Source organism: Polypterus senegalus, chromosome 8, assembly GCF_016835505.1.
Source record: "Polypterus senegalus isolate Bchr_013 chromosome 8, ASM1683550v1, whole genome shotgun sequence".
Taxonomy (NCBI): domain Eukaryota; kingdom Metazoa; phylum Chordata; class Cladistia; order Polypteriformes; family Polypteridae; genus Polypterus; species Polypterus senegalus.
The window spans coordinates 83,417,186-83,489,274 of NC_053161.1; positions in this window are offsets into that span (position 1 = coordinate 83,417,186).

Sequence of the window (72,089 nt, forward strand, 5' to 3'; positions counted from 1 at the left end):
GGATTCACATCTCACATTGCAAAAGATGGCACCCTTGATTGTGGTATCCTTGTTTGCTGCCATATCCTGAAGATGTAAAACTGGGTTAACTGGATAATTTACTTTTGCCTGGTGTTTCTTATGGACATGTGAACGAGTGTGCCCTGTGATAGGATGGCATCCAGTTCAAGGGTTCCAGTGCCCACAACTTTGATAGGTGCCAGATGACCATGACCCTGAACTGAAGTGGGTTAGAAAATGGATGGACTGATAAATGTATGAAAGACGCTATATAAAGCACGGCTTGAAAGAAAGCTGGATTTTGTTCTTCCTACAGATTATTTTCTAGAACATAATAAGTAAAAATTGTATGCACTTTCAGCTATAAGAACAGCAATATTTGGACATTTTAGGGTGATTTATTTTCAAGTCGCTGGGGACTTCTTGTGCTTTGTTCCTGTTTGCAGGTTTCTGGTGGCTCATTTAGCTGAGCTGTAGCCACTGTTGTGGGTCCTGAGTCAGAACACACCTCCACTCAACCTGGTTAAATGGCTTAAGTCAGTTTTCATCTCTCTTGCTTTTATCGTTCTCCTGCTTGTAGCTTGCTGTATTGTTCCCTTGATAAGATACACTGTATCCAAGTATTTTACTGCCTCTATGGCAAAGGCTTACTTTTTACACAAAGAAAAAATGCTTCAGATCAGCACAGCCACCCCACACTCCTCTGCCTACTCCACTCCATCCCCCTCTCCTACCCTTTCCCACTCAACTCTCCCCTGATCAAATATTTTTGTTTGCTAAAAAAGGGGGGAATGTGGAAGACGAATGTTCTCTTTGTTCCCTTGTACTAATTCATGTCTGAGAAGTAAGCTTTACGAAACCATGTAAAAGCATGCTTTGTTTTAGCAAAAAGAAAAATATTTGTGCAAAGGACTCAAGGTCTGAGCATTCCACACATGAGTCTGCCTTATCACGTTTTCCCTTAGCTTACATCTGAACGCCATAACAAAAGGGGCCAAGAAATCGAGTTGCATAAGGGCGTTGAAGGGGCTCAAGGATTGTGTATAATAAAGTGTTGACTGTTACATTTCATAAAGATATTAAATCACGCATTCTAGGGGTATAAAAACTTGCCACACCCAACAGACGGGGTTCAGAAGAGCCCTGACTCTGTCATGTATATTTGATTGTCTGTTTTTCTGAAACTCTTCTCACTGTGACTCTGCAAAATAAAGCTGCTTTATAACCACACCTGCTGTCTAGTCTGAAGTCTTCGTCCACAATATACATGAAACATATTGTTGGATCAATATGGAATTAATGTCTTAGATTGATTCATATAGAAACTAATCCTTATAAAACAAAGATTTTAACAGTCTTAGTGGGCATCCATACTTTACCTTACTTCATACTTATAAGTGGAGTTCAGTTTCAATTTATTCTTATTAAAAGCACTACCACTTATGAACCATCATAATGCTGAAAAATAATTATTAGATAGATAGGTACTTTATTAATCCCAAGGGGAAATTCAGCATACTGATAAAAAAATATATATATATTAAATTAAAGAGTGATAAAACGCAGGTAAAACAGACAATAACTTTGTATAATGTTAACTTTTAATGTTTACCCCCCAGGTGGAATTGAAGAGTCGCATAGTGTGGGGGAGGAACGATCTCCTCAGTCTGTCAGTGGAGCACGACAGTGACAGCAGTCTGTTGCTGAAGCTGCTCCTCTGTCTGGAGATGACACTCTTCAGTGGATGCAGTGGATTCTCAGTGCAGTGATGACTGACAGGAGCCTGCTCAGCGGCCCGTCGCTCTGCCACGGATGTCAAACTGTCCAGCTCCATGCCTACAATAGAGCCTGCCTTCCTCACCAGTTTGTCCAGGCGTGAGGCGTCTTTCTTCTTTATGCTGCCTCCCTAGCACACCACCGCGTAGAAGAGGGCACTTGCCACAACTGTCCGATAGAACATCAGCATCTTATTGCAGATGTTGAAGGATGCTAGTCTTCTAAGAAAGTATAGTCAGCTCTGTCCTCTCTTGCACAGAGCATCAGTATTGGCAGTCCAGTCCAATTTATCATTCAGCTGCACTCCCAGATATTTATATGTCTGCACCCTCTGCACACAGTTGCCTTTGATAATCACAGGATCCAGGAGTGGCCTGGGTCTCCTAAAATCCACCACCAGCTCCTTGGTCTTGCTGGTGTTCAGGTGTAAGCGGTTTGAGTTGCCCCATTTAACAAAGTCCTTAATTAGGTTCCTACACTCCTCCTCCTGCCCATTACTGATGCAGCCCATGATAGCAGTGTTATCAGCAAACTTTTGCACGTGGCAGGACTCCAAGTTGTATTGGAAGTCAGATGTATATAGGCTGAACAGGACAGGAGAAAGTACAGTTCCCTGCAGTGCTCCTGTGTTGCTGACCACAATGTCAGACCTGCAGTTCGCAAGACGCACATACTGAGGTCTGTCTGTAAGATAGTCCACGATCCATGCTACTAGGTATGAATCTACTCCCATTTCTGTCAGCTTGTCCCTAAGGAGCAGAGGTTGGATAGTATTGAAGGTGCTAGAGAAGTCCAGAAACATAATTCTCACACCACCACTGCCTCTGTCCAAGTGGGAGAGAGATCGGTGTAGCATATAGATGATGGCATCCTCCGTTCCCACCTTCTCCTGATATGCAAACTGCAGAGGGTCGAGGTCGTGGCGGACCTGTAGCCTCAGGTGGTGAAGCAGCAGCTGCTCCATGGTCTTCATCGCATCATCAGAGCGACAGACTCAAGTCATTCAGCTCATTAGGACGTGATACCTTTGGGAATGGGGTGATACAAGATGTTTTCCAAAGCCTCAGGACTCTCCCCTGTTCCAGGCACAGGATGAAGATGCGCTGTAAAGGACTCTCCAGCTCCAGCCCAGAAGCCTTCAGCAGTTGTGGCGATACTCCATCTGGACCCACTGCTTTGCTGCCACAAAGTCTCCTCAGCTCTCTGCTCACTTGAGCTACTGTAATTGTGGGTGGGGATGTCTCTCCTATGCTGGTATAGGCAGAAGGATGGGTGGAGGATGCAGTACTCCGAGGTGGGTTATGGTGGTCAAATCTGTTAAAGAAGTTGTTCATTTGGTTTGCTCTCTCCATGTCTCTCTTGATGGTGGCACCCCGCTTCGAGCTGTAGCCAGTGATGATCTTCATCCCACATTTCCTTCATGCTGTTATTCTGCAGCTTCTATCCAGCTTTCTCCTGTACTGCTCCTTTTCTGCCCTGAGCTGGATTCAAAGTTCCTTCTTCACGCGCTTGAGCTCATGCTGATCACCACCTTTAAAAGCCCTTTTCTTCTGGTTCAAAAGGCCCTTGATGTCACTTGTTGTTAGCATAGCAGCGTACTGTTCTTACTGGAACTACAATGTCCATACAGAAGTTGATGTAGTCAGTAGTGCAGCCTCAATGTTCTCATTATGTGACCCCTGCAGGATATCCCAGTCTGTAGTACCCAAGCAGTCTCTCAGAGCCTGCTCTGCCTCAGGGGACCACTTCCTGAATGAGCGTGTGGTTGTAGGTAGCTCCCTCACCCTTGGTGTGTAATGAGGCTGAAACAGAACCAGGTTATGATCTGCTTTCCCAAGCGCAGGCAGAGGGGTGGCTCTGATGCGTCTTTAACATTTGCATACAGTAAGTCAATAGTCCTATTTCCCCGGGTGTTACAATCCACATACTGGGAGAAGGCAGGTAATGTTTTGTCCACCATCACATAGTTAAAGTCTCCAGCAATTAGCACACGCGCCTCAGGGTGCTGTGTTTGTAATTTAGCAACAGTGGAATGGATTATGTCACCCGCTATCTCCACGTCCGCCCGAGGTGGAATGTAAACAATAACAACAATGACGTGTCCAAACTCTCTGGGCAAGTAATAGGGATGCAGACTTATGGCCAACAGTTCGATGTCCCTGCAGCAAGTGGAGATTTTGACGTTTACATGTCCAGAGTTGCACCACCTTGTATTTACATAGAGAGCGAGTCCTCCTCCTTTCTGCTTTCCGCAGGTATTTGCGTTTCTGTCCGCTTTAACTGTGCTAAACCCGGGTAGCTCCACGTTAGCATCTGAGATGTTAGTTGCTAGCCACGTTTCACAAAAACACAACAAACTGCATTCTCTGTAGGTTCTGAATTTTTTCACCAGCACTGCCAGTTCGTCGACCTTATTTGGTAGCAAGTTCACATTTCCCGGGATCACAGAAGGCACCGAATGTTTGTAACACAACTTTCTAGCTATTTGCTTGGCTTTAAGCTTAGCTCCGGCTCTGCTGCCACAATACTGCCTTCTCACCTTGTCAGGTAAATAGGAAACCACACCGGCGCTGGCATTTGTTCTCAGTGCTTGAAGTTGACTACTTGAGTAGACGAGTCTCGGCATGTAAAAATCCATGTCCAAGTAGTAAAAAGTAATAAAAAGTGTCCAGGGAAACGAGTCCACATAAAAGAAAGTCATAAGAGTGATCAGTAAAATAAGAAAAGTGATCAGCAAAATAGAGAAAAAGGTAGAAAAATAAAGTCGTACACGGAGCTGCTGGATAGGCTGCCACTCGTGACAGTGCTGGAGTCATAATTAAAAATAAGTATCCATCCATCCATTTTCCAACCCGCTGAATCCGAACACAGGGTAACGGGGTCTGCTGGAGCCAATCCCAGCCAACACAGGGCACAAGGCTGGAACCAATCCCGGGCAGGGTGCCAACCCACTGCAGTAAAATAAGTATGGTGATCAAAAATTACATCATAACCTCAAACAGGGAAAAATCACGCAACATACACAAAATATTTTTGCATTGTGGGTTTAAGTACAAATTCCAACTATCCTAGCTCAGCTGGATTCTGAAAAATAAGTCATTATTCCATACATGAAAGACCACAAACATGATACAGTGAGTTGTATCATTGGTTGATAGTTTGATGTCACTCTTAACATTTTTCCTGGATTTCATCAACCATGAACATATATGTATTTCTTTACGACTCATGTAGTGATGCTGGGAGATTATGGTCAAAAATCAGAAGAAAGCAATTCAGTAGGAGTTCCTGTACAATACTCAGAATAGGTCATAGATTATTTAAGTAGGATGTTTGTAAATTTATTAAACAGCTTATTGATAGTTTTAGTGACCTTGAAAAATCTGTAGTTGTCACAACAAGTATATTTTTTTGCCATTTTTTAAAAATTCTTTATAAAAAATATAAAATGATGTTCTATCTTTTCCAGCCGACATCACTAATTCCTCTACGTGCAATTCAACCGCCAGCAATTAATATTTATAATCAGAGAAAAGAATCAATATAATGTAGCTGAAGACCAAGATTTGTTTGACTGAATGATTTTTCAAAATCTCACTGTCAAATGAATCAAGAACTTCATGAATGTTTTCAAATCCATATGGTGTAACAGGGAATCTATAATGCCCTGTGGCAGTATTAATCTCCTCTCTCATTCATCCCCTTCCTTGCATATGGATTTAACCATACCTTCTGCTAAGATTGAGCTTAGAAAAAAGTGAGGACTTCTATCCCTGATTCAAAGAATGAACAGTTTAAAGCAGAGGGTAATTGGTCTTAATTGTAATCTTGTTCAATCCCCTAAAGTCTACATGCTGTCAAAGTGAGCCATACTTTACACTGAAGAAGAAACCCCAGGCCAAATAGGATTATTTGGTGGCCTAATAATCCATTTGACAAATTCTCTTTGGTATATTCTTCCATGGTTACTTTTTTCAGAACTGTCAATAGGGCAGTAATATGGCCCGGGAATTGGCAAAACACGTCTTTTCTGTTTTTTAAGAACATATTCAAATTTTATACCCCTAAGAGCAGTGTTTCCAAATAATAGTTAAAGCAGAAAACATGTCTTGAAACATTTAAATTCCCTGGCTACCAAACTAATTATTGAGTTATGCTGCTTTAAACACTGATAATTATAGACAATAGAATGTACACGAAATTTGTTTAAGCAAAATGCACCCACAAATAAAGAAAATTTGAAAATAGTCCCTGCTTCCCCTCTTTCCCACCCCGTCCCATCCTTCACTGCCAAGTCAGAAGTTTTCTCTCTTATTTATATTTTCTTTCTTTGTAGTCATTCCTGTGTATAACAAAGCATAACAAAAACAAACAGGTCTCTCCTGACAAGCAGATAATTAAAAGCTAATAGAAAAATTTTCTAATATTTCCTAATAAGTAAGAAGCATGGCACAGATAAACGGCTAAAAGATGACTTTAGGTGTGTCAGGGAAAGTTTGCCTGGGACGCTGGACTTAAGAGGGTGAAAACTAGGCCAGTCTCAGCCAGAATGGTTGGTCGCCCTAAGCAAAATTTACATTATTTTAAGTGTGCAACAACAAATAGGAGTAGACCAATCCAATTGGTTAAAAATAATTGGTTAATAACAAGAATGAAAATACATTAAGAAGTTCATTGGAACAAATACCTGTATTCATAGATAGACGGACAGATAGATAGATACTTTAATAATCCCCAAGGGGAAATTCACATACTCCAACAGTATACTGATAAAAACAAAACAATACAAATTAAAGAGTGATAAAAATGCAGTGCAACTTAAAAAATGCAAGGTGGAGAATGCGAGGAATGTATAACAGACAATAACATTGTATAATGTTAACGTTTACGAAGGTGGAATTGAAGAGTCGTATAGTGTGGGGGAGGAACGATCTCCTCAGTCTGTCAGTGGAGCAGGACAGTGTCAGCAGTCTGTCACTGAAGCTGCTCCTCTGTCTGGAGATGATACTGTTCAGTGGATGCAATGGATTCTCCATGATTGACAGGAGCCTGCTCAGTGCCCGTCGCTCTGCCACAGATGTCACTGTCCAGCTCCGTGCCTACAATAGAGCCTGCCTTCCTCACCAGTTTGTCCAGTTGTGAGGTGTCCCTCTTCTTTATGCTGCCTCCCCGCTTGCCACAACTGTCTGATAGAACATCTGCAGCATCTTATTGCAGATGCTGAAGGACGACAGCCTTCTAAGGAAGTATAGTCGGCTCTGTCCTCTCTTGCACAGAGCATCAGTATTGGCAGTCCAGTCCAATTTATCATCCATCTGCACTCCCAGGTATTTATAGGTCTGCACTCTCTGCACACAGTCACCTCTGATAATCACAGGGTCCGGGAGGGGCCTGGGCCTCCTAAAATCCACCACCAACTCTTTGGTTTTTCTGGTGTTCAGTTGTAGGTAGTTTTAGTCACACCATTTAAGAAATGTATTGATTAGGTTCCTATACTCCTCCTCCTGCCCACTCCTGATGCAGCCCACGATGGCAATGTCGTCAGCGAACTTTTGCATGTGGCAGGATTCAGAGTTGTATTGGAATTCTGATGTATATAGGCTGAACAGGACCGGAGAAAGCACAGTCCAAGCGGCACTCCTGTGCTGCTGACCACAATGTCAGACCTGCAGTTCCCGAGACACACATACTGAAGTCTGACTGTAAGATAGTCCAAGATCCATGCAATCAGGTATGAATCTACTCCCATCTCTGTCAGCTTGCCCCTAAGGAGCAGAGGTTGGATGGTGCTGAAGATGCTAGAGAAGTCCAGAAACATAATTCTTACTGCACCACTGCCTCTGTCCAAGTGGGACAGGGATCGGTGTAGTATGTAGATGATGGCATCCTCCGCTCCCACCTTTTCCCGGTATGCGAACTGCAGAGGGTCAAGGGCGTGGCGGACCTGTGGCCTCAGGTGGTGAAGCAGCAGCCGCTCCATGACGTGATACCTTTGGGACTGGGGTGATGCAAGATGTTTTCCTAAGCCTCGGGACTCTCCCCTGTTTCAGGCTCAGGTTGAAGATGTGCTATATAGGACTCCCCAGCTCCAACACACAGGCCTTCAACAGTCTTGGCGATACTTCTTCTGGACCCACTGCTTTGCTGGCACGAAATCTCCTCTGCTCTCTGCTTACCTGAACTGCTGTAATTGTGGGTGGAGGGAAACTCTCTCCTATGCTGGTATCAGCAGAAGAATGGGTGGAGGATGCAGTACTCTGAGGTGAGAGTGAGAGTGGGTTATGGTGGTCAAACCTGCTAAAAAAGTTGTTCATCAGGTTTGCTTTCTCCTTGTCTCTCTTGATGGAGGCACCCCGCTTCGAGCTGCAGCCAGTGATGATCTTCATTCCATCCCACACTTCCTTCATGCTGTTATTCTGCAATGTTTGCTCCAGCTTTCTCCTGTATTGCTCCTTCACCGCCCTGAGCTGGACTCGGAGTTCCTTCTGCATGCGCTTGAGCTCATGCTGATCTCTGCCTTTAAAAGCCCTTTTCTTCTGGTTCAAAAGGCCCTTGATGTCACTTGTAATCCATGGCTTGTTGTTAGCATAGCAGCGTACTGTTCTTACTGGAACTACAATGTCCATACAGAAGTTGATGTAGTCAGTAGTGCAGTCAACAACCTCCTCAATGTTCTCACTATGTGACCCCTGCAGGATATCCCAGTCAAAAGTTCCAAAGCAGTCTCTCAGAGCCTGCTCTGCCTCAGTGGACCACTTCCTGAATGAGCGTGTGGTTGTAGGTAGCTCCCTCACTCTTGGTTTGTAGTGAGGCTGAAGCAGAACCAGGTTATGATCTGCTTTCTCAAGCGCAGGCAGCGGGGTGGCGTTGTACGTGTCCTTAACATTTGCACACAGTAATCCTATTTCCCTGGGTGTTACAATCTACATACTGGGAGAAGGCAGGTAATGTTTTGTTCAGCGTCACGTAGTTAAAATCTCCAGTGATTAACACAACCGCATCAGGCTGCTGTGTTTGTAGTTTAGCAACAGCGGAGTGGATGACATCACACGCTATCTCCACATTCGTACAAGGAGGGATGTAAACAGTAACAATATTGACATGTCCAAACTCTCTTGGCAAGTAGTAGGGATGCAGACTTATGGCCAACAGTTCGATGTCCCTTCAGCAATTGGAGATTTTGACGTTTACATGTCCAGGGTTGCACCACCTTGTGTTCACATAGAGAGCAAGTCCTCCTCCTTTCTGTTTCCCGCAGGTATTTGCGTCTCTGTCCGCTCTAACTGTGCTAAACCCGGGTAACTCCACTTTAGCATCTGGGATGCTAGTTGTTAGCCACGTTTCACAAAAACACAACAAACTGCATTCTCTGTAGGTCCTGACATTTTTTCATCAGCACAGCCAGTTCGTCGATCTTATTTGCTAGTGAGTTCACATTTCCCAGGATCACAGAAGGCACCGAAGGTTTGTATCTTCACTTCCTCGCTAGCCGCTTAGCCTTTAGCTTTGCACCGGCTCTGCTGTCATGATACGACCTTCTTACCTCGTCAGGTGAATAGGGAACCAAACCGGCACGGGCCTTTGTTCTCAGCGCTAGAAGTTGACTACCTGAATAGAGCGTGTAAAAATCCAAGTCCAAGTAGTAAAAAGTGTCCAGGAAATGAGTCCACGTAAAAGAAAGTGGTAGGAGTGACCAGAGAGATAGAGAAAAAGATAGACAGATAAAGAAGATAAAGTCGTACATGGAGCTGCTGGAAATGCTGCCAGTACAAAAGCTTAACATCAGCATAAGCTATAGCAGGCTTACTTGAGTTTTGCATTTTTATTTTGTCAGTCATGTTTGGAGACAATGTGTTAGAGATGGGATATTTATGGGATGTTTTGAATGCTTTGCATTATATTTTTCCTTCGGTTTCTGTGGTATTGCAATGCTGATTAATGAGGCCATCTTTCTAGTAACTATATCTTTCTTTTTGATCATAGTTTTCACTCATTGAGTGAACCAGAATATGAAAGTCTACAATGTTCACAAGACTGGTTCTTTGATATAAATGTAATTTAATTATAAAATGGAAAATAAAGAGTAGAAAATTATATTTAACACTGCCATAGAGTTCTAAGAATATCTATTAAAGTCCTATGGATTGCCTCATGCACCTGCTCTGTTCTAGTGGTTTTTCAGTGAAGTCTTGACAGATTTGTTATTGTGTTTATTTATGTTATATTTATGTTTTCCCTTGCAGAATAAAATGTATCATTTGGAATAGTGAAAGCAAGTAATTTATATACAAAAATTAGAAATAGAAATTGTATAAAGCCTTGTTTCTCTTTTTTAGGTACAGGATATCTAGCAAGAACCAAACAATGCCTCCAATTAAACTTTATGTAGAAATAGACTTGTATTAATTATAACCAAATAATGACTCTGAGGCTGATTTTACCACTTTAAAATGTAAAAACATTATTTACCTAAGCTCTCATTTTGCATCACTCTCACTGCACTGTTCCCTTTCACGTTAACATGGATTGTAAGATGCCACTGTGTATACTCTTCTACCTCAAAAAGTGTTCTGGATTAGAAAACACAATCCTTCTGCTTTCTTTTGTAAAGAAACTGTTAGCTCCCAAAATGAATTATGAGTTAGGTAATAGAGAAATGTTAAATAGTAACTGGCCTTGGAGCAGTCATATCACTGGTTAGAGCATTGAATTCTGCTTATTTACTGATCATATACAATTCTTGTGTTTAAAATGGGTGAACTATTTAAATCTAACCACATTCTCTGGGTTTCAGTTATGTTCTACGATCTTGGGGCAAACAAAAAGAAAACAGACACATTATCCACATGGTCTGACATTGCAGAATCTGAGCTTAATGCCAAGTTTATTTGGACTCAACTGTTTGATTGGAATTAAGGGAATTGGTTCTTCAGCCGGGTGGCACGGTGGCGCAGTGGTAGCGCTGCTGCCTCGCAGTTAGGTGACCCGGGTTCGTTTCCTGGGTCCTCCCTGCGTGGAGTTTGCATGTTCTCCCCGTGTCTGCGTGGGTTTCCTCTGGGCGCTCCGGTTTCCTCCCACAATCCAAAGACATGCATTTTAGGTGGATTGGCGATTCTCAATTGGCCCTGGTGTGTGGATGTGTTTGTGTGTGTGTCCTGTGGTGGGTTGGCACCCTGCCCAGGTATGGTTCCTGCCTTGTGCCCTGTGTTGTCTGGGATTGGCTCCAGAAGACCCCCGTGACCCTGTATTCGGATTCAGCGGGTTAGAAAATGGATGGATGGTTCTTCAGCCAGTTCTCTTAAATGCATCATACTCATTGAATGCATGCACCACCTTTTACCATAATAATTAAATTACATTGGGGTTTCTGCACAAGTATGGCCCATAAATAAACTGTCATACAGGTAAGTTTCAATAAATGTATAGAAAATGATTGCCTCCCTTTGTATGAGTTATAAAGTTGTGAAAAGCACCAACAGTAATGTAACAATGACAGGCAAGTGATTCACTTGGGAACTGATCTTATCTCTGACAAGAGGAATGCGGCAGATTTTGCCATATGGTACCCGTAATGAACAAAATGGAATCGGCAACCCAAAAACTGTACTTATTACAAAGTTTAATGTATGTTTTAATATTGTGTTTGTGTCTTAAAAAATGCTAAATAACTGAAAATGTATCTGACATTAACACCTATAACCAAAAGAGTTTTATTTATATGGTACATTCTCTGAAATTAAATAACTTCCTAAATAGTTTTTTAGTGCTAAAATTTATTTTACTTAAATTGCAAAATGAACCACACATTTATTAAACTCAAAATTGCGATTTTTTAAATCATCGCTTGTACTTCCATTATAATTAATTATGTTAAAATCTAGTTCCTCTTTTCCTGTCTAGTCAAATATTTGTTGCAGATCCTGAAAATTCAACAGGCACTAAACCATTATTTTGGGAAAGAAACAATAATGACAAGGCTTCCTTAAAGGAAAGTAATCTTTTCTTAACATTTATTCTGAAGGCAGCATGTACTTCAATGAAGCAAACCGTCTTAGTTGTGTCCTCTGAAAATATTCATGATGCATTACTGGTAGCAAAATTAGATTTAACCCTAGCTTTTAGATAAGCTGAAATCAGTTGTTTATCAGAGATGCCATCATATTTGCTTGACTGAAAGAAAATTGAAGGAAAAAAAAAATACAGATCGCCAGATGTTTTCATATTCCTTAGCAAAATTTAAAGGTGCACTTTGATTTCATTGGAAAGCAGTCTTACATTAATATTTATGAAACATTTTCTTTATTTATTTTTTTTAAGTTATGCTTGTTTTTTAGGGTAAAAACTGCAAAGCTATAGCTACTAGGATATAAATATTTAAAGAATCCTCCTATATTTAAATACTGATAACCATTATAATTATTATGCATTATATGATAAAAATGAATGTAGAACCATATTAAAAGAGACTTCGTCTTGTTAATTCACATGGATAAAACTACGTATTTGTCTCTGTGTCATTTGCAGCTGTAGATTTCACCTTGCTGGATATAAGATTGTGGGTAGATAAGAACTTTTACTTTGTTTCTTATTTAAACAAATCTTACTGAACACTTTAATTGCTGAGGACTATGTTAAGGGCTGTTATTTACAACATTCTTATTTAAATTTACTGAGACTTGTATAAGAGTAAAGATATGCAAACATTTATAGTTATACTATTACTGATAAATATGCAGCCAGTTTCTAACAGTGCAGATTTTCAGCGTCTTTGACTGTTTGGCTGCAGTTTAGAGTAGTCACAGCGCAAGAGATTAACTGTGGTCTAATCTTATTTTTATACATCTGACAATAAGGAGAGATGAATTTTTGCTACTGCACCTTCCTCCTTTCCTCACCAGGCCTGCTGTACTTTGAAATCATTGGCTGGAATCTTTTGACACTTACATTCTGCCTCCAGGCTAAGAAACTGAAAGTTGCAGACACAAGTAACTGCCTGAAGAGTAAACTATTTCCTAAACCTACTTAATCTGATTTTAGGATCACAAGACTCCAGAGTCTAGGCAGCACTGAGTATAAGGCAGGAATTCAGTCATATTAAGCCACTTATTATTATAAACATGCACATTTTTAGAATACCAAAACCATAGTCCCAAAAGAAAAATGCACTTTTCAGTCAGTCAGCCTTAGTCTGTGTCATTCTTAATATTCTCTGTAAACAGCACGATGCATTTGAAGAACCTTTAATAAAGCAATTTTCTTTAAGAATATAGCTTGCAATGTTCTGATTCCACTGTGTGAGATTTTACTGGCTCAAAAGACCACAACAAGTGCAAAATTTTACTCCACTGTTGTATGGACGTTTTAGCTACACGTTATTCGGAACATTACAATTTGCTGGAAGTCTTCCTCTACTTGATACATACTTCAAGGTTCTTCCACAGCTTTGAGGTAACGCCTGTACCCAGCCAATGCACACATGTCACTTCAATTAAATAATAATGTCACTGTCCAAAATACACATTTTGCTTTGTGTATCAATTTCACCGTGTGATCATGTCAAGGCTTACACAACTGTTCAAACTAAATTCAATGTCTTGGTGCTAATATTAATTTGTGTGCCACTAAATGCAGGCTAGAACAAATGGGTGACCCTGCATTCTGATTTGAAGGGTTATCATACATATATCCTTAAGTGTTAAAAGGATGTGCAGAAGTAGCACATTAATGCAGAAGAAAAGGAGGCTTAAGCTTTTGCTTTAGTGAAAAATTCAGCACTATGTTAGTAACCTGATCAAAATTATTTGTTTGTCACATACTGTATAAGGAGTTTGACTAGAATTTTATATTCTGTGCAAGTGTATACTCTGTTGTGAACTTTGTGTAACTTCAGAATAACAAAATGGTGATCAAATAAAAGTATGCTAAATGCTTTGCTACAGTCCACCCAGGGCCTTTGGGGTTGCATTTGTACAACAAAGTGTCCTAACATGTCTACCATATGTAATTTAACTTGTTTTGCTCTGAGCCCCAATATTCAAGTTCCTGGGGCTAAATTGGTTTAATACTCTGAAGAATGAAGCTCCTTGAAGTAAATGCGTTACATGTAATACTGAGACCTGCAACATGACAAATAATTTTTTCCATAGAACAGATCTCATCTCTTGAAGGTAAAAACGGTACACACTTCTAGCTGATATAAAGGAAGTAAATATTTTGGAAAGATACGAAGAACTTTTCTACTCAAAGCTGTTCACTCTGTTTACTATGCCAGTAATTTTTGTCTCTGTTGTTGGTTTGTGTTTTCTGACTATAACATGTATATTAACTGTACATATGTACAGTATGTATGGTACTAGTCTTTCAAACAGGTCATTGTGTTTGAATTGCTGTATTGTTCTGAATCTAATGAAAACTAAGGTAGAGACGGTTTTTATTTTTACGCTAACATTTTTTTTTCACAGTACTTAATTGTAATACTTCTAGCAGGATATACTGTCTAATGATTTACAGTGTATGCCTGGTTTAAGATCCTAAATAGTATGCCTAACTATTGTTTGTCCACAGCCAGGTGCAATGCAATCTTTTGTAAACTCAACTACCTTGTCAGGATTATCTTTATGCCAAGTTTTTTTATCAATTCTTTATGCCTACTTTTTCAAAAGATTAGACTTTTTCATCAGAAATTAAATTACAAAACCATCCACCTAAGATGGAACTTGGTCTTAGAGAGTTATCTTGTGATGAATAAAACGATGTTGAAAGAAACCACATACAATGACATTAGCAGTAATTTCCGCAGTTACTTAGTTAATAGTCATTATTAGTGAGTAGGTGACTACTGTACATAAGAAAAGTCAACAGTAAATTTAAAGTCTGATTTTGAGCTTTGGAAGAGTGAATTTCCACGAATAACTAAAAAAAAGCTTAAAGGTCTGTCTTAAACCCTTCTTTCCTCATCATATGAAATTTCCTTGCAGACATTTTATTTTACACTAAATGTGTCATGAAAAGGCTTCTAACCCAATTTATACTTCTAATTATTACTAATTTAAATTAATTAGCCTTACTTATTTAATACGTTTTGCACAGTGGCTAGTTCTGCTAATTGTAGGCAGACTAAATTGGCAATATACCTTTAAATTTAGTTTTTTCATGTTTTACACTTTTTTCTGTATACTTACACTTATTAGCACAGTTAACCAAATACATCATTTTTAATAATTGCTTTATTGGAAATATAATTGGGAATTGACTTTGTAAACATTAATAACTGTAAGGATCTAAGCAATGTATATGTTTGTACAGCACTGCACTCTTACTCAATGTATCTGTTTCCACTGTATACCTCTTCATGAATCTGACTTGTTCACTGCTAATTTTAACAGCTTCGGGTTTACATATAAAGTGGTGTTATAGTGTAGTGGTGTATACTTTGATGTAGTTCTTAATAAGATAGTAAGCATGTATGCAATTTTTAAAAAGTGTGAATAGTTAGAAACATGAGAACTATATTTAGTTTTTTCATTCTTTGTAGTCTCTCACTCCACCTTAATCAATGTCTACTACCATTTGTACTTGACATTGACATGAATTTTCTGTGATCAGATTACAGTCAGGTATCAGTTGACTATAAAAAACAGTTGTTTCTCCCTTTATTTAATGCATGCTCTGCGCCAAACATTGTGCAGCCTTTTGTTGCAACTGCTCCTCGCTGCCTGACATAGAATGGAGAGGAGTGAGACGAGGATGGGGACAGACGTTTGAATATTGGTACATGATGTTAGATGTGTATGGTCTTCATCATTTTACTTTGTTTATTTATTCAAACCATACAACATAAACACCAGCATTTTTTGCAGCAACATTTCAAGGGCACATCTCTTTATTTGCTGAGTCTGACATTGATTTTTGTGTTCCATTACGGGCATCAGAAGGTGCTTCTCTTATATTGTAATGTTTGGACATCAAACCCTGCCCACATCTAATGCCATTACATCCCTTGTATCCAAGTGAAGACACTTAATTACCCTGCTTTTCACTTCTGTATATCATCATAGTAATTAAGCCTGCTTTCTTGGTTTATGCTCCTTTTTTGCTCTTTGAGACCCGACACAAAACTTTACAATTTAACGAGTAAAATTTGTACTATACAGAACCTGTTCAGTTTTATCTAACCCCGGTTTAGCAATCATACTATGTTCTGTTAATAATGAACTAAATTATTTAATGAAAACCCATCAACATAGAAATAAACATAATATGTTTCTTGTCATGCTGTTAAATCTGATTGATTACAACTATGCAAAATACATCTAAAAGCTTATAGGCAGTCGACTATAAAAAAAATTTTCTTTTATCCCCTTCTCTGTTTCCTACCAAAAGAATTCTCTTTTCCATGGTAATCAAGACCCTAAACTATAGTCACAGAAGCTGGTTTTACAACATGACATCTTTGTTATTCCTTGGGGAGTAGAGAGCATGGTATATTTTCAGTAGCAGCTCCACCTTTCTAAATTTGTGCATAAAATAAGGTAACTGTTGTACCGTCATTAAATCTGACATAAGGCAACTGCTGCACCTTTGTTAGGTATGGATTTTCAGCTTATTCATGCATTAAATGTTATTTTCATTTTATCTTGGAAAGCTAACTTTGAGGTAACCTCATTGCATATTTGTTGCTTTACACTTGTAAAAACTTTCCAGTATCCATAGGATACTGAATAATCTACAGTGTATCATGTAGACTAATGTGCCATATGGTATAATACAAACTCTGAATGCTTCATTGAGTGGCACAGTAAATACAATGAACAGGGCAAGATATTTCTAAAATAACTCCAAGTGAACTAGCTGAGCGATTCAATAATAACAGCTCATCAAAACAGACAATTAACCTCGAGTTGTTTCATGCTAATCATGCAATCCAATTGAGATAAGGACACTTAAGCACAAAAAGTCTTTTTACTTTGAATGAACAAAAATAACATTACACTCTCTTTTTAAATCAAATCATAATATTACTTAGTAGATTATTAAATGAAAAGAAAAGAGTGTCTCTTTCTTTGAAGAATTTAATTTATCCGATCACATATTTGTTTCCAGTCGTATAGCGTAAGTCTCTGATTCACAATGTTTATGATTTTATCCATGAGTTTGCAAGGAAGGGCCCTTATTCCTCTGGACCCATCAAAATTAAAGCATATGATCCTCTGTCTACACTGTGTTAGTTAAAAAAGTCACAGTTTTGCAAGTCTGCCTGGCACTTTCTGTCTTATGTGAAGGGATCAGAAAAGTAAACTTGGTTTGCTGCTTCAATATTCTATGAAGGCTATCAGATATTTCACTGGGGACTGCTGTTCTAAAATGGTTTAAATTTGTCTATGAGAACAATTTGCTCCAAGCTGGTGTATCTATATCTAGGATATATGATGAACTGGCCACCATTCTGTTTTAGTTCCTACTTTGCACCTAATGCCTCTAGGATAGATGCAAACAAGCGTCCAGAAATTTGATTGGATTAATCCATTTTTGAACTGCTCAACTCTAAATGTGTGACTGTGTGCTGAGTAGCTTAAGAAGAAGAGACAGAGAAGGTGCACTCTCAAAGAATGTATGGTGTGGGATGGGTTCCATTTACCATGTGTTAAAAATAGTAGCTTGCAGATTTCAAGTGGCACAGTGTATTTTATAATTGAAAGAGATCTTCATACAGTATGAGTTTGATAAAGTAATATGACTCTCAGCAGTTATCTACTCTATGTATATAAAATGCTAAGCCTAAAAGTGCAACGATTTTATGTGACGTTTTTTGTAGTTTAAGTCAGTGAATTTCAAAAAACGGGGTTTACCTCACATGCATTTATTGGTGACTTTGCAAAAAAAATTATTAACTGCTGATGATGAATATAATTTTGTCAGTGCTGAAATTCCAAACAGAGAAACCTATCCTAAATTATTAAGTCATAAACACGTCTCACTGACCTTATTTAAAAGATTCATCACATTGGGACTTGAAAGATTCCAAATATTGTTTTTAAAGAAGTTCTGAAATAAAAGTGAAACTAATGAAATAGCAACAATTCAAAGAAAAAAAAATCTTAAAAGTGTGTATCTGAAAAACAAACACAGGGGTTGGCGAGCGAAGCGAGCAGGGGGTGATGTATCTTAATTTACATATTTGTATTCTTTGCTCACCCTGATACATTTTATTACAAAATTTATGTTAAAATCTCAGGCATTTTGTAAAATCATTTGATGATGAAAGGGGTCATGATCATGAACACATCAATTGTTTAGGTAAATGAAACCAAAGCCCAAAATGAGAGGCAATTGTCATAGTCAAGAGAATAACGGTCAAAACCAAAAGTACACGCGAGAAAATAGCATAAAGACAAACTCTGAATATTGCAGAGATTTGGTATCTGCAGATCGGATAAGGATTTGCACTCATGGCTGTCCTTTTATCCCATTGCATTTATTAAGTATGGGTCACAACCTCAGGGGCCACAACCCTAGCAATGCTGGAAGAAGATCTAATGATGGAAATAAACACTGGCAACCTTTGAGGACCCAGAATCATACCAAATACTGACATATATAGCACAGCCCTGGACACAGCATTTTGGTGTATCTTTATCCACAGCGCTAATTTTGCATCTTTTCTCAGCCCCAAGGAATTGATGAGAGACTGCATTTGTAAACTGTTGTCAAACATTTTTTTTAACCAGTATTTACTTTTTTTCAGAGTCACAAAACTGTCATATGAAATTAGCTATAAAGTTTCTCATCAGTCTTAACCATTATTGAAACTCAAGATGAAACTCAAGATGAATGCAATCTTAGAAAATCTATGTTGTAAAAAATTAATTCATGTTCTTTGGTCCATTTCAGTGGTATGATTCAGTGGTATATGTCAGATATTTCTGCTGTTACATCTTATAATTCCAAACCCAGTAGAATAAATATTAGCTAAGGTTAAATATGAAAGAAAGGTACACAAGTGTTTGGCTATAGATACCTGTAGATAGATAGATAGATAGATAGATAGATAGATAGATAGATAGATAGATAGATAGATAGATAGATAGATAGATAGATAGATAGAACAAACTTTATTTGTACACAGGGGAAATTTGGCTTTTTACTGAAACTATTTATTAAATACATTCATAAATAGGTAAACAATTAAGTAAATAAATAAATATACATGCACACTTTGGTTTGAACACACACAAGAATGACTATAAAGGAAGAAAATTAAAAAAATAAAACAATCATAGTTCAATGAGGAGTTATGCAGATATACTGCTTTTGGTATAGAGGATACCAGTAGTGCTTCTTGACATACTTCTACTGAATAATTCATTGACTAAAAGCACTCAGTGTTAGTATGTCACACAGAGGATGTGCAGCATTGTTCATAATGGCTGTCAGTTTTATTTTTAATTCTCTCCTTTGCTGCTACCTCCACGGGGTCCAGAGTGCATCCTATAACTGAGCTTGCCCTTTTAATTATCTTCTACTCTAAAGTACAACAACAACAACATTTATTTATATAGCACATTTTCATACAAACAGTAGCTCAAAGTGCTTTACATATTAAAGAATGGAAAAATTAAAGACACAATTATAAAACAAAATAAATCAACATTAACATCGAATAAGAGTAAGGTTCAATGGCCAGGGGGGACAGAAAAAACAAGGCCACCACCACAAAGAAACCGGAAAAAGAAACAGAGAAGAGAGTAGGGGTCAGTAGCGATTTTAGAGCCACCATGAATAGTTATTTTGAGGAAATTGAACATATAGAGTATCAGGATTAAGTTAAATTAACATTAAAATGAAGTTATAAAAAGGCCATATTAAAGTAATGTGTTTTCAGCAGTGTTTTAAAGTGCTCTACTGTATTAGCCTGGCGAATTCCTATTGGCAGGCTATTCCAGATTTTAGGTGCATAGCAGCAGAAGGCCGCCTCACCACTTCTTTTAAGTTTTGTTCTTGGAATTCTAAGGAGACAATCATTTGAGGATCTGAGGTTACGATTTGGAATATAAGGTGTCAGACATTCCGATATATAAGATGGGGCGAGATTATTTAAGGCTTTATAAACCATAAGCAGAATTTTAAAGTCAATCCTGAATGACACAGGTAACCAGTGTAGTGACATTAAAACTGGAGAAATGTGTTCTGATTTTCTTTTCCTAGTTAGGATTCTAGCAGCTGCATTCTGCACTAGTTGCAAACGATTTATATCTTTTTGGGTAGTCCTGAGAGGAGTGCGTTACAGTAATCTAGTCGACTGAAAACAAACGCGTGAACTAATTTCTCAGCATCTTTCAGCGATATAAGCGGTCTAACTTTACTTATGTTTCTTAAGTGAACAAATGCTGTCCTAATGATCTGATTAATATGTGATTTAAAATTCAGATTACAGTCAACAATCACCCCTAAGCTTTTACCTCCGTCTTGACTTTTAATCCTAATGTATCCAGTTTATTTCTAATAGCCTCATTGTATCCATTATTGCTGATCACTAAAATTTCAGTTTTCTCTTTATTTAACTTGAGAAAATTACTATTCATCCATTCTGAGATACTAGTCAGACATTGTGTTAGTGAATCAATAGAATCAGGGTCATCAGGTGCTATTGATAAGTACAGCTGTGTGTCATCAGCATAGCTGTGGTAGCTCACGTTGTGCCCTGAGATAATCTGACCTAACGGAAGCATGTAGATTGAGAATAACAGCGGACCCAGAATAGAGCCTTGTGGAACACCATATCGGATATCATGTGTCTTCGAGTTGTAATTTCCACAACTAACAAAAATTTTCTCCCTGTCAGGTAGGATTCAAACCAATTTAAGACACTGCCAGAGAGGCCCACCCATTGACTAAGGCGATTTCTAAGAATGTTGTGATCAATGGTGTCAAATGCAGCACTCAGATCTAAGAGGATGAGAACAGATAAATGGCCTCTGTCTGCATTTACCCGCAAGTCATTTACTACTTTAACGAGTGCAGTTTCTGTGCTGTGATTTGTTCTAAAACCCGACTGAAATTTATCAAGAATAGCATGTTTATTTAGGTGGTCATTTAACTGCATAATGACTGCCTTCTCCAGAACTTTACTTAAGAAGGCAGGTTAGAGATGGGTCTAAAATTTTCAAGAGCTGAGGGTCAAGATTATGTTTCTTAAGTAGGGGTTTAACTACAGCAGTCTTAAGACAGTCTGGGAAGACCCTAGTGACGAATTTACTATGTCAAGAACATTATCAATTAGCACGCCTGATACTTCTTTGAAAAACCTTGTTGGTATCGGGTCAAGGACAGGTGGAGGGTTTTAATTGAGATTATTTTTTTAAATCAGGTAAATCTATCCTAGTGAAAGAGTTTAATTTGTTTATAACAGGATGCTGGGGTTTAGGAGGATCCTTAGTGTTGGGGAGATATACTATGTTATTTCTAATATCATTAATTTTTGATTGAAAATACAGCGACAGCCTCACAGGTTTCACTGGAAGCACTTAGGAGGCATTCCTTTGAGCTACCTGGGTTTAGTAGGCGATCAATTGTTGAAAATAAGACTCTGGGATTACTAGCATTGTTATTTATAATCTTGGAGAAATAGCAGCGTCTCTCAAGACGGACAGTGTTATTGTATTCTGTTATTTTGACTTTTAATATTTCGTGGTGGATAGTAAGTTTAGTCTTCCTCCATTGACGCTCAGCTCTACGGCATGTTCTCTTTAAATCAGACACTCTTTGGGTCTTCCATGGTATACCAATGCTAGAAGATTTTTTCACTGTCTTTTCAGGTGCAACTATGTCAACAGCAGCTCTCACTTTAGAATTAAATCTTTCCACCTTACTATTTACATTGTCCTCGCTATTATAGCTGGCACTATAAACGGACTGATTGCTTAAAATGTTTGTAAGTTTTAAAGCTGCTGCGAATCAAAGAAGCGTTTTTAACAATATGCTTCTCATGAGTATTTCTATATTAAAAAGTAGAAGAAAATGGTCTGATAGACCATATCAATGATCTGTTTTATATCAACTTTCAGTCCTTTAGTAATCACTAAGTCTAATGTATGACCTGCTTTATGTGTAGGCTGATTTATGAGTTGTCTCAAATCAAAAGAATCCAGGAGGTTCATAAATTCTTTTACTTTTAGATCACACTGATTATCTATATGAAAATTAAAGTCGCCAACTATTAGGAGTGTGTCATAGTTAGTAATTAAAATTGACATTAAGTCAGAGAATTCCTCAAAAAACGACGCGTTATATTTAGGAGGTCTATACACGGATAGTACTAGAACTTGAGAATCTCCATGATAACAACGGAGATACTCAAAGGACTTGAACTTACCAAAACTGACATCTTTACATTTTAATCGGCTCAAGTAAATGTTAGCCAATCCGCCCCCCCTTTTTCCCTGGCGGTCTGCACGAGTAAAACTGTAATCCGGAGGCAGATTCGATTGAAACTGCTGCGCTATCTGAACTAAGCCATGTTTCATTTAGTGCAATAAGATCTATTTTTTTATCACTAATAAGATCGTTGATAAAAAACGTTTTGTTAGTTAAAGCTCTAACATTTAATAGTGCCATATTTAATGTTTCGGAGGTGCAGAGATGATACTATATGCGTTATTGATATTTGGAATAGGAACTAAATTATTATTATTAGCGCGCTCTGTGTGTATTTTTTGTTTAATCTGTGATCTGTTTTTATAGTTTTAATACATTGTTCCTCTAAAATAGTGATTTTAATTAGATTATTGGAGTTTATGCCGTATTTCCTAGGTTTTCTACGTGCATTGAGATTGCTTATTACAGTATTAATGGTGTGCACTTTAACGGAAGACTCTATTAAACATTCATCATGTCCTGGCACAACAGTATTATTTCGGAAGGGGTTAAGAGCAGAGATAGATAGTCAAGAAAACGGATTACCTTCGATATGTTTTCGGAGAGGACCCGGGCACTGAAACTGTTCGGATGCAGGCCATCACGCTTGAAGAGACGCGGCCTTTCCAAAAAGAGATTCCAATTGTTGATTAAAACCACATCCTTCTTCTTGCAGAAACCCTGTAGCCAGTTGTTCAATCCTAGCAGACGACTGTAGTACTCGTTGGATCGTCTGACGAGAGGTAGTGGACCCGAAACGAAGATCTTTGCCGATGGGGTCCTCTCCTTCGTGTCAGTATTAGTAATTCTTCTTCTATGGCCTGTGTCTGTTACTTCCTTAACTACATCAAACAGCTGACAATAAAAGATTAAGATCTAGATAACACAATAAAACTAATTTACCACAGTCAATAAATAAAGACTCACAGACTATCATCATCATAAGCAACCTTGATATTCAGTACTTCACTTGCCTGTCTTCCAAAGACTTGAATCTGTCAGTTCCATTGTAGAAATAACAACATACAGTAATCCCTCGCTATATCGTGCTTCAACTTTCGCGGCTTCACTCTATCGTGGATTTTATATGTAGGCATATTTAAATATATAATGCCTACTTAACTAGCTTCTAATTGAGCATTTCATCACTTTGATAAAAAAAAGAAAACAAACAAAAAATGCACTAAGAAAAATTGTTCTTTAAAGCAGAAATAAAATGTACACAAAAAACTGATATTGTAATCTTTTTTAGTTAGCCAATAAAAGGTGTCATTTTACTTGATTTCTCACTACATTCATAATGGCTAACAAGGTCCAGCACCCTAGTACTACACACAAAAACTGACAAAGTCTGGCTTCTTCACAACAGTCAGACAATCTGACCATTTTCTTTCTTTTTATTATTATGTCAGGTTGTATGATGCTATACTTGAGAGCGAGAGAGTGAGAAACAGATATGGCAAAAATATGAAATTCTACACCTTGAGCCCTGATTACTATAACTTTTATTTCCAGATGCATTTATGGTAATTTTTCATTCTTCTTTCCCACATACTAATAACCTCTGACCTTTCACATTGCCTGCTTTGCAATGATATTTGTATGTTTAGTGCCTAAAGTCCCAACATGAACTGACACCTAGCAAACTAGACAACTCTACCTATGCAGATCTGCCTCTCCAGTGATAGATCATTACGACAACAGGGAGAAGATATTAAACTCCACAACACTGAGGCAGAATCAGAGCAATGATTCTCTTTCTGGTATAAATTGAACAGCCGCCTGCAAACCAATAATTAATGCTGTCATTCCTGTTATATACTGCTGTTTTTGTGTAATGGGCACATTTACTTTTGTCTTTTTTCATGCTGTTTTATTTGTGATAATTTCTTGTTAGATCCTGAGTTTCACCATTAGCACATTGTTGTCATGTCACAAAGTGGGCACAGCCTCTATTGTGAATTTTAGTTAATGTGTTAATGTTTACTTGGTTCAATAAGTTATTGTTTTGGAACTTATATTTATTGTTTGGTTAGGATTTTTAACTAAGCACAATTGATTTTTACTTTATTTTATCATTACTTTTTGGATTTAATGCAATTGCCATAGCCACTTGCTGTCAGAGGCACAGTCCTGGAAGTCGTGCCACCTAACATCATCACTGTGACTCTATTTAAAGCAATGTTCCAAAGAATCCTGGATATTTAAACAAAGACTGTGGCAAGTGATTCATACTAGATTCAACAGTTTTTTTTACTTCTTGCCAGGATTTTTCAGACAGATCATTGATGGCATATTCGGTTCTGATTTTGATTGCTTTGACTTTCTGGTTTTGACCGTTGCAATTTTTATAGTTGACGATTTCATCTCCCATTCCTTTCTTTTTTGCCTATTTGCCTGCAAATGTTCAACCTTTGCATTTCTGTGCTGTGGCAGTTTATGTTCCCTTCAAAAAGATGCCTGACGACATAGTAACATTAGCGTATTTTTTTGATTTCTTGTAGAAAAAACGAACTTCATGATTTTCATGTTTTTGCCATTAATAATCATACCTTTCTTCTTTATTTTATTTTTGTATTAAGCAGTTTTGTTTAAAATATTTTTCATTTACTGTATTTTGTGCCCTGTAGCACTTCTTTATAGAGCAATTTACTGTTTAGTAGCTAATTGTTTAAGAGAGGTACTCACTTCTGTTGCATTCAGGTTTAGCTTCTTTCAATGGCTAGATTTTAGGACACGTTATAGTTTTTCTTCGTACAAATATAATTACTAAAAACCACCTTTAAAGTATGAAATTAACTTTGCAGGTTAGAAAATAATCAAATTCATCTGAGATAAATGCAAAACCAGTTTAAAGTTCACTGGCAAAGAATGATGGAATAAAAAATATACAAAAATATTTTAATGAATCTCACATTTGACACTGATTACTTGCTTAATATACAAATAATTCATAATCAACACTACATTATTTTTAAATGTATTTCTTTGATTAACAGTAGTTAATGAAGGAAGTGAATTGCTGCTAACTTGCCTAAAAGGTTGTATCTGGTGGATTTCTAATAAAATAAAGTGAATTATCCTGTAATTTGTATCATTGCTAGTAGAAACAGCTTTGTGATGAATGGACAGGCAACTTTTACTTCAGTGCTAGTTCTTCTGTCCCAGAGGTTCTTGTGCAGTGAATAAATTAAAGAAGACAGTTGTATAGTCAAAAATAAATTAAAACATGTACTATTATGCTTTTTTAATGGAATTTTGAATTTCATTTACTTAAATAATCCATATTTTTACACATGTACTGTATAATAGAACAGTTTGAGACAGTAGGAAAATAAAATAGATCTTTATAAATCATTATACTAAATTCATGATGTTGTTTTGGCCTCAAGTCATGCCATTTTCTATTTAATGTTACATAAAAGCAATTACTAACTTCAGCATGGGCTCCTGTAGACAGAGCTATGGGTCTAATGTAACATGCTGACTCTTAATAATAATCATACACTCAGAAGTCAGAGTTACTTCTGTAATCCTTTACTTCGCAGATTGACACAAGGCCTGAGGTAGGCCCAAAGGTGCAGGCAGGATCTCTTTGTTAAGCAAGTCATGCTTCATCATGTGTGCAACAGATGGAAGAATTAAGCAAAGAATGTGTTACTTTTATTTGAAAAGCAATGCCCTTGGCATTCAACAAGTAAAAAACTGTTGGAAAACCATAAATACTACAGAAAGATTATAAATTATAATTCTTGGGTGGTATTGTGCTGGACAGCATTTGGTTGCTTACAAGTTATGGGCATGGACACTTACATATGCAGTATGCTCTGCGTCTAGGTCTCAAACACTGTAACCATGATTGTGATAATGGGAGGATTACCTAAATTTGTTACTTTTTACTTTGTACAGGAAGGATTTGGATCTATTAAATAAACAATCTGAACTGGAATCTGTTGCCATGTGTTTCACTGTCATTAATATGGAGGTACTGTGTGACAAGATACTTTATGAATTATACTTTCATGGGAGTTTATTGTTATGTATTCAGGACATCATATAACTCATGGGGTATTTCAAAGGAAATTTTTACTTATATGGTTATGCAGATATTATTATTGCTTAGATTATAATCTTACTCATCAGAAATAAACTTGAGTATTCTTTTTCTTATTTCCAAACTTTGTAGTTTTTTTTGCTTTTTACCTGGCATGTCTAAACTAAATCTAATTATTGCAAATATCAGGCTATACTAGGCTTTTTTTTTGTACACCTAGATAAAATTGCAGTGGCACTAATTTTCTTTGAAGGTGCTCTTAAACCATACACACTTACAGTTCCAGAACAAATGTGTTTTTCTTTAAATTATTATTCCACTTAACAGTTCTGATGGTCGACTCCTAGAAAACCTAAACATTCAGAATTTGGCATCCAATTTCATATAAATAACAATCAATAAATCTATCTATCCATCTTACAAATGATGAATAAAAGTTATAAAGCGTCTGTTTACTGTATAAGTTTGATAATTGAAAAGGTTAATTATACCCATTCAAGGCTATGAGTATCAACTCGGCTTCCTCAACCTCCTCACCCAATTTATCGCCCCAGAAGAAATCGCCAGTCAGCTACTGAGGGTGCCTAAAATACCACTTAGCAGGCTAGCTAGATGTATGGTCTTTAATAAATGTAAATAGTACTGAACTATAAGTTACAACACAACCTACTAGATGAGTTATATGAATTATATTTTTTATAAGTTGCTTACTCAGTGTAGTTTGAATTGATGGTCGAGAAAAATTTTGAATCTAATGGTTTCATGCAGAGCAAGAGTAAAATATTTATGGTATAATGGAAAGTAATGGTGGCCCATTTAGTACAACAGCAAACAAAAATGTCCATGGAAAAAATAAACTAAATTTTCACATTGTCCGTGTCCCATAATGAACATGTCTATTACCCAGTGTGGTGTATGGCCGGCCGTTTATCCCGGCCAATACCCCCAAGCCGCCAGGTGGAGTCCTCCCTGCAGTATGGAGGTCCCCCGAAGACCAGCAGGGCATCTTGGACATTGTAGTTTTTAGCATGCCATGGGGGCTGCTAGGGGACGCTGCAGGGGGGAACAACGGTTATTTACCCTATGCCCCGGAAGTATGTCCAAGTCACATGGACGAGGGGAATGACGTGCTTCTGGGGTGAAAAAAAGGACTTTTTACCTGACCCGGAAGTGATACAAGATCACATGGACTCGGGATTGGGAACACTTCCGGGTCAGGGAATATAAAAGGATTATGAGAGCTCACAGACGGCGAGCTCAGCTGGGTGGTAGGAGGGCAATGCGTCTGGGAGTGGAGGATTGATTTATTGTGTATTGATTGGTGATTTGTATGAATATAGTGGAGGAGAGGGTACTTTGTGCACTGTGGTATAAAAACAAAGTCGATTATTGGACTTTTACCTCGTGTTTGGAGTCATGGACAGGGGTTCAAGGGAGCGATAGCGCCCCCTATCTGTCACACCAGTCATATGCTCAAAGCATGCAAATTAAAACAAAATCATTACTTCTGGAAAAATCAGTGTACAACACAAACAGGAAAGGCACGCTCCCAAAATAAGTACTTTTATATTGAAGGTCTGACTCTCCCCGTAATTCACTGGTGAAGAGTTGCGTCTGCATGAAAACATGAGATTAATCATTTTTCTTGGCCATCACTACAAACTACACAGGGTAAGTAACATATAAAAATCTTTAAAAATTTCTTCTCTATTATAGATCTCATATAAAAGAGTGATTAGCACTGTTCACTTGGGTCCTTGTTGAGGTAAGATCATCTGTATACTGAAACCAGGAAAAGATCCACAAAATTCTAATGGCTAGTGACAAGTCTCATTGCTCTGTGTATGCTTCAACATAATGAAAGAGACAATAATACAATGGATTGGTCCATCAATAGAGTTGTTGCTCAGTGATGAACAAGCTCATGTCACCATGCCCTAAGAATATTTTTTGAAAATTGTTTTCAGATCAACAAGAAAACAGGCACCGGGGCTTGCTAGTGAAACTCTTCAAAAGTGTATCTACTGTAACTGGGCAGTTGAAGTGGTAAACTTATTTCTGAAAGATATATATATTCGCAGGATCCATATGGGTGATGGGTCAGTTCATCAGGAGGGTTAAAAAACGCCCTGCCACAGAGCTTTGCTCTCACCTTAATATTACTCAACCTATATGTAAATGATTGTTCTAAAACACAGTTACATAGATGATATAAGGCATCAGCCTTTACAGGCCTCACTCTTTGGAGTGAGACCAGAACAGGAGTTCTGCAGAAGCTAGAACCTTCAACCAAACCCACATGATGATTTCAAGCATTTTTCATCTTTACAACACCAGGTGTTGTTGAATAACCACAAATAAATGGGGTTCAAAATGTCTTTATGAATGGCCATTGTTTGAAACATAAACAAAACCCAGTTTTTGTAAAAGTCAAAAACTTATCATAAACAATTTTGGGAACAGTGTGAAAAGTTGGACAAAGGAACAACGGGTTGTCGTAACTGTCCAGTTTTTCCTGGGTTAAGCACTTAAATTTAGAGGAAAGCTGCACTTGCTCATTGCTTTTCCACAGCGGAATACTACTCACCTGGCTGGAGAATGTCAGTTTACACCCAAGCTAATAGAAAGCCAATTAAACTCTATGTTGTGTGTAATCACTGGCACAATCCATTTTGCTCCGACCCTTTGGCTTCCTGTACGCAACAACATTGTCGCTAAAAGAAAACAATTAAAATGTGACGTTAGTCTTCATAAATGGGGACTGATAGATGACCCAGTGTGAGAATGTGCTTCAGCACAAACAATGTTCTGCATTGTTGACAGCTGGCATCTGACTATGTACAGTGAAGGAATCAGCCAGATTCATCAACTGATGAATATAGAATTAAATGGCTCAACAGTGTATGCATATGGTGTTGCTAATGATATTAAATTTGTTGTAATAAACAATTAAAATATTAGCTGCAAGCAGGAATAAGTGGAAGCCAGATGTTAACAGATAAGTACTATTAATTTCAGTAAACCAAAATTATAAGTATTATTGGCTTCTCCTCAACTGCTTATACATTCTTACCTCACAATCACTCACCCATCTTGACATCATATACTATTAATAAACTATACACTTGCTTTACATTGTTCGGTAAATACGAAACTATGTTCCAGAAGTCATGCTCATTATCATGCGCAATACTAAAAAAAATCATCAGTTACTTAAAGCATTCTATGGAGTTATTATTATTACTTTTTATTTTGAAATTAAAGAAATTTAGTTTGATATGATTGTAGAAGTTTACATGATGACTGATGTGTTTGGAATTATGCATTTTCTATTTTAATTGAAAGTAAGTAAATCTGTCACTGTTACTTTTTGTTAAAATGAAAACTTAAATCTCACAAAGCAAAGCCAATGTTTTTTAATTTTCTTTTAGGTGTTGAAAAGTAAACATTCCAGTACCGCTGATGAACTGATTTATATAATGCAAAGGCCTTCATAATAAACAAGGCTGTTTATGCAGTTTCAGGTCCTTTTTCACAAATGATACATTTCATTATTTTGATTCTGTGTTATTCCAATGATGTGTATTAAGAAAAAAAATCAGCCTCTTTTACATTTGGCAGTATGGCTAGTCAGAGTGGTCAACAGGTGAGAATAATGAAATAGTAATATACAACTGTTGTTTCAGCTCAGCATAATGAAATCTTTTTTCATGTTGGATGTGACTAATGAATAAGTAAGTACATGCAGTAGTAAGTGCTTTTAGATATACACAGGTGTGGACAACATGGTGAAACAAAGGGGTTGTGTCCCAAGCAAAAATGTATTGAGCTGAAGAAGAAGAAGCCTATTTTAAAAGCTTTAATAAAGCCTAATGCAATCCATGATTCTCATCTTTTTACCACCTTATCAAAAAAGTGGTTGTTGTGGCGATAGGTGGCACTATCGCTCCCTTGAACCCCTGTCCACGACTCCAGACACCAGGTAAAAGTCCAATAATCGACTTTATTTAATTGCCACAGTGCACAAACCAACCTCTCCTCCACTATATTCATACAAATCACCAATCAATACACAATAATCCAATCCTCCAACTCCTAGACGCGTTGCCACCCTTCCACCCAGCTCAGCTCACAGTCTGGGAGCTCTCACAGTCCTTTTATATTCCCTGACCCGGAAGTGTTCCCAATCCCAGTCCATGTGATCCTGTATCACTTCCGGGTCAGGTAAAAAAGTTCTTTTCTTTACCCCGGAAGCCCGTCGCTCTTCCTTTGATGAACTTCCGGGTTATAGGGCACAAATAAGTCTTCGGTCCTCCCTGCAGCTCACTCTTGCAGCTCCTATGGTAACCAGCAGGGTCTTGTATAAAAACTACATAGTCCATGACTTCCTGCTGGTCTTCGGGCCACCTCCATACTGCAGGGAGGGGTCCATCTGGCGGCCTGGGGGTATTGGCCGGGATGACAAGCTGGCCAATGATCACATTGTAAAGTGCACATATTTTGTATTAATTTAATAAATGTACATAGCATGATACAATGGACTTTTGTTTTAAATATAATGTCACTCTCAAAAGAGTTTTCAGAACTGCCTTAAAATTACTTCCAGAAAGGAAGAGACAGCTCCTCAAGGAGACGCCAGTTGTGGGTCCAGCAAGAGAGGGAAGCTGTATGAAAGGATGAAAGGACCAAGCAAAGCTGGCAGATGAGAAATGAGGCGTGCCTAGATCACAGCAACACAAGGAGCCCAGAGTGAAAAAAAAGGAACGACGAAAAGACGCTGACAGGAGTTCAACAATTTGACGCAACTTCTGTTGGGAAACGAGTGTCCGGTGAACAGAGTGCATCGGTGGACAGTTGAACGATTAAGTGTTGCGGTAACACAGTGTGCAAACTGGACTTTGCACCACTAAAGGTTGTATCCTCCAATTCTTTTTTTAATGGACTTAATCTGGAGTGTGGACTATGTGCTTTCCTTTCTAAAAAAGGAATTTTGTTCCTGATATTGTTAGATTTTATGTTCATTTATCTTTTTAATATACTTATTATTGTCTTGTGTAATAGACGTTACTGCTGCTTTTCCTGAAATTACTGTTGTGTATTTCATTGTGTGTTTACTCACCACCCAATTTAAAGAACCCTGTGTGCTATTTTCTGTAATTCTCAAGAGTTCCCAGTCTCTTAATAAAACTGGGTGGCGTAGTCGGATATTTTAATGGTGTCTAGGTTAGATTACCTCTAAGTGTGACCAGACACCTGTTGCAAAATATATATATATATATATATATATATATATATATATATATATATATATATATATATATATATATATATATATGACTGCAAAAATCCCAGTATCTTAGGAACATACAAATTAAGGTTTCTGATAATATCTGTCAGGTATTGATAATGTTGAATAAAAATTCTAATTTTTGAGGTGGATTGATGAAACAAAATAAGTAAGTAACCTGTCTCTTTCTAGAGTTTATCATCATATCAGGATTATGCCTGACAAAACTAATAAAACTGAGTTAATAAATATGATTAACAAAAGACTGCGTTAAATGAAATCTTCAAAAAGATGGTTTTCATTTGTAAGTGGGGACAAAATGCATTGAAAAGGTAAATTAAATAATGATTATCTGTGCCTAGCCATTCATTTGTTTAACCCACGATAGTCAGTAGACTCATGGAATGCCATGGAAGCAATGATCTTGGAGCAGAAATTAGCTTAAAATGGGACATCAGTCTGTCACAGTGCCCATCACTACGCTTTTAAAATGATACTTATTTCCTCTTCATTCAGCCTCTTCAATGTGTTTTAGTTTTTCATCTGTCATTTCCTTCTAATGTCATTCTCTGTGTCTGTAGAGAGGTGAGTTACACATTTTCTGGCTCACACATAATGTGTACAGTGTAAAGTAAATGATTATATGAGGATCATCAAGTAACAAAATGCTGAAAAGATGTGTTTTTTTTAATAAGATACATTGTAAGCTGATTTTATTAAAGGCCACTAAAACTTACGAAAGGTCTTCTCGCCAGTGTAACAAATTACAAAAAGCCATCCAATATCATATTCCATTCATGCCTGGTGAGCTTTCTGGGTGACAGCATAATAATTATTAGGAATTTATTCTTTTAGCATTGAGTGGCTATGAAAGACACATTGGAGTGCTTATTTTACAGGACACAAAGTACCAATTTAAAACCACACCAAGGAAAATTAACTGTAGTAATTAACTGTATTTAAAAATTGTTTATTTGCAAATATATCTAGGATTAGGTATGTCTTAGCAGTCAATCAAACATGTTAAGTACTGAATAAACCTTCCATGAAACAAAGGTTACAGCTTTACCATATAGTAATACAGGGGAATGTATTTTTTCTATCCCTCTGTAGATATGTAATTAGAAAGTGGTGAGCATGTCATGCACATATTAATTTCACACACTGCAATTAGCTTGCAGTTGACCATTTATCACATATAACCTTTCTGATGTTGCATATTTTCATACCATGATTACTGTTTTACAAGAACTTTTTAGTTTTTTGGGTGATCATAAATGTAAATTCAATTAATATGTTTCAAAAGATCAAATGAATGTTACATGTATGTATAATGAAAAACAGGTTGCTGCATGGATAGTGAAAATAAATTATAACGCATGGTTGAAATATTTAAAAACTATACTCAAATGTTTTAATGGATACAAGATTTGCTTTTGAAAAATATAACAGGCTCAGTAGGGTTAGCATAAATTGCCTGTAATTAATTATTCACACTCCCCCCAGCAATTCAGAAGTAGGATAAAAGTAATTTAAATATATAAAAGCTTGGATGTGTCCACATTGAATATTTTGATACAACAAATATCCTTAATAATTCAACAACAGGAATTAGGCAAAAGATAAACTACAGCAAGTAATGCAGAATTTATGAGTACAGAAAGGGAAAAATGGTCACACTTGCTGTTAATCAATGAATTATTTTGAGTAAGATACACTGAACTGAATATTGAGGAAGATCACAATGAGCAAACTTTAAAGTGTAGTATCCTGGAATGAGACATGACACATTGTCAACAAAAATAAATGAAGTCATGTATTTGCATACGGTGTGACGCAGGAGTCAGACAAGTGTATGTGTGAGGGTGTCCTGTGCCTCTGAAATGATGAGCCCCTTTGCAGATGGATTTCATTGAATGCATAACCTCTTACACTGTAGCAAATATTTTATTCATTGTATTTTTTAGCAATAATACATTTTTCAAATAGTAAGACTGCTAAATATGCTATTGCCACTTTGCTTTGCTCTATATTATTTTTTATAAAGATATTTGTTTACTGCGGTGGGCTGGCGCCCTGTGTTGGCTGGGATTGGCTCCAGTAGACCCCCGTGACCCTGTAGTTGGAATATATCGGGTTGGATAATGGATGGATGGATGGATGGATGATTGTTTAAGACATATTACCTCAGGCTATAAAACTACTAATTTAATATTTGTGCATTGTCCTTAAAATCTGCATAAATTCAAGGAGTATTTAATAGCAATACTACTTATTTTTAAGATCTTGTGTTGCATATTATTAGAGAGTTTAATTATTATTATACATAATTATGTGCCTTTAACCAAACTAACTCACATACAGTAAAATTAATATATACATATATTACTTTATTTTACAAAAATGTACAAAGTAAGGAGATTTAAAAAAACTTTCATATCCAGTTAATCTTGTGGCTAGATTATAAACTATCTCTATAAAGAAATGCTGTTAGTTAATAATTGACAGAGTTAGCTCAAGCAACAGAAGAGGAACCTGATACCTATAGTAAGAAAGGTTAAGCTGTGCCACAATCCTTTGTGGATAGATGGGTCTTCCACAGGTGGCTGAACATTAGCAGCCTTGGAAAATTCTGAAAGCTCATAAGAAACTCTGTATATTTTAACAATAACTAACATCTAATATAAGGGCTAAAGCACAATAGGGACCTTTTAACATGAAACAACTCAAGGAATATGGCATCCATTTAGATAACTCTGAGTACATACTTGAACTTGTTTTCTAGGAGCAATAGCAAGTCAAAGGGACCAGCAAAAAGACTGAAGTCTGTGCAGATGTGGATAAACAAAAGATGTATTATGTGGACAAAAGCAATTTGGCAAAAGTGTGAGGAGTTGGGAAGAAGGTGGTGGCAGGCCTGCCAGTAGAAACAGAGAGATGCATAGTTCAGGCCAGGAAGAAAAAAGGCTGAATAATGAATAGCAAAAGTAATAAAGAAGAAATAGTACTTTTGAATGTCAATATTGAAGACACAGGAAAATGAAAAGTATTTTGAATTTTAATAACATTTCTGTGACTGTAACTTTTATTTTAGATGTTGAGCTAGATGTCAGACCATTTCAATCTTGTGGTAACAAACCTATGCCTGTTTTCTGCCTCCTCTTTTTGGTAATGTTAGATGTCATTGTTTACCAGTCACTATTTAATTGTGCCATTTGGCACCCAGATTCCATCTTGATGCTATGGGCAGCAATGTGCTGTCTGTGATGTTAAAGCGAAGCTTGTTCCCACTGGTGACCATGAAGTGTTGCAACCTTTTGCTTTTTCTCCCTGCCTCCCCCTCAATATCTCCAACTTCTAACTTCATTATCCTCGATGCTGCCAGCCCATTTTGTGTAGATGCCCCAGTTTGTTCATACTCCGATCATATTTCCATACCAGATAGATAGATAGAAATTATAGAAATTGATAAATTTTCCTCGGGATCAATAAAGTATCTAAGTCAAGCCATCAGGGCATCATGCGTTTCTCTGCCAAGCCCTACGTTGTCTTGTTATTTATGCTTTGGTGAGCTCTGTTCCCATTCTTGTTCTGCATGGCTTTTTTTCTTTCTACAGACCCCTTTTCATCACACCTTTTACAGGAGGTAAAAGAAGTAAACAATTAGCCTTACCAAAAGCTGACGAAAGGCTGACAAGGATAAGTACATAGGAAAGGGAAGTAGCTTAAGCAGCTACAAAGTATTTGCTACTCAAAATAGAGCTGTCACAGTAGAATGACTTATTCATAAGCGAGGATGCAAAGACTTTTTCAGGTTGTTGTTCAAAAGAAACAAGGAGCGTTATTAGAAAACTAATGTGCTGCAGTGAGAAAGGCAAAATTAAGACTGGACAATATTTTTTGACAGCAGCTGAGTTAAAAGAAGAGTTTTTGGAAAAAATTGGAATCACAAGAGGCTTTGTAAAGTCTGAAAGAAAGGTAGCTGTGAAAAGGAAGTAGCTGAAAAGAAATGATATGTTTATAACTAGATTTGGTAAGAAACAGACTGAAAAGGACGTGTGGGAGTAGGATGCAACATATATGGGGAAATGAAAGTCTGCACAAATCACACCCCAGCCTCAGCTTTACTCTTCATCTTCAGCATTAAAACTCCAGTAAAGTTCCAGTGTGTTGAATTCATATCAAATTAGCATATTTCCTAAAAGTGAATGGATGTAAAGCCATTTACTTTATTTATGTTGTACGCATTTCCACATAAATCTGCTCTACCTGGATTAGGCTAATTTGCGCAAAGACATGCAAATGTCAAAGAAATGAAGGTGATAAGATAGTAAAAATTTTCGCAAGGTGTTCTCATCCTACAATTTTGCCTTCTTTATGTACTGTGGGACATTATTAAGGAATGTGGCATTCAACAGCTGCATTTATCATACAGACCTAGCATCAAGTGGCTGTTATCATTCTGAGATATTGAATAACATCCACAGGGATATAGCTTTTAGAGTGATGAAGATGTAAAGTTGGCTACAAATGGCTGGCTTTGAGACAAAGATAAATCGTTCTTTTATAGAGTAATATCCTTGTTGAATTTGGAGTGGGAGGGATTTATTGAAATGAAGGAAAGCAATACAGAAAGGTGAAAAGGAACAATGATTCTCTAATGTTTGAAACATACCAGAATATTTAATTGTTTCGTTCAAGGCTTAATTTCTTATTCTTTTCATTATGAGACTTACAATGCATGTTGAAAGAAATATATACTTTTATGTGTATTGGATTTTTTGTTTTTTAGGAAAAGTATTAACCAATTAATTATTCCTACCTGGACCTATAATCATTTACACATAATCATTGCAGTGAATATTTTGTATTTTTTATAGATAGATAGATAGATAGATCTTTCTTTGTCCCCAGAGGGAAATTTTACTTTTTTACAGAAGTTCAATAAATAGATAAATAAATAAATACAGTATATTTACACATACACACATACAGTCCTCTATGGTCTAAACACACACCACTGAGACTAAAAAAGAAGAAAATTGAAAAGAAAAAAAACTTCTGATTTCACAGTAACAATCACAGTGAGGCATTATATAGGCATACTGCTGTTGGTATAAAGGAGCCCTACTTTTCTTGACACACTTCTGCTGAATAATTTGTTGTCTGAAAATACTCAGTGTTAGTGGGTCAGAGAGAATATGTGCAGCATTTTTCATAATAACACACAGTTTTGTTTAAATTCTTTTCTTTGCTACTACATCCAGAGTCCAGAGTATGTCCTAATCACACTGGCCATCCCACAGTTGTTGAAGATGTGAAGGATGTCATTACCCACATTAAAGGAATGCAGTCTCCTAAGAAAAAGGGCCTGCTCTGCCTTTTTTTATTGTCCCTCTGTGTTACCAGGCCAACCTTTCATTGATGTGGACCTCCACAAGTACTTGTAAGTGTGCCAGTGGTCTAACAGAATAGGACTGTAGTGTGTGGCTGGGGCTCTTGCCCGACTGGGACGCCTCCATGCAGGGGAGCAAGCGTGGCCAGAGTGTTACCTTCCCCAGGACACTAGATGGCAACACCCCTGGGTTGCAGCAGTGCCTCCAACTCCCGCAGGGCTGCATGGGAGTTGGAGTGTGGTGAAGCCCTGTTAGGATCTGCAGGTGCTGCCAGGGGGTGCTGCAGCCGGAGCTGCTGAGCCCTTATGGGCAGTTCTTCCGACACACCTGGAAGTGCGGCCGAAAATGAGTAATCAAGCACCTGGAGCACTTCCAGGTGCATTATAAAAGGAGCCAACAGCCACTACTTGGAGAGCCAGAGTCGGGAGGAGGAGCAATGAAGCTTGACCCGAGGAGTGAAGGAGGAGAAGGAAAAGAGTAAAGGAAGGGATTCATTGTTTGTGCTGTGCTTGTGCTGGAACTGTTATACTTGTGGGGAACGGGGAAGACGTTTCCCAAAAGGGAAAAATAAAAATAAAACTTGTGTGCCGTGAACTTGTGTCCCACGTGTGTCTGTGTCGGGTTCAGCTGGTGGTGCCAGCTTGGCTGGCCACAAGGACTCATGTAGTTCAGGATCAGCCTTTTAGAGGTCTTCATGATGTGAAGTAGATGCCACTGTAGTCATTAGCTGAAAAGGCACCTGCCTTCTTTGCCAGAGGAAAAATATAAGATGTTTTCCACAGCAGCAGCACTTTCTGGAGACTTAGGAACAGATTGTTTGAGCATTGCACAATGTTGTTCCACACATGCCATAGGAACTTGAGGACTGACACCATCTGGTCCCATGGCTTTTCCTTTGTGTAGTTTCCTCCTTTGTCTGCTTACCTGGGGTCTCATGTATAAATGGTGCGTACGCACAGAAATGTTGCGTAAGAACTTTTCCGCGTTCAAATCGCGATGTGTAAAACCTGCACTTAGAATAAAGCCACGCACTTTTCCAAGGTACTTCATACCTTGTCGTACGCAAGTTCTCCGCTCAGTTTTGTTCAGGTTTACTGGTGCTTATTTGTACCGTGCTGCTGTGGACAGCGAGAGAAAAACATCTATGTTGTGCTGGGACTTGTGCATCTGTTGCTTCGGGTGTTTGGGGAGTTTTGCACCCGTGGTGTCCACACTCCTAAGTAATCCAGGGCTTGTTGTTTGGAAAACAATGCACTGTCCTTGAGTGTACCATAGCGCCAATGCAAAAGTTAATATAGTCTGTGATTCAGTCGCTCAATATCATCCCCATATGAGTCACATGTCATTTGCCGGTCTATAATTTGAAAGTCATTCAGAGCCATTTTAGTCTCCAGGCTCCACTTCCTTATTATCCTGGTTGTATTGGGTTGCCATCTAATAACAGGCTTGTAGCTGGGAATAACATGGTTCAGGTTGTGATCAGATCTGACCAAAAGTGCCAGTAATTTACACTTACAGGCATTTTTAACATTTTAATAGATCAGGTCTGGCTTTTTATATCCTTCAGTGGAATATAGTGTCTTGAGTGGGACAAGACACAAAACTGACGGAAATGGCAGTTTAATGCTGGAGGCAGATTGAGCTCTTGATACTGTAGGCTTGTAGGAGCCGGTGCACAATTTCCAGTTCAAAGGGTCAGCACATGGTTCTGTGCAATAACCCGTGCCTTGTTAAAGCTGGGGACTGGCAACAAATGGTTGTGGACTAGAATGACTGAATACTGTTTTGCTTCTTTAATGAGCATGAGAACATGCTTCAGAGACGTAACCCAGTAAGACCAACAAATGTCTTAAGTATTCAAAGGACACCAGAGGGACACCAGGTAGGGGTTCTAGCATAGTATAACAGTAACAATAATAGAGTAATCCCCAAACTGGAAAGTGTTCTGCTTGATTTATACTTTCTTTCATTATTTATTCTAATATTTTGCTTATTTTGTCAATAAGCTGCCATATTTGTTAGCTTTTAAACTCTTTGAAAGTATTTATAGCTCAGATGACTGCCATAAGCACCCTCCCCCCTTTTAGTAATATATAAATAGTAATGCAATAATTACCTCAAATCTCTTACTCCCTTAATCCATATTCTAGCTCTGGTATGCCCTTGCCAACTGGGTAATCCAGTACACAACTTTGACCTTCGTGGTAGTATTAGTGTTTTGTACAAGTATCCATAGTTGGGTGGTAGTCACATTCTTGATTGAAACTGGAGTATTCTTTGTGGTCATTTTTATCCAGTCTTATTTTCAGGATGAAGTTAGGCTGAAAGGGCCTAACTTTTTTTATTACTGGAAGGAAATTTAAATAATATAACTCTGTCTTTTTTGTCACTTTCCTTTTTTTAGCTCTCACAAGCCCAAAGCCTGGTGTTCATTTTTGACACACCCAGGAGCTAAATTGTACTTTACTGCAGTAATTTAGCAGAGTCATTTCTGACAGTATATTCCAAACATGTACACCAAGAATCACAGATTTCCAAGTATGAAAAAAGGGAAGACTACTGGTAAGGATGTATTTGCAAATGTACACAGAAAATGGACTTCAGTAAATCTAAACTTGCCCAGATACAGGTTCAGAGCTTTGATAAATCTGTCTGAGAAAGCAATTTCATTTTTAATTAATGCTCAATATGATAAAACTCTAGAAATGAAGGTAAAACAGATACATATAAGACTTTATTCAAGCACCTACTGCACGTAATGTCATGTAATTTCTCCTGGACGTTATCTACCATGACAGTTTGTTCAGTTTTTCTGGCTCCTCGGTGGTGTGTAAGCAGCCTGAGTGCTACATGAGCTTGCTTGTTAGACTCATCCAACAGGATGGGCAAGGGAAGGCTTTCAGCAGCGAAAGAATAAAAGGGATTCTCCTGCCATTTGAATAGGACAGTGACACAAAACAGGCCCACTCCGGACGGATTGCAGCATGGAAGACCCTTTAAATAAGGAATAAAAAACAAATACAACAATGACATGTATTTATATACTACATTTTCGTGCATAAGTATAGCTGAAAATGAATCACAAATAGTAATACATTTTCAAAACAGGTAATATAGAATAATTCCTCGTCTGTAAGCCCCTGATGGTTAAAATGGTTAAAAGTCAATGTCAAATTTTATAACATATGCTACGATCAGATGGCCAGACAGGAAAGGAAAACAAACTCCAGCTGGCCAGGATGCTGGAGAAAATAAATCTCTAAGGGTTTCAAGGACAAAATACTCTACAGACCTCCTAGGTATTCTCAATTGCTTAAATCTGAATAAGTCATTCAATTTTATATACTTATGATAAAAGGTTCTGGAAAACTTGATACTATAGCTATTATCATGATGGTAGTATCCTTCAGTATCAGAAGAGGCTAAAAAGATTAAAAGATACTTTGGCCAGGTCACAGATTTACAGAGAACCATCACAGTATACAAGAAAGAAAAGACAAAAAAAGTTCTTGGCATACAGGTGAAATTTTAAAACATAGTTTTTTTCATTTTTTAAATGTTCAGTTGTACTAGTGACAGAGAAAAATTCTTGATCATAAATTCCTCTTTATCACAGGTTCATTTTGTTGGTAGAATACAAAGGCTCAAAGGCTACAAAGAAATTTATTTAACAAAGATGCCTGTGTAGCATACCAAGAAAGTTGAGTTTCTGTGCCCTGTAATCACAATTATGCTAACAATTATTTATTATTATTATTATTATCATTATTATTATTATTATTATTATTATATAGCTGATACCATGCACATTATAGATAAAAACATTTACTTAAAAATGTAAAGGATGATGAATTTAACATGAATTATACAGTAGAATTTATTGTTGTTGCTGAGACTCAAGATCAGAGGCTGCTTCCTACAGAAGTGTCTGCATACTTTAAATCAGACAGCAAAAAGTCTGTATATAACAACTGCATTTCTTAAAACAATGCTTGCTTATTTAACATAATTAGAAAAATGTCGAAAGCCTAAGAGTACATGATGCTAAAAGGTTATTCTCCAGCACTAGTCTCACTTATCTTTATCAGCAAATGAGTCCACATTAGGGGTATATGAACACTGAGTAAGCCTGAGATTTGAGACTGTATTTGGGGATGGACATTCAGAACTGTTGGAAGGTGCAAGGTTGTTCAGAGCTTTAAAGACAATTAAACACTTTTTAGAATCTGTCCTAAAAGACACAGGAACCAATGTGATGATACTAATATAAGAATAATTAATTAAAATTTTCTTTTTTCTGTAAGACTTGTACTGCTGCATTTTAAAAACACTGAAGCTGATTTTTATCTTTTCTTATTCCTGGTTGGAATGGATTACAAATAAATTAGTTGGCTAAAAAAAGTATTTTTTATATTTCTTAAAAATATTCAATGCTGTTTCTTAATTGAAATACCCCATCTGAGTAATATATTTAATACTTGATTTTAAATTAATTCCTGACCCTAATGATGCCAATATGCTTTACTTATGACATAAAAAGGCAAACCACTTTTTTTCCTCAAAGTTTTTTTCAACCATAACACATTTTCTTTATCAATAAGCTCAATTATGCATGTCCTCCCTCCCACCCTTTGAGGATGGTAAGGTGCAAGTCTCTCATGGGAAATGGAAGAGCAGTGAAATTCTTCTCATAAATGCAGAAATTCTAGCTTAGCACCATTACAGTGAGCTTTGCATCTCTCCATAAGTCTCTTTCAGCATCCAGGATGGTGGTAAGTTCCCATTTATCTTCTCCTAGCATTGGCATTGTTTTCCTCCTTTCTGTGTTGTTGACCCAGTTGTTCTTAAATGAAACAAAAAAAAAACAACTTGTGTTTTAAACACCTGATTAGTAAATCCAAAGCCATACTGCATGACTTCTAGTCATGGTATGTCTGACTTACAGACTGCAGTTACTGATCTTGTCACTGGATCATGTCAACTTTAATGAATGCATGACAGCTTTCCATCACAGTCATGCTCAACCCTTTTTCTGACAGCCAATAACGTGCTGCCTGATGAAGCCAAGGTTGTATGAAGGGTGTAATAGGTGCAGCAAATTCAGCCACAGTCTCTGACCCCTTTTATCTTTTTTCCATTTTGTCATGGTAAATAAAGTACGAGACATCAGACAGATGAGCTTTTCTTTTGATTCTGTGGTCCAAAACACTCTCATTATTTATTCATTTCCTCTTCATTACATGTGTTTTACTTCTAGATGAGCATTCATTGGTTGTCAGCTTTCAGCACACCAAACCCTTCCCAGTGATTAAAGGCAAAAACAACTCAGCAATGGCATGGAACAGTTTTAGTGAGTTGTTGGGTATAGTATGTCACATTACGAGGCTGAAAATCATGAGACTCTGTCTCACTCAGATTATTTAAATGAAGGCTACTGAAAATTGCAGGAAAAGTCATCTAATGTTACATGGCCTTAAGTTAAGTTATGTTGCCTTTTCTCATCTATGATCTTTCCTATGTTCAACTCACCAGAATACTGCCTTGCTAAAGTTCATTCTGCAAACAGGGGATCGCTCTATTCAAAGTTATTCACATGTTATAACCAACTATTGTAAAGGCATTTATACGAATGATGTTCTGTTAGAAATTCCTTCTCTGGATTGGGTAAAAAAAGGACTTTGATTCCTAAGTGTTCACCAAAGTGCGGTAGTGGCTGGAGATGAAGACCATATGTTACAAAACCACCACCACAATTTGGCTTAAAATAATTTGAAATAATTATTTAATTGCTACTAGAGCCAGTCTATAGAAACATTGAAAATAAGTTCCACTTTTGTAATGTATTGATCATTTTACTCGAATTGTACTTGAATTTTTATTTATTACTAGCCAAAGCCCGCCGTAGCATACGGTGGTGTAAGACTAGGAATGGAAAACGGTAAGGTATAACAAAGGCTTAGGAAACCTCCGTCGCAGTATAACGAAAATAGCAAGGAGCGAAACCAATGCCAATGGTCGAGAGAGTACCTTCCTGTAGCAGGCTAAGGAAAACATAGACATACAGTATATAGATAGACGTCGCATTCACTGTGTTGCCCAGTCAACACGATAAGTCAGCGCGTCCGCCCTATTGCGAGTGGTAAAAGTGCCATTTAAACTAATACAGGTAGACGTGGAAACTGGATTTTCTGATGAAAAAACAATAACGTTTTAAACAGTATCATTTACATGCAATTATTTATATCCATGTATACACTAAATGCGTATCCCATGGTCTTAGAGTTGGTGGACGGGGCTCTCTGTCTTGCTTGCCCTTAGTTAGAGTTGGCGGGCGGGGCTCTGTGTGTTGGCGATCGTGGCTCTCTGTCTTGTGTGCGGTGTAAAGTCAATGTGGCTCAGAGGTGCATGTGGACTTTTGCACAGACAAAAGCGACTGAGGCTGTGTTTGTTGAGTTGTTGTGTGCCTCGAGAGGGATGCTGGACTCGGGAGGACGGTTAGAGTTGGCGTGCATGGCTTTGTCGTGCGTATCCCATGACGCGGTAGGAGGGTTAGAGTTGGCAGGTGGGGCTCTGTCGAGCGTATCCCATGGTCTTAGAGTTGGCGGGCGGGGCTCTGTCTTGCTTGTGCTCACTGTCTTGCGTGCTCTCAGTGTCTTGCTTGCGCTCAGTGTCTTGCGTGCCCTTAGTCAATGATATATATATAGATTTATGGTTTTGTGTGGGGGTGTGATTATGACAGCTCAGGACTGCAACAAGAAATTTTGGGGTACCAATTGGGTCTTTCCTTTTATTTGCCTGGAAAGTCAAAACGAAAGAAAGAACTGAAAAATAGCACTCTGTCACAGGGGGTTCAACAAGATAAGGAGGGGTTTCATCTGCTTTAGGGAAGCTCCGTCTCATGGGTTGCTCTGGCCAAAAGTGATGCCTTCTGGGATGCCTAGAAAATTATGTCAGCGGGACCAGAAATGGCAGGGATAAATGCCTACACCAGGTGGCTTTTCCTGCACTCTGGGCAAAGAAGAAAAAGACATTGTTAGCAGCAACGCCCACTCTCATCTTGATGGGTTATTACATACCTTCACTGAGCCTGTGAGGAGGTTCTACAACATGCATGCATGACGGTTTTAATAGAACTTTGAAAACAAATATTTTTAGTAATATTTATCCAGCTGATTACTCTAAGTATGTTATCTAAAGCATCATGCAAGCCCAGAAATTCTTTAGCATGTTTTGAAGCTAGCTAAAATATGTCTCTTATTAAGTCAGTAGGATTTTGAGATTTAAACCTTCTGAGAATAAATTAAATTAGTAACCAAAGTTAGCTCCTGAGATTGCTTAGCCTTTAATGTGCTAGTGTTAATATAGTCCATTACTAGTCAATTGCCAAGATCGATGTTCATCTAATTGACTGACATTGCAAACTGTCATTAATGTCTGTCACTGCTGTTGGTTTGTCTTAATCATTGTTGCATCCTAGTACAATAAAACTGAGATGAGTAAACTATTCAGTGTTCTGTCACTTGCAGACATGATTTAAAGTATCTGAAAGTCTGCATGGTGTATGGGATACTTATTATTGACTGTGCAGTAGTCGTCATCTAAGAAGTAGAAAAATACAAATATAAATTCAAGACTAATTGACAAGCTTAGGATAACGAGCCCATTTAAAATTGCCAGTTATGTTATGCAGGCACATCTTTTGAATGAGAGAGGAAACCAAAGAAAAGCACAGGGAGAATGAGCAAATTCTATACCGAAAGTGTGCATGTGTAATTCAAGAACCCAGGAATCTGGAGAAATAAGGCAGTAGAGCTAATCACACCATAAGACATGCAGGGTTGGGTTGATTAGCATTCTGATGATGTACATTTGAAAAGAATAAGGGTTCAGAAACGTGGCATGATCAAATATAAGTATAAGTCAATACAGTATAGCCAATTGTCAAGGTCAAAATAATAAACTAAATCATGGTAAAAAAAGTTGGGCCAAGACTCAGTAACCAGAAACGATAAAATTCAAAGCACATACCAAAAGTTTGGTTTATCATATCTGCAATCAATGAAGAGCAGTGATGTTAGGTGCCACACACTTCAAGTCATCAATGTAAAGCAATATTGGCAAAGGTGCCCAAAATGGTAGTGTCCAGATTCAGTAAACAAAGCACAAATAAAGATGCAGAAACAGCTTAAATAACTAAAATTAACACTAAGTTGTCAAATGGAAATAGAGTAAGCAGCAAACAAAAAACCCAAATGGGGAGGAAAAAGAAATAAAGAAAACTAAAAATTTAAATAACAACATATTGTAACAACTGAGGACTCTAAATTGAGGGGTTACATAAGAGTGTGCATATGTTAAGAGTGTATGCTACGCAATGCACTAGTATGAGTGTGTGTGCTAGACTATGGATTAATCAACATACACACAGAAAGAACTGTCATAATTGATACCTGGACTATTATGACATGTAGATTATTATTGTTTTTGATAAGTGTACGGAAAATTAGAATGTAGGCAGCATTGTTGTTACTACGTACTGCATAATGAATATATTTTGTCCATTCTTTGAAATGATTTTGCTTTTTGATAAGTTGCATGATCCTTAACACTTAAACTACCATCTACCCATTCATTTAACATTAGAATTGCCAGAGACTACGAGAAAACTCATAAATCTAGCCCACCTTAAATACGTTCACACCTCTCCGTCAGCATCTTTGTCCTGTAAATGTACCGATTAAGACAAGCAGCAAGAAGCCGGCTATTCCATCCCCTACCGTTGCAGAATGTTCACTAAGTTCTCCCAGCTCGTGCCTTGTTTGATTATCTGGGAGTGAGTGAACTACTGGAGTTTTAGAGTGGAAATAATAGATTATTATTTGGAACACATGCATTTCATGTGTGTTCCGTTTCTACAGTAAACTGTGTAAACACATTGTTAAAACAGAAACATTTTCATATTTTAGTAATACATTTTACAAAATGTAGGCATAAACTATAGAATGTGTGAAGCCTGAAGTACAAAGATCAAATAAACACTTTCACAAAAGGTTCAAGGGCAATACAACAGCTTCTGTGGCGTAGCGGTAAGATTTGCTAACTTGTAATCAAGGGGCCACCGGTTCGAACCCCCCTGCCTCCTATATTTGTCATTTTCAGTAGTGAGCTGCTCTTTTTGTTAATATTATACATTATACAGTACACTCGTACATTTGGTTTGTGTCTGTAACAGACCATGTACATTTATAGTACTGTACTTGTAAAAGTTACTTTTTTTCACTTTTATTCTCTCACTCATGAACATGATACATACTACTGCCCTAGGGATCTGACGTTGTTAGTTTTTATTTGAAACTGGGAATAACTGTAGATGTGAGTGATGTTTTGAAGCAATGGAACTGGATATTCTCTAGTCTGGAGAGCTGACACACAAACGCTCTGCCTTCTTTGTATCTCACCATCACTTTATTTTTTTAAGCTAAACTTAGAAGTGGTGAGGCGGCCTTCTGCTGTTATGCACCTAAAATCTGGAATAGCTTGCCAATAGGAATTCGCCAGGCTAATACAGTGGAGCACTTTAAAACACTGCTGAAAACACATTAGTTTCACATGGCTTTCTCATAACTTCATCTTAGTTAAATCCTGATGCTCTGTATATTCAATTAATTCTCAATGTTATTCATGGTGGCTCCAAAATCCATACTAACCCCTACTTTCTCTTCTGTTCTTTTTACGGTTTTCTGTGGCAGCGATCTGTGCCACCACCACCTAACCAAAGTACCGTGATATCCCTACATTGATGGATTAAAGGCCAGAAGTCCACATGACCGTTATCATCAAATTCTTTCATGAGAACCCTGAATACAATGAGGACTGATTGAGGTCATTTATGTTAGGTAGAATGCCTAGAGGGGGCTGGGCGGTCTCATGGCCTGGAACCCCTGCAGATTTAATTTTTTTCTCCAGCCGTCTAGAATTTTTTTTTTGTTTTGTTTTTTCTGTCCTCCCTGGCCATCGAACCTTACTTTAATTCTATGTTAATTAGTGTTCCCTAATTTTAATTATTTATTTTGTCTTTCTTTCTTCATCATGTAAAGCACTTCGAGCTACATTGTTTATATGAAAATGTGCTATATAAAAACTGTTGTTGTTGTTGTTGTATGCACAAGCAAGACAGGAACATGGTAAGATGGGACACTCAAAACATGTACACCTTTATTAAATCAGTATGTGCTTTAGATCTGCCAAGGAACCACTTGTGAATTGAAAGTCATCAGAATTACAATAACAATTACAATTACTTAACTTATTTTTTGGATAGCACTCTTCACTGATTATGAACAATTCTCAGTTAAAGTACAAGTATAGATTATACTAATTACTAAATGCAGTACACATATAAATACAGACTTTTTAAATACAATTTTTGTGCAAATACAACAGACACTTTACAGGGGAACATAAGCCATTCTGATGGGAATTACAATAAAACCCCATGCTCAGTCTCAATCTTCCACTCATAATCTTTACTCCATAACCCAACCCAACAAAACCCAACCCTGTTACGTTAAAATTAATAGTAGCAATAAAAGAACAAACGAGCCTGTGAACACCAGCAATTGAGGGAAATGAACAGCATCAACCCTTATATATAGATTTGCTAAAACACACAGAGAACAAGGTAGAATCTAAATAAACATAAATGGATACCAACAATACCTAGGTAGCTAAAGGGCTAATTGTAATACCACATCAGACCAGTGGGCGGCAGGATGTACTGACTGTCTTTCTCAGTTCCTTGCAGACCAAGTCCAGTGCGTTGCTGCACCCACTACATGACGAAACAACTCGGGATCCCCTTTTGCAACTCCCCCAGGCAGATGCATGGTCCAGTCCCACCCTCCGGAAATGACCCTCTATCTGCCGCAGCCAGGTGTTACATGGGCAACACCTTGGCCTGGTCCAGCCACTCGGGTCCCCAACAATGAGGATCTTACGAGCAGGATCACCCTCGGGGAAACACGTCACATGGCTGTAGTGCCGTAACTGACCCTCCCTCACAATGCAGGTAATGTGCCTTATTCGTGACTCCATGAGCAACCGCTCATTCGACACAAAGTCAAACCAATGGTTCCCAAAGATTTTCCGGAGAGACACAGTACCAAAGAAGTCCAGTCTTCATCTCAGGTCACTGGATAGCGTCCATGTCTCGCAAGCATATAGCAAGACAATAAGCACCAGGACTCTAAAGACTTGGACCTTTGTCCTTTTACATAGATATCGGGAGTGCCACTCACCCCTTTCCAGTGACCTCAAGACCCCCCATGCTCTCCCAATCCATCTACTGACTTCATAGGAATGTCACTGCCAAGGTAAGTAACCTTCTCGACAAGGTCAACACTCTCTCCGCAAACAGACATTCTGCTGATGGATGTGCCTAAGACGTCATTAAAGGCCTGGGTCTTGGTTTTTATCCAGGACACTTGCAAGCCCAGACACTCAGACTCCTCACTCAGTCTCTCGAGCTCCCTGATCAGTGCCTCCATTGACTCCATGAAGATCACAGCATCGTCAACAAAGTCAAGATCCGTGAATCTTTCTTCACCAACAGATGTCCCACAGCTGCTGGACCCCACGACCTTGCCCAACACCCAGTCCATGCAAGCATTGTAAACAGAGTAGGATCAAGAACACACCCCTGATGAACCCCAGAATCAACAGGGAAAAACACAGAGGTCCTGCCTCCACTCTGCACAGCACTCACAGTACCAGTGTATAGGCCGGCCATGATATCCAGCAAACTCGAGGGAATCCCGCAAACCATCAGGATGTCCCACAGGGCAGCTCGATCAACTGAGTCGAACGCTTTGCGAAAATCAACAAAGGCTACAAAGAAACTCTGCCAATATTCGCATTTGCGCTCCATGAGAACCCTTAGTGCCAGGATGCAGTTGATGGTACACTTCTTAGGCATAAAACCAGACTGTTCCGGTCGCTTGTAGGTGAGCAAGTGATCACGGATCCTATTGGAGGACGAACCTAGCAAGAACCTTACCCAGAACAGAAAGCAGTGTTATCCCCCTGTAATTGCTGAAATCCAGGCAATCACCCTTCCCTTTCCAGATAGGGACGACAATTCCTGTTTTCCAGTCAGTTGGGATGATGCCAGTCTCCCAAATGGAAGCAAAGATTGCTTACAATGCGAGGAGGACAGCCTTACCACCAGCCTGGAGAAGTTCACCCTGGATACCACAGATCCCTGCAGCCTTCCCCCCCTCAGCTGGTTCACCACCTGTGTAATCTCAGTGGGATTGGGTGGTTCACAGCTAATTGGAGGATCAGCCTCAAGAACTGCGAACTCAGAGATATTCAATGTCCTAGCCAGAGGATCAGTTGTTGAATGCTTGCAGACCATTCCCGGGAAATCCCACCAGGTTCCAGCGCCTTGGATGACGTCACTTCTGATTCCAGCACCTTGGATGATGTCACTTGCTCTATGGAAGCCGCCATTTTACCTCCAGTCTGACAGTTCTGTTTTGGACTCAGTCTTGTGAACATCTCTGTTCAATTATTTAAACTTTTGCAGGCAGGATATAATATACACGTGGCTGCCTCAGACCTTTATGATGTCTGGAGTGAATTACTTGTTATACTGTTCATTAATTAACTGATAAACTATATTCAGCTGACAACTGAGGAGATTAAAATTGTACCATAGAAAGTCAAAAATAAAGTTAGACACATTCACAGTCCTGGAGACCTCAGCCTAAGTTTTCTATAGTGCATTCTGTTCTGAGCATCCAGTCTGATGAGATAATCTTTCCATCCAATTATCCCAATGCTCCTTTATCTGAGATGACTTTTCCATGCATAGGAGAGCATATTAGCAGTAGAGAAGTGGCACAAAATGCCTAATCCAGATACCGGGAAGAGAAATAGAATACAGTAATCCCTCCTCGATCGCGGGGGTTGCGTTCCAGAAAATCCGCGAAGTAGAAACCATATGTTTGTATGGTTATTTTTATATATTTTAAGCCCTTATAAACTCTCCCACACTGTTAACATTATTAGACCCCTCTAGACATGAAATAACACCCTTTAGTCAAAAGTTTAAACTGTGCTCCATGACAAGGCAGAGATGACAGTTCTTTCTCACAATTAAAAAAATGCAAACATATCTTCTCTTCAAAGGAGTGTGCGCATCAGGAGCAGAGAATTTCAGAGAGAGAGAGAGAGCGCTCGCTAAGAACAGCAAACAATCAAAAAATCAATACGTGCTTCTGTGCTTTTAAGTATGCCGAAACACCACGATAAAGCGGCATTTTTTAGAGCAGCGTCCGTATCTTCTAAGCAAACAGCCTCTGTGCAAACAGACCCTCTGCTCACACCCCCTCCGACAGGCGCAGAGAACGTCAGAGAGAGAGCGTGAGATTAAAGCAAACAATCAAAAAATCAATATGTGCTTTTGGGTTTTTAAGTATGCCGAAGCACCGCGATAAAGCGGCATTTTTTAGAGGAGCGTCCGTATCCTCTAGGCAAACAGCCTCTCTGCAAACAGCCCCTCTGCTCATACCCCCTCCGTCAGGCAGAGAGAGTGAGAGAGACATAGAAAAGCAAACAATCAAGAACCGCACGGGAAGCATATCTTATATCATTGATGAGTTTTAGTTAATATGTAATACATGCTCTGATTGGGTAGGTTCTAAGCCATCCGCCAATAGCGTCCCTTGTATGAAATCAACTGGGCAAACAAACTGAGGAAGCATGCACCATAAATTAAAAGACCCATTGTCCGCAGAAATCCGCGAACCAGCGAAAAATCCATGGTATATATTTAGATATGCTTACATTTAAAATCTGCGATAGAGTGAATCCGCGAAAGTCGAAGCGCGATATCGCGAGGGATTACTGTATATAAGGGTCAGAAACAGTTTATAAATATTGTATTACTTTTTTCTGTAATAATGACTAACAAACAGAGATGCAGCATGCACAGCTAATCAGCAGTTCTAGTCAAGGTATGATAGATTAAGGTAGTGACTCTTCAGCCTGGACATAAATGCTGAGACTAAAGGGGCATCTCTTATATAAGCATTCAGATGACTCCACAGCAGCAGGACCCTATAACTAAAGTCTCAACCTTCCACTGTTATTATATTAAGCCTTGAAATCTTAAATAGGCCTGTATCTTGAGAACATTCTGGTTTGCAAGTAATACAGTAGACCCCACGAAGTTGCGGTTCAGGTTTCGCGGGGTCAGTCGTTTGTGGATTTTTCCTTAGAACCTAACTATTAATTCCTTTTCACGGCGACTTTGATATGTGACTTCTTTTTTACTTCGGGCACTGTGCAACTTTGTGAACTTGAGCTTTCAAGTTTCTCTGACACACTAAGTTTTAAACCAACAAATAGTACATTTTTTCTTGCCCCACTTGGTATTTGCTGAAATTGTTCTATTTATTTTTTTAATTTTATTGCAATCATTCCATACAAATCAATCAGTTTTTACAAAAAGTAGGATTGAGAGCAAATCGACCCTCACCCCTGAGAGAAAGAGGAAGGCCAACAGAGTAAAACTTAAGGCTTGTAAACATACCTAAATTGATGAGTTTGATAAGGCAATAGAGATGAATGGAGAAGAAAAAGAAATACAGAAATAATTGCTTCCTCTGTGCTTTAAGAGCTTATTCTAAAATATTACTGATTAGATCCTGCCATGTTTGACTCACACTGAGTATTTGATTTTTTCTAATTTCAAATAGTATAAAACACCGGTTTCTCACTGACTGAGAGTTGGGGTTCTTCCAGTTTTGCAAAATAAGTCTGCGTGCCAAAAGTGTAGTGAATGCAATCACAGTTTGTCCTTCTTCACTTTAAACCCATCTGGAAGAACACCAGACACAGTTGTTAATGGATTAGAAGCGATTGTGACACCAAGGCTGTCTGAAAGGTAATTAAAATTTTGGTCCAGAATGATGTTAATTTGGTGCAGGCCCAAAACATGTGACCCAGTGAGGCTGGGACTTGATTGCAGCATTCGCAGGTTGGATCTTGCCCTGGAAACATTTTGGAGAGTTTTAGGCGAGACAGATGTGCTCGATATATAATTTTGAGTTGAATAATTGTATGCTTTGTGCATATGGAGCTTGAGTGAATTTTCTGCATTGCTATTTTCCACTCCTTTTCTGATATATTAATCGAGAGCTCTTTTTCCCAGTGACCTCTTGGATCTATGAAAGGGAGGGACTGTAAAATAATTTTATATATTGCAGAGATGGTGTCTGAGTCCTTGAAATTGAGCAATATTTTTCCAGCATGGATGAGGGTGCAAGATGAGGAAAATCGGGCAGGTTCTGTTTAACTAAAGTTCCTAATTTAAAGATAGTAAAAGAAATGTGTAGCTGGAATGTTAAATTTGGAATGTAATTGTTCATAGGATGCAAAGACGTCTATATAAAGATCTCTAAGCAAGTTAATCCCAAATTTTTTCCAGATATTAAAAACTGCATATGTTTGTGAAGGTTGAAAGAGGTGGTTCTCTTGCAGAGGTGCCACAGATAAAAGATTCTCCATCTTAAAATGCTTTCTACATTGGTTCCATATTCTGAGTGAGTGAAGCACAATTGGGTTATTAGTATATTGCCGATAACTTGCATTTATTGGGGCACAGAGCAGGAATATAAAGAAGTACTGCAGGATTTTACTTCTATTGCAGACCAAGCCTGTGTATGTTCATCTATTTGTGTCCAGGTTTTTATAGCTTGTATGTTTGCTGCTCAGTTAGGTAGAGCCTTGCCACCTTCTGCCTGTCTTTGTAGGGTCGCTCTTTGGATATGTGAATGTTTTGAGTTCCAAATAAATGAGGTTATTGCTGAATCTAATTGCTTAAAAATTATTTATTGATGTATATTGGAATGTTTTGAAATAAAAAAGGAGCTTAGGAAGAATATTCATCTTAACAGTGTTAATTCTTCCAGCTAGAGTGAGATGAAGGGTTGACCATCTATGCAAGTCTTGCTTAATTTTTTCCATGCAGATGGCAAAATTTTGTTGATAAAGAGCTTTATGTTTACTTGTGATGTTTACCCCTAGGTATTTAAACTGTTCTGCAATGATAAAAGGTAGGGTGTCTAATCTAATATTATATGCTTGAGAATTCACTAGAAAAAGTACACTTTTATTCAGATTAATTCAGAGATCTTTTGAAATTCTGTAAGTGCTGTTAAGACTGCAGGCACAGAATTTTGTGGGTCTGATATATACAGTACCATATCATCTGCATAGAGAAATTTTCTGTTCCAGTCCCTCTCTGATAATCCCCTTTATCTGATCAGCATTTTGACAGTGTATTGCCAGTGGTTCAATGGCGATTACAAACAGCAGCGGTGACAAGGGGCATCCTTGTCTGGTACCACATTCTAGTTTAAAGTAGTCTGAACAAATGTTGATACAAACTGAAGCTTCTGGATTGGTATACATTAGTTTGATCCATGCACAAATGTTCGGGCCAAACCCAAATTTCTTTAATGTAGTAAAAAGGTATTTCCATTCAATCATATCAAATGCTTTTTCTGAATCCAATGATAATAATATTTCTGGGGTGTTTGACTTAGTTGGTGAGTATATTACATTAAATAGATGTCGAAGATTTGAAGATAAGTGTCGACCCTTGATAAATCCAGTTTGATCTTGTGATAATGATCGAAGAGAGCACTTTCTAGCTATGATTTTTGGGAGTATTTTAACATCATTATTCAAAAGTGAAATTGGTCTGTATGATGCACATTGTAATAAGTCCTTATTTTGTTTAGGAAAAACTGTGATTAATGCTTGGCGAAAAGTTTGAGGAAGAGTTTGATTGTCTCTGGCTTCTGTAAATGTTGCTAATAGGGGGAGCTAGCTGAGGAGAATTTCTTATAAAATTCTGCAGGGTAGCCATCAGGGCCTGCTGCTTTCCCGCCTTGAAGTGACTTTATAGCATCTAGTAATTCTGATAACGCCAGAGGTTTATCGAGTTCCTCCGCACTAAAAGTGTCTATTTGTGGTATCTGTAATGTATCCAGAAATGCATTAGATTGTGTGTTGTCTTCTTTAAACTCAGTAGAATATAAGGATTTATAGTAGTCTCTAAATGTGTGCATTATATTTTGTGGTCGATGATTTTGTCTCCGTTCGTGTTGGTGATTACTGGGATTGCGTTGTGGACTTCTTGCTTGTGAATTTGTTGAGCTAAAAGCTTATTAGCTTTCTCTCTGTGTTCATAGTAATGATGTCTGGATTTATAAATTAGTTGTTCAGTTTCTTTAGTTGTCAAGAGGTTTAGTTCTGAATGCAGAGCCTGCCTTTTCCTATGTAGAGCCTCGCTTGGAAGCCTGGCATGTTCTTCATCTATTCTAGTAATTTTGCTTCTTAGCTCTGATACTTTCTTGGTTTCTAATTTATTTCTGTGGGAAAGATATGAAATAATCTGTCCTCTTAAGAAGGCCTTAAGAGTTTCCCAGAGTATTCCTGCAGAAATCTCTGAGGATGTATTTGTCTCTAGGAAGATACTGATTTGTTTGGATATAAATTCTGTGCAATTCTCGTCTACTAATAGAAGCGAGTTGAGACACCATCTCTGAGGTGAGTGTGTGAGGCATAATGACTTTAGCTCCAAGATCAGAGGGGCATGGTCAGAAATCACAATAGCATCGTATTTGCAAGATTTAATCATAGGCAAGAAATTATTATCTATAAAGAAATAATCAATTCTTGAGTAGCAATGATGTACTGGTGAGTAGAAAGAATATGTTCTTGAGTTTGGGTTTAAAAACCTCCAGGGGTCTGATAAGTTGTGATCAGTTATAAACTTTGTAATTATCTTTGCAGTGTTAGATGTCATTTCCCCTGTGATAGAAGTGCTATCTAAGAGTGGATTTAAAACACAATTAAAGTCCCCAGCCGTTATAATTTTATGAGTGTTAACAATCGGCATGGATGCATGCTGCAAATTTCACTGGCCATCCATCTGGAATTATGAAGTGTGTAATTTTGGATTCTTGTAATGATTCTTGGAGCAGCCTTTTTAACTGACAGCTGCATAAAGAACAATTAGAACAACAAGTGAATAATGTATTGCAGAAGTCAGTCCTACTAGAAATAAATGCAGGAATTAATTTCTTAGCATCTTGGAATATGTTTTAATGTGCCAAAATTTCTGAGATGGAAAAAACATGTTTTGGATAGTTTTATAATGAGTGTTTTAAATGACGTGCCATTGTCAAAGAAAACACCTAAAGTGTGTGCTGATTTGTTAAAAGTGTTTCTAACTGAGTTTAAGAGTGTCAGAATATTGTTGTTTTCAGCATTATTCCTTACAGTAACTTACACTTCTGTATTTTCTCTTCTCAGAGACAAATAGCTCTCTTCCATCCTTTAACTCATTCACAAAATGAATTATATATAACTGGATGTCATCTACATATGAGTGAAAATTATGCTTTTTAATGATTGCTCCCACTGGAACATGTAAAGTGAAAACAGTAAAGATCCCATTACTAAAGCCCTATTATACACCATGTTTACCGTCTATGTATAATGATGGGGTACTGTGACCACATTTCTCTTTGTACTGGTATTGATTTGATAAGTATGTATTAAACCAGTACCTGTGAGCCCAAAGTGATTTTCCCATCTGTGCAGTAAAATATAATGGTAAATGGTATCAAATGCCAGACTGGAATTTCTTAAATAAATTGTGATGGGTAAGGTAAGACTGAAGCTGTGTGGCGGCTACTTTTTCAAATTTTTTAGAGAGAAAAGGTAAATATGAAATGGAGCTATAATCATTAAGCTTATATGCTTCTAGCCCTGGCTTTTTAAATTATGAACTAATAACTGACACTTCTAATTCATCAGGAACTGTGCCACTCAGTAATGAACTATTGATAATGCTAAGAAAGGGTGCAGCCAGAACATCTACTGAGCTTTTTACTAGTTTATCTGGTACCAGGTCTAAGGAAAAGGTAGTAGGCTTCATTTTAGAAATTAAAGTTTCTGCAATGAAGACTGACAGGATATGTTTCTGGTGTACTGAAATTATATTGCAGAGAGTCCAGCATACCATGATAGTTTGGCAGTGCTGGTATTGCATTAAAGGAATTTCACTGCAGAGCAAGGGAGGATGTGGATTCATTTGATTCCTGTTTATCCGGTGAAGGATAATTTAGAGGCCCTTTGAATAGCTGTTGTTTAAAACAATGAGGATTAATTGTCAGAATGTCTTCTTAGTCTGAAATTGTAATGCATACAAACAAACAAGGGTAAAAAAACAGCAAAACTGTGGAAAACTAAAATCAAAATTGTTAAATATTTCCAAGGTTATGATCCTGAAATTCTTTGTTTCAATAGATTGCCCAAGAACATTTTCTTGTTAAATTCAGCAATCCCCATTCAGAAAGGACGCTTTTTCAATGTCACATTTGTTCTTAAATAAGATGATCACCATTATATCACACACTAAAATATCTGTGACAAATACTGTGTTTCTAGCAACTCCTGCAACCTAAAGGTAGTTACTAATATCATCAAATCAGCCACCAAATGAGCTAATATAAAGAAAATGGCAAATAAAAGTAATAAATAAAAGACTTGAATAAGAACTAAATATATGTGGAAAAAAAAAATACTAATTATGCCTAGAATCTAATAGTACTACAGTGGTAGACAATGTAGTGTGACCTGTTGCAGCTTTTATTCAGCAAAAGGTGACAAAGAATGACACATCAATCCTCTTTCCAGATTAAATATTTGTTTATAAGCATCTTGACTTTCCACCTCTGGTAAAAAGCTTCCCTTTCCTTTTATGTCTTCAATTTTAGGTGGCTTAAGTTATTTTAAGGTTCCTCAGAATATTATGGAACATTTTGAAATGTCTTTTTTAGCATTGTGCTAGGTTTCTTCATAGTTTTCTCCAGTTTCATATTAAAGGAAGTGCCAACTGTAACACACTGTAAACTAAAACCTTTTTTATGACCATGGAAATGTAAGCTTTATCAAGTGTTGATTATTTCCTTGCTTAAATTGAGTAAGAAAGAAATATGGATCATGATATTTATGTATAGATTAGATAAACTATTAATCCCATGTGAAAATTCAGAGACATACAGCAGCAGAAACATAAAAAAACAAGGATACATGTTACAGTGTAATAAAATTAGACCATTTCTACTGGCTTCCTTGTTTTCAGTTTTGAAAAAGGCATAATAACAAATTAAGCACAGCCAAAATGTTTTTAATTGGAAACATCTTGGTGACCAGCACTAATCAAATAATAATTCTACTGATCATTTTTGCAGACATCAGGCGCAAGAATCCAAAAACATATAACTGTTACACAGTAATTCTTTGTATGCTACAATTTTCTATTCTATTTAAAGTACTTTTATGGTCTTTGCGAACTGAATACAGTTTAGGTGTCAATAGCATGTTGCAGGTAGGAAATGTGCCATTTTAAAACATCACTCTATTTAGTAAACATGCTAATATTTTTGTACATTTTTGCAGTCAAATGTATTATTAAGTTTTAATTTGACTCCCTAAATAACTCATTTTTTGTTGTACATTTCAAGTTGTAGCTACCAGAAAGCATACCACATTTAAATAGTGTTACTATTACTTACTCTTGTATTTTTTCTAATGTTAGTATGACTCCAAAGCATGTTAATCCCCTGCGTTTCAAAGATGGAAGATGTAAAGGGATTATAAAAGCCTCATCAGAATTCTAACGATTCCAACTGTCCTTTAATAAATCTTCCTATTGTAATACTTCATTGTTAAATGCAAGTGGCAATTAGCACTACTGCTCTTGACTGACTTGAAAGTAAAATTTCAGTCACCTGGCTGGTCTTCATTTAAACTGCTGTGTTACTCATGCAAAGGCCATTACATCTGATAATTAGGAAAATGATAATAATATAATTGAGTCAGTAATTTAAATCAAAATCTGTTGAGGATTACTTCGAAATATTGAGCAGTCATTCCCTCTAGCTATGACCCAATTGTAATTAGCTAGTAGCCAGAACAAATCAAGTGGAAGTGCTTGACTAGTAATTTCTTGAGACTCTAATTTACTAATGCCCTGAGAAACTAAGCAACGTAACCTTTACATAATCAGTCAGAATATACATGAATCTTTACCTCAATATGATAAAATAAAGAAAATATTTTGCTTTATAAAATGGAGATAATATTTCCAATATTTTAATTGATGATAATACCAAACTGTGAAACCAAAAATGGAAAATGCTCCTTCCATCTTTTTAACTTAATTGAGTATAATTTACATCATCAAGATAAAAGGCAAGAATATGTCCTCTATGCAAACATCAATCAATAATAGAAACATTCTGTATTAATATAACTGAAATGCAATTTTTACTGATATCTACTCTGAAAATAGGTGTGACAATGATAGTTTTATAATGTTTGTCAAAGTCTCTCGGTCACTGGAAAGCAGTGTGGGGGACTTTGTGACACAGGTTTAATAGGGTAAGTATTAGCTAGCAGTAGCAAGCCATTCCTTAAAGGACAAAATAGGGCCTTGAAGTACCAGCTGTGCATTGTTCTCGTTCACTGTTGGAGATGGACATGTAGGGGGAAGCTCCATTAGGAGCAGTGTTATTTTAACCTTTTTTTATAGATAATTTCAAGATATCCTGCATTAATTCATCCTGAGGGGATTTAATAATATTAATTAAATATTATAAGTACAAATAAGCATAAGTAGTAAACAAAAGGCTCAGAAGGAAAAGGATAAAGCAATAAAAGGGGGGCTAGGGGGGAACGGATTACTAGGAGACAGTGAGGAAGAGAACAATGCTATTTTTATTTTTTCCCTTATACCCCAATAGCTGTTACTAACAACATAACAATACACTTCATAGCTGTATCACTTGGCAATAATATGAAATCCATGTCAAATTTATCATATTTACAATGTACTACCTTAACCTAAGACAACAAAATGTCAACAAAAGTTCAGAAGAAACATTTCTATGACCAAATAGTGAACTTTGCAAGCCAGATTGTCAAGGGTCTCAATCATGAATTAAAGAGAAAGAAAGTAATCTCACACTTAACAAGTCTAAATGCCAAGGTAGTATTTTTACAGGAAAACTTATTAAGCAAGGACTAGTTTCAGTTACATAAAAAGTGGTCTGGCCAAATTTTTCACTCTAGCTATACAAAGAAAACCAGGGGCCTGTGCGTACGCACAGAAATGTTTCGTAACAACGTTTCCACGTTCAAATGACGATGTATAAAACCTAAACTTGGCGTAAAGCCACGCACATTTCCACAGTACCCTGTCATATGCAAGTTCTCCACTCGGTTTTGCAGACTGGCGGCACCCAGCCTCAAAGCAGTGCTACTGTTCCTGTGTGGTTACCCTTTCTTTCTTAGATGCACATTCCTGACGCGGCTTTATAAATACACTGAAACTAACTGCATACTGTTTATTAGTGTAATGCATCTGATTGTAATTAACCTGTAACAATATAATGGTCCAGGGAATAGCCATAGTATTCCAAATACCATAGCTGCTTTAGCATTGTTCCTCTCAATGCACCACCGAGAATATTTATACCACTGTATCTGAGTGTGGAATCATAGCTCTACAGCAGCTGATTGGAAAGAGAATTACCGGTATACAGCATCAAACACACACTGCCTCAGCCATGCGCTATTTGAACTGCTCTCATACGACAAACGCTTCAGAGCCTTTTCTGTATGAACCTTGCGGTTCAGAAACAGTTTTATCCCAAGAACTATAAATGCACTCAATCAGTTCATCAAGTGCTCCTTGTAGAACTGTTTGTACTTATAAGTACAATTACCTCACTGTAAATTTGCGATACAGTTATAATATTGCACAACCGGAACCACTTTATACATTTTACATATGATGACGATATCATTTTAAGATGAAATGCAGTAAAATATTTTTATTACATTATACAGATAAAATGTTAACATAATTTAAATAATCTATATTGTTAATAATTAAACATGTGAGGACACGGTCTCGCAGTGATTGCTAGTTATGGGATTGTTCCTGCCTCACGCTGTATTCTTAGTGGGGCTGGCACAACACTGGAAGTATAGATGGATAGAATAATTAAACACGTACTACGATGATATTTCAATGTTCCTTAAACGTTTTTAAGAATCAGTGTTCTAAGCTTACAGATGGCTTAACATCTATTACAGAGCTTATTGTGTGGCGATTGGTTACTTGGAGAAAGAAAAGGAAGGACAGGAATTAGAGTTTAGTACGTTTGAAAGAGACAGTACTGCTGCAATAAATGATTTCATCGAAGACACACACCGCGCAGCAAGCATCTTGCCGGAGGCAGGAACAATCACTGCGCCACTGTGTTCCCATGTTTACTAACATGCTTTAACTCCTATCCTGAAAATAATATCAAGTATACATCTCAGTATTTTAATTATTCAGAGAGCTGTAATATCATGAATGTAATGGATTCTGTGTCCTGTCGGAGGAAGAGAAAGCCCGTTTAAGAAGCACGTAGTGATTCACACATAGAGCACATAGAAGAACACATACAAAACAAAGCATTTAACGTGCTACTTTAGTTATGATGGTATTTGAGAAACTAGTAAATTAAACGATTTAAAGATGAAGTTTATGATGTTCTACTTTAATGAGAAAATAAACTACATGATTAAAGTGGAAATTTCAAGATAGGATATAGCGGTATAGCAGGTTGGATAATGGATGGATGGAAGTTGAAATTTCAGGCTTTTTTCTCACTGTGTCCCTATTTTTTTTCTTTTCTCTGTATCCTATGCAACTCAGATGGTGGGCTACGACTTCCCTTTTCACTGCGACTTTGATATCTGACAACTTCTTTTTTATTTTGGGCACTGAACGACTTCGTGAACTTGAGCTTTCGAGTTTCTCTGACACTCTATGTCACTTGATCAGCTTTCTTTTTGTTGTTTATACCTCTGGTTAAACCAACAAATAGTGCATTTGTTACCAAGGTCACTTGGTATTCACTGAAATTCTTCCATTTTCCCTTGTGTTTTTGTCATTGCCTTTTCACAGAATGCTGAGATTAAGGGCTATTTATATTGATTTGCATATTCAAAGAGGCATAATTCTGGAAGGAGTTGGGGTGGGACAGCATGCATGTGCGTTACTTTTCATGCTGACCAGGATTTATAGAGCGGAAGAACATGGAAGTTGGCGTTTGCACAGATTTATGCATCTGGATTTTTTTGTGTGTATGCACATTTCCGCTTTTGTCCATATGCCATGTTTTAGTGTGAATTCTACAGACGGTGTTATGCATGAGGCCCCTGGTCTACAACAGAAATAAAATCTTACAGTACTTCTTTATATTTCCTGCTCTTTGCCCCAATTAATACAAACTACCATCATTACACTAAAAATCCAATTACCCTTCATTCTCTCAGAATATGGAACCAATGTAGGAAGCACTTTTAAGAAAGAAAAGCTTTTATCTGTTGCACCTCTACATAACGACCACCTTTTTCCACCTTCTCAAACATATACATATTCAATGTATGAAAACTGTCCAGGAGTAAAATACTTAGAAACTTTTACATAGATAATGTCTTTGCATCCCACGAATAATTATATTTCAAATACAATTGTTCATCAACACAATTCCTCTCCTACTTTCAAGCTAGAAACTTTGTTAAACAGAACCTGCCCAATTTTCCTTACCTTCCACCTTGTACTATTCCAGAAGAATTACTGATCAGTCTTGATGACTCGGATAGCATCTCTACAATTTATCAAAATATTTTAAAGTATCTTTCTTTCAAAGACCCCAGAAAAGGAGTGGAAAGCAGCCATGCACAGAATACACATGAGCTATATATGTGCAAAGCATTCCGTTAATTAATGTAAAATATTTTATCAAGCACATTCATCTTGTTTAAAATTGTCCAAAATGTTTCCAAGTCAAGATTCATCCTGTGAACATTGCAATCTAGCTCCAGCCTCACTGGGACACATGTTCTGCCTATTGGACACCCTTAGTGTCACAATCATTCCTAACCCTTTAACAGCTGTTTTTGGTGTACTCCCAGATGGCCTTAAAGTGGAGAAGAACAAACAAACTCCTAATTTCCTTTATTACACTATTATTAGCATGTAGACTTATCTTGCTCAACTGGAGTAATCCCACCCCACCACTGTTAAGTTAGTGGGTACCCAATATTCTGTAGTACTTGAAATTGGAAAAAATCGAATTCTCACTTTGAGGATATGTTCAAAACTTTTAAAAAATTTTGCAGGATCTGATAAATTACATTCTAGAATAAACTTCCATTTTAGGGAAAAGGATACCCTTTTTTTCTTGCTCTTTTTATAGAGTAGCTACAGTTGCTGTCTCCTCTCTCTTTCTCTTGGGTGCTAGTTGAATTTTTGCTTTAATTTGTTAATTTTGTCTTGACTGTATGGAATGTTATCTGTTTCTAATTAAAATCAATAAAAAATATATAAAAAAAGAAATACCAGCTGTGGAATACTTCAAACTTGACAACGTTTTCTCTTCACAGTAGAAACTGAGACTTGTTTTTATTGACCACTGTTAAGCTGTGCTTGAAGCAGGTGTACTGTCATACAAGCTAGTCACACTCTGAAACATGCCTTCTGGATTGGTTTGTAACTTTGGGTCTGCCAGATCTTTTCCTATCAGAGTTTCTTCCAGTTTCAAATTGCCTATGGATTGTGTACAACATCATACTCACTGACACTTTGTAATTTCTCTAAATGAAAGGCCTACACTTCTAAGGCTAATAATGCTCTGTCTTATTTCATGTGTTGATTGCCTTTTTCTTGCCATTATCACTGGAATTCACAACTTCCTACAGTGCAATATTGTTCAAGTAATACTTCAGAGGGTATAGGAAAACAGTCTGCTCCAACTCTGCTTTAAGACAGACAGAAGTTGGGACACCTGTGAAAATTGTTTGCTTCAACTTGCAGGGCTTAATTTACTTTACTTTCTGCAGAACATCTGTTGGTTTTAACCTATTAGTTGTTCCCTGAAGAAGTCCCATTTGTAATATTCTGGAATTTCCTTTTTTTTAGTTTTTGCCAACCTAAATTTTAAATTCAAACCTCTGGCAGTTTACTGCTTACCTTATCTTCATTTTAGGTCATTCATTGCATTTCAACTGATTAAATTTCAAGAAAAACTGGAAAAACTGAGGTGTTCTAAAACTTTTCACTGGTCAAAGTGGTTAATGATATATGCCTAAATAATACAGATAACATACACATAATAAAATCAGTTCTTGTGTACTTAAACACTGCATTTTATATTATAGTTCTTAACATTCTCATTAAGTACCTTAAAGCCATGTCAGATTAGATGATTTACAATTTTCCCAAAAATTTCACAGTCTTCATTAGTTTACATAATCTTAGAGAGTTGGAGGCAGTTGGTGGCTCATCCCCTGGAAACCAGTCTACTAGCTTGATATTCCCAGCGACTCACTCCATCTAGTCCACAACTTACTCCTACAATATTCGTAGGGGTGGGATCTGTGTAAGTGTAAGTAATAAATGTTAATCTGGGAAGCACAATGCATATTATTCTGTGACGAGGAATATGTATCAAGTGTGTTTTAGACATCACTTACAGAGAAGAAACTGTCTAATGTCTGTCTGATATCTCCAGCTTTTTTATATCATGACAGAATGGAAAAAGAAAGAAGGGCTGAGGTTGTGGCCAAACTCACTTTACCCATAAACTCTTTGTATAAGCACAACTGTGCTTTAAACTTGGCAGTTGCATAATTTGACATGCCCAGCCATTTTCAGTCATCTAAACTGACATGGTCCGGCAGTCAGAAAGCCTCACACAACCTTCATCTATAAGCTGCATAATGTGACATTGGCTTTAGACAGTGAGTTGTTTTTTCTGCTAGTACTTTAAACAGAATTCAATCATATGTAACAGGGAGAAAATTCTTTAGTGTTAGTGATTATACATCATGACATTACATATGGTTTACCTCAGGAATCAATTCTAGCCATTAGGTCAGACCATTCGTAAATACAAAATAAATTATCATAGTGTCTTACTAGCATTACAGAATGTATGAGCAGTAATTTTCTTAAATAAGAAATTCAAACTATAATTTCTTTGGGTTTGGAAACCATACGTTTTTTTTTTTTTTTTGCTTTTTAAGTTTTTGTTTTTCTGTCCTTCCTGGCCAATTAACCACTATAACCATTTGACACCATTTCTTTTCTGATGTAATTTTTCAGTTGTAAAGTATTTTCAGCTAGATTTCTTTATTAAAATATGCTATATATAAATGTTGCTTTTGTTGTTATATGTACCAGAAAGACTCAGAAGCAAAGCTGCTTCATTTTGTTTTACTAGTAAGTATAAAGGGGAGTTCTGTGAATAGCAGACCTAAAAACTGAAAGGAAACAAATTAAATGTTACTCCCATGCTGAAAAAAGTAGAAGAAACAATATTTAGGCTAGTAGCCTTTATCAGGTATGTACACGCCTAGCGAAGGCAGTGCAGGCATAATGTGTCTCTAGCCTTGTTTTATTTTTATTGTGGGAATAACCTTTACTTCTTTTCCTTTTGCAAATACACACTAATACAGCCCTTCATTAACCAAGACCAAGTCATAAAAAGAGATTGACTGAACAATTTCAAAGTTGTCACCCTCTTGCCAGAATAACTGCTAGTTAGATATAAAAAAAACACATATTACAGTCACATAGTAGGTTGCATGGGTCAACATGAACTAAACTGCTACAGCCAGAGATGAACACAGCATCAGAAAAGAAATGAGTATGGTGCTTCTTCACCACTTCACCAACTACTTGAGAAAGAACAAAACACAAACAGGATGCAGCCACTGCTCAGAAAGACAGCAGCTGAGTCAGTCAACAAAAAGAGCAAATGCCACAAGGGAAAACAGTCACTTGGACAAGAAGCAAAAAGCTGCCACTAGGGAAAAGCAGGGAAGCCATTGGGGATTGTGCACAAGAGACAAACAGGGGCTTTGATCCAAAAATAAAAACCTACTTACTTGGTCTCTTTGATTTTTTAAACATAACACCAGTAGTAAGTTCTCTGTTTCTTTGGCTTGGTGTAAGAAAGGAGGACTGATTTAACTCGATCAATTATCAGTTTCGCCTTTGGCAATGCTTCTAATTAATTAAATAATTTGTTAAGGCTAATAATTTATTTACCTTACCATTCTGTGTTGTAATAGGTGGGTCTCCAGCCATTAGACTAATATCAAAGTAACTAAAGCATGCTTGTTTTAATAAACAGAATAATACACTTTATTGATAAGCAACAGAGTTATAGAAATACATATTGTAAAAAGGAAGAGACTCGACACACGTAAAAAGGTTTGGGGCAGCCACCCGTATAATATTCCTAGCTGCAAAGGTTTGTTTTTTCATTCAACAGAGTAGTTGAGTGTAGAGAGTCCAAGACAGAACTGATGAAGGTTGGAAAAGATGGCGGTTTTAAATGGTCAGACAGGAAGTGATGTATGTTAACTGGAGGTGACGTAGGTTGACCGGAAGTGATGTTTCTCTGACATCAGCCTGGGAGCCGGGACTGGAAGTGGCGTTCTTCTGAGCGCCGAAACCGGAAGTGAGATTCTTCTGGGCACTGGAACCGGAAGTAACGTCCTTCTGGGCGCCGGAACCAAAAGTGACGTTCTTGATTCAGATAGGGTTTCCTGCTGCTGGTCTGTAGAGATAGCAGGAGAAGGTTTAATGCACCCCGCGCTCCCCTGGCCTGGTGTGGAATTACCTTTACTTGGTCCACACAACGTCTCCCTATTCGCACATGTGTGACAATATATATTAACTGCATATACAGTATATATTGATATGTAAAACAGGATGCAGGCAATCAAACATATAATACAGAATACTGTTTACTAGTTATTTAGAGTTCTAATTTATCTTGGCACAGATGAACACTTTTATGATATCAAGTCTTTAAAGACGATGTCCGATCTTGTGAGGAGTTTTTTTGCTGCTTCAGGTTCAAGTGGAGAATTCTTCTTGTGTTGGAGTGCACTCTTTCTCTTTGCTGCGTGATCCTTTGTGGTGTGCAGTGCTTATCTCAGTTAGGCCCTGTGCTATGTCATCTGCAGCTTTATAAGGACGAGAATACTGTTTGTGCCACAAGAGTTTAAATGCTAAAATTCCCTTCTTGAAGCAATGTCTGCTTCATAGTCTTTTCAGCTCACTGGCCGACAGCTTGGCTTGACAGAGAGATTTTCAGTTTCAATTGTCTGTCCTCAGCTACCCACCAGTTAAACTGAGAGCAAATTGTTCTGTAAGGGAGAGGATTGTAAACATATTTGAAAATGCCATTGTTCCCAGTGGATTGCAAATGTAAAGAGCCTTGAAGAAAACTATTTAATTGAAGTTACTTAAGAGTTGGTGGATACATGTTTGTGTTATCTGGCTAAACAACACTGTTCCTTCAACTATTTTCCTAGTCTTAACACACAGCACTCTTCAGCTTTTTAGTTTTAGAGAAAAGTTTCGGAAGCTAATTTTTCAAAGTGGGAGCACAGTTTTCCCCAGGGGCAGAGTGCTCCAAGAGAGTCCCCAGAGAGTTGAAGTGGGATTGTCTGAGTGAGTGTTCTCTAGGAATGTGGGTGCAGTTTGTTATAAAGAAGGAATTCTAACCTCTTGTGATAACAGATGATCCATAAGACATATTTACTCAATAATGGCTGTAGAGTTTTTACATGACTTTCTGCCCACACCACAACTATGACTTGGTCCACAATGATCACACCTGACAAAAACCAACCATACAGCATCAAAAGCAAATGGAATATATTACACAGAAAGGACAATGACAGTAAACAGTAAGTATAAGAAAACAAGCTGGGTCACTTTTAATATAACAAGTGTGGTAGATAGGGGGCTACGACTCCAGACACCAGGTAAAAGTCCAATAGTTGACTTTATTAATTCGCCACAGTACACAAAGCACCCTCTCCTCCACAATACTCATACACATCACTAATCACAAACAATAAACAATCCTCCACTCCCAGACGTGTTGGCACCCTTCCACCCAGCTCAGCTCCCCGTCTGGGAGCTCCCACAGTCCTTTTATATCTCCTGACCCGGAAGTGTTCCTAATCCCCAGTCCATGTGACTCTCAATCACTTCCAGGTCAGGTACAAGTTCTTTTCTTCACCCTGGAAGCACGTCATTCCTCTTGTCCACGTGTGCTTCCGGGGTGTAGGGAAAATATCCATTATTCCTCCCTGCAGCGTCCCCTAGTGGCCCCCATGGCATCCAGCAGGGCTGCGCATAAAAACTACATTGTCCATGATGCCCTGCTGGTCTTCTGGGGACCTCCATGCTGCAAGGAGGGCTCCACCTGGCGGCTTGGGGGTATTGGCCAGGATAAACGGCCGGCTATCCACCACAGTATTCCCCTCCCAGCGACGAATTATCATTCGGAGCGGCCTGCCCCGAGAGGGAAGTCTTTCTCCAAGAGGACATTACGGTTGAGCCTTGACTAATCTTTGTATCTTGATCCCTGGAGAATCTAGGGGGAATTTTATTCCAATTTGACATCTTGTCCCCCTCTCTCCAAGGACAGTTTCGCCAAATGTGGCCCAACCTTCGGCACCCGTAGCACTGCCTCCGTCCTCCTGGTATTTTCCCCCAGTGGAACTGAAAACAAGGGGGAAACATTAGGGCCGCCCCTTCTCTTGCTGGGAAAGAAATCTCTGCCGCCTCTAACTGTGTTCTCTCTCCTTTTGTTTTCCTGTCAGGAGACGCCTGTTTTATTTTAGAAGTATCCTGTTTCATCTGGGGCTTATCCACAGTCTGAGTCTCTCTATGAGATAAAGAGAGACTCTTCACTGTCTGCACCCCTTTAGTTTTAAAGTTGACAAATAAACAGACTCGACACACTGAAAAAGGGTTTGGGGCAGCCACCTATATAATATCCCTGGCTGCAAAAGGGTATGCAAAAAGGCACTGATGTGCATAGGTTGGAGTCCATAATTGAACTGACTTCTTAGTAAAATTATGGCAGCTTTAAAGTTCCAGAACCAGAAGTGACATGGCGAAACATGAAATGACATTCTTCAGGGTGCTGGAACCGGAAGTGACGTTCTTCGGGGTGCTGGAACCGGAAGTGATGTTCTTTGTGGTGCCGGAAACAGAAGTGAAATTCTTCAGGGCAGCTAAGCTGGAAGTGACATCATCAAGGTTGAATCAGGCAGGTTTTCCCATGTTTGGACTGCAGAGGCAACAGAAGAAGGTTTAGTGCACTCCCCCATCCCCTGGCCTGGTGTGGAATTACCTTCTCTTGGTCCATACAACTCCTTCCTACTCAGACATGTGTGACAATGGTTACAGCCTGTCTCTTATAGAACAATTTGCTCTCATTACACAACTGGTGTTCTTCTCTCCTGCATTTACAGATTCAACTCATGTGCTTCTTTTGCGCATCCCAGGGAGCTAAGTAGGCTGCATTAAACCAGAATTCATTTTGTTTTGTGCTGGCACTATAATGTTCCTTTTAATCTGCATTTCCTACATATCTTGAAATAATTTTATTATTATATACTGTATGTTATAACACATACAAAAATAATTAGGTAATGTAAGAACAAATAATACATAGATCATTATTGTTAGCACTACAAAGATCAATGGAGTCAGTGTTGCAATGTTTAAAACTAGGATTGCAGGCACAAAACCCTTAAAATGTTTTCTTGTTTGGTTTGTATTCAAACACAAGGAAATAAAATTGACTTTAGTTTCTTCTTTTTCTAGTGTAGTGACTAGACCCTGGCTTAAGCAACACTTTTAAAAACTTGTTAGGGGTTCTCTTTTTTTAATTCCTGTCTGGTAAACTGTGTTGATCCTACCTGGCTGGGCATCCATGTCATTTGCCTATAGGCCGTGACTTGTTGAGTGGCTCCTGTCCAGTCTCTAGAACTATTAGTATCACTGAGAGAATGACATCTTGTCCCATGGACCTGGAAAAGCAGGATTCTGACTAAACTTTAATTTTTGTCTGGTTACTTGCACTCTGAGGTAGTGTCTATTGAGTTTGTATTATTTATATTTATTTAAGTATTACTGGCAACTACCTGTTTTTCTTGTCTAGATATTTATTTTACAATACCAACCAGCAACTCAGACATCCTGCTTGTCTTTATAGCCATCTTATTTCTATTCTTAGTAGCTGCGATCTTCTTGCAGTACATGTTTTCTTTGCAGTAAGCTATCCCATCCTATTAATCATTGGCTGGCTGCAGGCCTTCTTCTTTTTTTATTCTGTGTTGCTGTCCAATTCCTGCCTATTGCTGGTTGTCCTATTCCTGTTTGTCTACACAGCTGGCTTTCCTTCTTAAATGTCACTTGCTTTTAGAACCTGCACTGTTTACCTATCTTATACTAGCAGGAGTGACATTATGCTTAGACTACATAAGGCACTAGTGAGACTGCATCTGGAATATTGACCTCAGTTCTGGTCACCACACTACGAAAAAGATAAAACAGCACTTGAAGCTGTGCAGAGGAGAGCAACCAAGTACATCCCAGGACCTAAGGACATGTCGTACTCAGACAGACCTGGATAATTAAACCTGCTTAGTCTCAAGCAGAGAAGACTGTGTGCAGACCTAATCCAGGTTCTTCAAAATCCTCAAAGGCATTCATAAAGAAGATCCAGCAGAATTCTTTTGACTAAATGGCAAGGACACCAGCAGAAATTAAGGGGAAGTGCATTGTAAGATTGAAGCCAAGAAACAATTTCTTTACCTGTCGGCGTAAGAGAAAGCCCATTTAAAAAGCATGTAGCAATTAAGTCTGGGTCAGGGAACATTTATAATATGAAACATTTAAACATGATACTTTAGTTTTGATAGGGATTGAGAAACTCTAGTAAATTAACCATCACTTTTGAGATGACGTTTACGACATTACACTTTAATGACAAAATAAACTAGGAGATTTAAGTGGAAATTTCAAGGTTAAAGTTGACATTTTGAACTTAATCTCAGCATAGACCTTTTTTTCAGACAGTGGACAGCAACTCGCGTTTTCACATCAACTTTTGAGTGCCTTTGCCACACTGTACCACTCCTTCAATTTCCTTTTGTTGCTTATACCACTGCTTAAGCCACCAAATGCTACTTTTTTTACTTGTCTACACTTCACTGAGCAGGACCTCCATTTCGCATTCACTGAAATTCTTCATTTTAACACATGCTTTTGCCATTGTTTTTTAACAAAACACTGATCAGAAGGGGCTATTTATATTGATTTGCATATTCAAATAGGTATAATTCTGGGAGGAGTTGGGGTGGGGCTGTAGGCATGTTCATGTGGGTTAAAATTCACTTGATTGGGCTTTATAAAGGGAAAGTGCATAGAACTTTGCTTACGCACAGTTTTATGCATCTGATTTTTTTGTGTGTACACACATCTCTAGTTTTAGTATGAATTTTAAGCAAGAAGTTATACAAGAGGCCCCTGGTGAGTTGACTTGATAATGCTTTGTAAATACAGTGTGAATAAGAATTAAAAGTAAGTTTAGCTGAGTGATCTATTTACTTATTGAAATGTAATTGCTATCTTCTGCGTTTAATTGTCATTTAAAATTTTTATGGGTCAGAACAGCTTCTTTATATCTCACAATACTTAAATATAGCTAAGTCTAAATGGTTTGGATGAAAATGTACAGTGGTGTGAAAAACTATTTGCCCCCTTCCTGATTTCTTATTCTTTTGCATGTTTGTCACACAAAATGTTTCTGATCATCAAACACATTTAACCATAAGTCAAATATAACACAAGTAAACACAAAATGCAGTTTTTAAATGATGGTTTTATTATTTAGGGAGAAAAAATCCAAACCTACATGGCCCTGTGTGAAAAGTAATTGCCCCCTTGTTAAAAAATAACCTAACTGTGGTGTATCACACCTGAGTTCAATTTCCGTAGCCACCCCCAGGCCTGATTCCTGCCACACCTGTTTCAATCAAGAAATCACTTAAATAGGAGCTGCCAGACACAGAGAAGTAGACCAAAAGCACCTCAAAAGCTAGACATCATGCCAAGATCCAAAGAAATTCAGGAACAAATGAGAACAGAAGTAATAGAGATTTATCAGTCTGGTAAAGGTTATAAAGCCATTTCTAAAGCTTTGGGACTCCAGCGAACCACAGTGAGAGCCATTATCCACAAATGGCAAAAACATGGAACAGTGGTGAACCTTCCCAGGAGTGGCCGGCCGACCAAAATTACCCCAAGAGAGCGCAGAGACGACTCATCCGAGAGGTCACAAAAGACCCCAGGACAACGTCTAAAGAACTGCAGGCCTCACTTGCCTCAATTAAGGTCAGTGTTCACGACTCCACCATAAGAAAGAGACTGGGCAAAATGGCCTGCATGGCAGATTTCCAAGACGCAAACCACTGTTAAGCAAAAAGAACATTAGGGCTTGTCTCAGTTTTGCTAAGAAACATCTCAATGATTGCCAAGACTTTTGGGAAAATACCTTGTGGACTGATGAGACAAAAGTTGAACTTTTTGGAGGCAAATGTCCCGTTACATCTGGCGTAAAAGGAACACAGCATTTCAGAAAAAGAACATCATACCAACAGTAAAATATGGTGGTGGTAGTGTGATGGTCTGGGGTTGTTTTGCTGCTTCAGGACCTGGAAGGCTTGCTGTGATAGATGGAACCATGAATTCTACTGTCTACCAAAAAATCCTGAAGGAGAATGTCCGCCATCTGTTCGTCAACTCAAGCTGAAGCGATCTTGGGTGCTGCAACAGGACAATGACCCAAAACACACCAGCAAATCCACCTCTGAATGGCTGAAGAAAAACAAAATGAAGACTTTGGAGTGGCCTAGTCAAAGTCCTGACCTGAATCCGATTGAGATGCTATGGCATGACCTTAAAAAGGCGGTTCATGCTAGAAAACCCTCAAATAAAGCTGAATTACAACAATTCTGCAAAGATGAGTAGGCCAAAATTCCTCCAGAGCGCTGTAAAAGACTCACTGCAAGTTATCGCAAACGCTTGATTGCAGTTATTGCTGCTAAGGGTGGCCCAACCAGTTATTAGGTT